Below are 72,089 nucleotides of genomic sequence, written 5' to 3'. Positions count from 1 at the left end.
CAGACCATGGCTCCTACACCTGGTGAACTCCTTTGATACAGTTACCAGGGTAGATGATAACGGTAAGGGGGTCCACACAGCCTACATTGTCCTCTCATTGGCTTTCAGCACCGTTCTCCATTCTGGTATTGACAACATACACATCCACTTGCACATCGACCCCTACATCTCAGAATGTTATGCAAAGTGGCTCACAGACAGGACCCACACAATGAGGGTAGCATACCATAGAACCTACTGTATTTCATTTACACTTGGCGTACCACAGTCCTCAGTCATAGGGCCCCTCATGTTTAGTATATGCTTCCATGAGGTACAGTCTAGCACAGAGGGACTTTTCCTGACTAGGTTTCCAGACAACTGCATACAAGGCGCCATGATTGATCCACCAGCTGATACAGGCTCCCTCCATAAGGGTGTCACTGTGACGGATACCTGATGTTGATAACATGGCCTCAAGCTGCATGACACAAGGTGCATGAACATCCCTTTTGGATTACACCAATCACCCACTGACTATCACATAGGTGGTAGTCCCCTACATACATGTGACATTTTACAGGATCTTAGTACATACGTATGTAGCACCCACTCCTTTGATAACCATATTGCCAATGTGGCATGGATATCCTTCTACGTGGCCACCCTTATCTGTACTGGGTTTGTAGCTGGAACAAAGGCACCCATTGTACCTCTAAACTCCTGATGTATACACACATTCAAGGGTACAGCACCTCATTTAGGGTGTACCTTACAAAACAGCAACGGCTTTACATACCACAACATTAACACACCATGAGGATTATTAAGCTCCGAAGGTTGACGTATGCGGGAGAACTACGGACACCATGACTGTACACATTTGCATACTGCATACTCAGGGGTGACCTCTGCTGAACATACAGGGCCCATGTCCACAACAATATTCATGGATTTACTCCACATAAGCAACATAAGCAAAAGCCACTGAGAGCAATATGCTCATGGATATGTGCACAAACGCAATGATGAGTGGGATGTGCTTGAGGGTTACATTCCCAAACCAGACACTCACCATGCTTTGGAACATGATTCCTATGTATGTCACGCAGGGACACTCAGTAGCACTGTTTATGAGATACCTCACTTGGTGGATGGGAGACACACATGTACGCCAGGGATCACTGCAGTGGCTGTACTGTGCAGAGGTGCAGGTAACACGTGGCTCTGCTGTTCACAGACAGGACACTACCCTAGAGAGGTGCCACCAGTGTAAACACTGTAGTTGGGCTTACACATAGACTTGCCAGACAGCATAGTACCTCACTATGAACCTGTGAAGCTATTACATGTCCTTTGTGCATGGTTAATTGAGTAGCTCTTCCATTTTGATTAGCTATCATGCTGTTACAGTGTCCCATGACTACAAGCCATATGTATCCTGTTATTGTGTATTGTACATGCCAATAGACGATACCTTTTGTTTGCATGATATAACTGTTATGCTGTGTAGAATATCTGACATATCTACCTACAATACTGTACATTACACATATTTTACATATTATCCCATAATGCAAAGCATACTTGCACAGCAGGATCACCTTAGGCATGTTATTGTTGTTATATGCCCATACACATGCCTACTGTGACAGTATATCAACATATACTATCCCCTGCTATGGCACGTACTTGCTGGACATACCCTACCACTGACGGTGGGTGGTGTGGAATTGTTCTGTTTAAAGCCCTCATGTAGCATCCCTTGTGGTGTCTGTGATGTTTACCTTGTGGCCCACAGCAGGACACACAATTTCTACAAGCGTCACTATGCTCAGCAAGACATCACTACATAATACCCTTTCCCACTTTATGCATTGCGGACACTTTTAATTAATACAAAACAGACTATACCTACACTAACATACTGAGTGTTCTACATACCTTGTTAGCATTCTGAACTTTTGTAAATATCTCTCTTACACCTTTACTGTTTAAACGGTTCTATGGTATGAGCATATGGTTTGAATGTCTGGCAAGTCATCCTTATATACGTCGATACCTGTAACATGTGGTTTCCTGCCGCCAATTGGTGTTCCTGAGTAAATTATTACATGCACATCAGCTGTGCAGCTATTCCATTCACAAATTACATGGCAACAGTGGGGTATAATTGAATTTTCCACTTGGGCGTTGCCCTTTTGCCCTACCTTCGGGGAGACGGCCTGTATGTGTTTTGTTGTGTGGAATTGCAACTGCTATTTGTAGAGACATGAATATTTTGAATTCATGTTCCCCGTGGATTGTGTGTGACAGCTAGAGTATGTGGTTCTACATGTGAGTGTACCTGTCATCTCAACCGTCTGATAAGGGACTATTGCAAACAAAACCTGTAACATCGCTGTCTGTTCCATTATACAACAGCTATGATTTCACATGGCGCCTTTACAAATGTGTCTCTCACAAGGTATGTTAACGCTTCTGCAGATGTAATTGAGTGAGTGGATGTTTGTGATGTTATTACAGTCTGTATTGCTATTGTTTCATGTGTGGGAGATGTAGGTGGGTGTACATAGCATATACAGGTTTGTGGGGACTGCATTTCTACATATTCCATATATGTGTGTGGGCTCCTTCCCTAATTGAAGACCTATCAGTTAGTAGACTGAAACTATGGTTGTTACGGGCTTATACATTGGGCCATTGTTAATTGGTTTCTATATAGTATGCAGGTGAGGTTGATACTTCCATACCTCTGTAAATACAGCGATATGTAAAGGAATGTTACTAAATGACAGCTGTCCCATGTATTTCTGTCACAGATATTTGCACTCATTGCAGTTGTGCTGGTGACTGAACCTCTTTGGCATGGGTTGCCACCTTTTCAAATGGCCATAGTGGGACATTTGCAGAACACACATCGGTGTTTACAGGCTGACACATACCCATGGTCAGTACACAGGATAGCACATACTTTTATCTTGAATACATACTTATTCTTGTAGCACTTTAGCTACTTATCATGTTTCATGTAACATTTACGTTTTTTAGATACAGGCATAACTATTTAATGCAACTATTACATAATATATGGGACATAATTATGTCCTACAATCTCGTACATTTGCCCTTTCTAATATTTTTTGTCAGGACACAACTGCCCAGGGAGGAGCTGTCCCTCTTAAAGTGGGACAGGTGGTAACTGTATGCCTACGGCCAGCTATAACCACACCTACCATAATGATCTACCTCTGAGTTAGCAATAGCAGACACACAATGCAAACACACACACACACACACATTACAGTCCCACAGAAATGCACACGGCACCCTCAACACACACATACACAGACTACGGCAATCACAAACACAGTTGAACACAGTACCTACGTGGACCGCAACACCGGCAGAGATAACTAAATGTCCCTTAATATCGTGATAATATTACACACGGTTCTAGTGTTCTGGTACTGTGTTCTTTCGGTCTTTCAGCCTCGTGATTACACGTGTCGGTATGTGACACATTCCATAGTTGGCAGTATCCTATTTATTTGTAACTCCATGGTTGTGTACATGTCGTTGACCTATCTATATATTTGCAGATATAGGTGAATCCGTATATATCAACATATATCTCTCTATCACCCTTTCTATCTCTATTACATATATATATATATATATATATATATATATATATATATATATATATATATATATATATATACATATATATGTATGACAGAGAGAGTGACAGGCAGACTACACCTTTCATTGTGTACATGTCGGTGTATACTGTTACCTGGACACTGCACGTTTGTGTTTGCACCTGTCACATTACACATCTGCCATTGGTACATCTTGGGTAGCTTAGTGTTAGGTGATTGTGTACATGATTGCGTGTTCTACTCCTGGCAGTGGTCATTTTACCCTTCAGAGCAGGCACTATTAGTACAGGGGTGAATAATGCTGGTTTCACCTGTTCTGGACATCATTGACCGTGATCTGCATGATATTCAGAGAAGCTTAGCCCTGTTTTGTGCATATCCACATACTCATATTGAAACGACGCTTACCAGCACTGGGCAATGCATATTCTGCTAACATGTGCTAAACATGATCTGATGACCTGCATCCAACATACATTATTTGTGCCTTCGGGATTACGTTACATCCCTTGCAGGACGTGGGACTGGGAACATGCACGACAGTCACTGCATTTACCACTTGGGCATCTGGGATTTGTACACGTGTTATGGCATTTTGTATGTGGACTGTACTACAGCTGTTACTCCATACTGCGATCAAATGGGTAACTCAGTTAGTTTACATGTGGATGAGACCTATTAATGGTATGTCCAAGTGATGTTTAATGGATGTACTCCAGCATTGGGTATGTATGTCACAGTGTGCCACACACTATAATGTGCTACACCTTCACAATACCGTAGGTGGAGCATGCTGGGGTGACAGATACCTGTCATGGGTACACCCCATGCTTTGCCACTACATCCATGATTACATTATATGGAGCCCCTCATTAACGCACCAGGGAATCCATGCAGAGTGTGTGGGGAACAGTGATTACACACATGGATCCCGCAATTGGCTCTGCTCCACTGAGCGACAGTTGGTTACTCGATGTGGTGGTGACAGCAGACACTGTTTGCCTCGATTGATGAATGGCCTCTGACAATTGGGCGTGTACCTACTGATGTACCTAGGAACCTATACACACAGTGCCAACATATGCTGATAGGTGCATGTACTGTTCAAGTGTTGACATTCCTTGTTCCAATAGCTGTTGTGTGTACAATGGTTGAGGGCTGCATATGTAAGATTCACACAGTAGGCCACCTATACATTACAATTTACAGGTGGTCGTGTGTGTGTGCCATCCATTTTACTGTGTGTGCAGGTGGAGAGGTGTGTCAGTCCATAGGGGCCTACACTGTCAGAGTATGTGCTATACATTCCCTCTTTGCCAAGGCATAGGCATATTGGGCATGCCTCCGTCTGCCTACTGGGGCTGGCACAGTGTGTTCATGGTCTGAATCCCTCTGTGCCTGTGATGGCCTTGGCAATTGCGGTGGGCTGTGAGGGCCTTCACCATTTTGTCCCTGCTGTAGCTGTTTCCGCAGGATCATATTATGTAGCATGGCACATACTATGAGGATGTGGGCACACGTGCCTGGAGAATACTGCAAGGCTCCACCAGATATGTCCAAGTAACGAAACCGTGATTTCAGCATCCCAAACACACGTTCTATGATGATTCTGGTTTGTGCGTGTGCCTCATTATGGCGTTCTTGCATGGGTGTGTGTGCATTTCTGATGGGAGTCATCATCCACGGCTCCAGTGCATAGCCAGCATCCCCCACAAGGTGGCCATGTGGGATGTCCCCCCTGACAAATACCTAATACAGCTGTGAGGCATGCCAGATGTGGGAGTCATGGTAGCTTCCAGGGCTGCCAGCACACACATCCATGATAATGCCCTGGGCATTGCACACGACCTGGCAGTTGATGGAGTGGTATCCCTTGCGGTTTATGTAGTGCCTACCATGCTCACCGGGTGGTGACTTGATATGTATGTGCATGCAGTCTATCACACCCAGTACCTCTGGGTAGTGTGCCACATGGTGGAAGAGACGCATATTGCTGGCCAACTCCTCCTGAGTTCGGGGGAAGTATATATGCTCATTGGCATGCGGTGACATGGCATCCAGGAAATGGTTTAGTACCCTGAATGCTGATGTGTGTGAGATCCCCATTATATCTCCAGTTGGCCTTTGAAAGGTACCTGTGGCTAGTATTTGCAAGCTTACACATACCTTCGTGTCCACTGGGATGGGTTCCCCTCTGTTGTTTCTGGATCTGAGGCGTGGCCAGCACAGCTCAACTATTTGCTGTAAGATGTCCCTGTCCACCCTGTAATGCTCTACTATTTCCAGATCATGTAGCCCCTGGTAGGTTACCCTTGGTCTGAACACTCTTCTCTTCCTCCGGGGCCTCCGGTGGTTGTCAGCATCATCCTCCATAACACCGTCAGTCTCTAACACATGGTGATGAATCACAGCTATGGCAGCTCCCAACATGTACATTGTAAAAGTTCCCAGTATGTTTACACCTATGGTGCAGTGTTTGGGAATACACAGGTGTGTGTGGGGTGCTTTCACACTTTATACTATTGTGCTGTGAACACCGATGATGTCATAGGGTGTGTATGTACGATCGTAGCTACAGGGTATCTTATGTGTTTTATGACAGGAACTACTATTGTGGTGCCTTTGGTGTTGAATTACATTTGGCTGCCGTGGATTACCTCTTGCCCTTCCCTTTACATTTCTTCACGTTTCACCTCCCATTTTCTGGCATGCATCCAGCAGCCTGCTTTCATTTGTACTTTCCTAAACCTGGCTTATCTTGCATAATGTGTTCTATGGCCGGTCTACTGCAGGTTTGCTTTGCTCTGCTATGACAGTTCTCTTTTCTTTGCAATCCGACACCTCCCCTATCCTGTTTTGCAGGTTTCTGCGAGCAGACTTGTCAGCTGCCGTCGATTGCCCGCTGTGAGTTAATAGGTGTTAATTGCTCACTTGTACTCCAATTACCCTACTGCAGCATTTCCTTATTTTCTTCCCCTGACTTTCCTGTTTGAGCTATGGTGCGTGGCGCATGCGTCCGCTTACCGGGTTTCGGGCATCTTTTCCTCCCTGTACACATGCGCTTTCGGACACCATATGTGCTCTCAGCTGAATGATGCTATACCTACCTCCCCACCCCTGTCCTGCAGCTTTGCTTAGCAACGACCAGGCTGGATTTGCATTGCTCCAATGTGCTTACAGCTATGGTGGCACACCCCACTGCTGATGTCATGTATACCCCTAAGCCACTCCTCGGTGTTGTAGTGCTGCACCGTATGGTACATCCTTAGTCAGGCGGGACGTTTGCGATTCACTATTACCTGCCTCATTTGCATCGCATTGACTACTAATTCCTAGTTACCACGCCAAACACTGTCACAGACCCTTAGCAACCCTTGCAGCTTGGTTGTGGTGTACCATGCATACCATTGAGTATTATGGTGAAATCATGATTTGTATTACTTTGCGATTTTATGACATTTGTATATATTTTCTTTGTGTTCCCGTTTGGGCACACATGCCCTGCGGTTGTACTTTGTGTTACTATGGACATGACATTAAATGTTATTTTTTAGGTGTTGTGCATCTTTTCTTATGCCATTGGCTGTATATTTAGCCATTGGCATATGTTAACTTTGTAATATATGAGTCTGGTCCGCTTTCATAGCTCCGATGTTCTGTTTGGAAAAATGTAAACAGTGTTTTATGGTTTACATTTCTGTGGGCATATGCTACGCCTGCACCACTTCATGAATCACTATGTACCTTCATTTGCATAGTGCGGCACTGCTCATGGGGTGATTAGCATGCCTAAGCCGAGGGCTGCGCAGATCTGGCATATGCCGGTAGTGCACGTGGAACTGGCATTATACCGCCTACGCTACGCCTGCGCCTGGCGCAAGCTTCATGAATCCCGGGGATCATTTTAGTATGAGCACTCGTCAATAACATATCTATGTAATACATTACAAGCAGACTCACTGCCCTGAATAACGTACAAGAAAGTAATACAGAGTTGAATAACTGTAGAACATACGTCAATAACATATCTATGTAATGCATTACAAGCAGACTCACTGCCCTGAATAACGTACAAAACAATAATACAGAGTTGAATAACTGTAGAACATACATCAATAACATATCTATGTAATGCATTACAAGCAGACTCACTGCCCTGAATAACGTACAAAAAAGTAATACAGAGTTGAATAACTGTAGAACATAGTCTCCTCAGGTAAACAGCAGCAACAGTAGCTATAAGAAAGCAGAAAATTCCAACTAAACCCAATTAACTGAGACAAAGAGGTCTAAAAACAGTCTGGATCATATCATACACCAAATAAATACTGTTTATGATGAAACCAAACAGTATATTCACTTATAACGTATCCAATTAAGAAGTTGCCATGTATTAGGAAATCATTCTGTATCTCTTAAAAATGCTGTTAATATTTCCATGAAGGTAAAGTGTTTTAATAAAGTTCTACCAATTCTTTTAAGAGATTTCTTCCATTATTTTACAAGGGCTTAATAATAAAAAGTGAATAAAGCTGAGATTAAATAAAGTAGGTATCTTTGACTGCATGGCAATATATTGTTACACTCACCTGACAGATTGTTCTGTCAGTGATAATCTGATTTGCTGTTGATCATTAGAATCTTCAACAGAAAGTCACAAACTGGCTGAACCAAGCTGCAAAATCAAAATAGTTTAGTGCATCTGCAACCTCATTTTCCTACACACGTTCAAGGGATGATTGCTTTTATGTTAATGCAAATTCACAGGGAGTCAGTTATGCATCAAGCAACAACATACATTGCTGATGGATGAATTACAAGAATGGCAAAGCATTTATCAGCACTGTGCCAGATCACAGACCACTTGGGAAGAACATTTATTTCAAGAAGGCATGAATGTTGTTGTTTGTCTTTCGGCTTTTTCCTGGTAAGGGGTCGCCACAGCGGAACTCTGGTCTACTAATGATTGGCAGTAGATTTTTCCGAAACGGCGAGGTGCCAGCTCAATGCCCAACCTTCAACGAAGGCACGCCCATTTACGCATGCATGTCTTTCGAATGCTACCCAACCGCGGGGAGGACATGCAGACTCCACACAGAAGGCACTCCCAAGCCAAGCCGAGAATCGAACGGGAGAACCTCTTGCTGTGAGGTAAAAATGCTACTGCTGTACCACCACGGAAGGTTACTCAAGAAAGCATGAATATGAATAATAAAAAATATGTAATTCTGACCAAAATAATAAAGTTAGCTAAATTAAAAAAAAAAAAAAGATATGTTCTTTCTTTTTGAGTTAACTAAACAGGAAGGAATAATGCTCATATTGTCCAAAATCATATGTAAACATAGTGAAGTACTTGGAAACTGCATTCCTTATTACCTTATTAGATTAATACATGACAGTAAGCTCTTGCTAAAATTCAGCAGTCTGGCAGTTAGTGCAGGGGATTAAGGGAATCAACTATTAATAAGTAGCTTTCTGTAGGAGTTTGATTACCAAAGCATCTATTTACCTATTATGTGACTATTGGCCTGACTGTATCTACAAAGACTTAAAAAGAAAAAGTAAAAAGTCATGGACATTCAGAAGCCATATAGCTGAAACACTTTATGTTCTTCATGGATCATTTGCATATATCCCATGGGCCTCCATTACAGGAGGTTTAAGCTAGCACACACTAAAAACTCTAGCTTATCTAGATTTTCCTTGTAGTTTTTTCCTAACTGGTTTGTCTGTGTGACCTTTATACTTTTTGGTTTACTATGTGACTCAGAGTAAATCACTTAACTAGACAGTGTCCAGAGTTTAGTATAAAGATATTTCTGTGGATTAGTGCTCTGCACTGGGTAGCAAAAAAGTAAAATGACATCCCCATAGGCTAGAATTAGAAAAAAAAAAAACAACATTGCATGACAAGTGATGTAAGCAAATGATCTGATAATGAGTAAAGTCAGCAATGTGCTATTTATTGACAGACATTATTTGTTAACAGTTGCAATAACAGCTACACATTAAAGAGGCCCAATTTTTTATTAAAACTATGTATGTCTGAGATCAAAAGTTTCAAAAATGCTGGAAGTTAAGCAAAGCAGAAATATTTAGCAATAAAATGAATGGATCTATATGAAAGTTTTAGTGTCTACGTTAATGGTCTTGTCGTTGTGCTCCATAACAGGTAGCTGTCTTACAAGAGACTATAGTGATCACACAGAGCAAATAAGTTGACCACTCTGGAAAGAATACAAACTAGCTTGAGATTTGGGAGTTTAAGTTCAACTTTAACTTTGTGATCCTTTTAAATAAGTTGTCGTTTTGCTACAAAAACTTTAAAGTTGGCTTTTTAGACAACTTGAAAAAAGTTTCAATGTGTATGTGAAATCAAGTTATTGAAAAGATATAAAAAAAAGTCTTGAAAAGATATATATATATATATATATATATATATATATCTTTATTATCGATTGCCTTACAATAAATAAATAAATAAATCAATAAATAAATAATGTATTCCAGATGTTTGTATCTCTTTTTACCTTACTCATAACTGTATTGAAGTTAGTATAAGTAAAAAAATAAATACTTGATTCATATCAAACCCCAATATAATTCATTTGGAAAGATATTGATTGACTAAGCAAAAGAAGGATTTAATTAGAGCCATGAGTTACTAAGGGAATAAATAGTATGCATTTCTAGATTAACTTTAAAGTTAGATACTTTGCTGTAATTATTAATAATGTTTAATAGACTTGGAATTGCTAAGCTAGGATTCTGAGAATACAATAAAATGCCTTCATTGAAAGATATTAACTGCCAAATGTAAATACTTGTATTTTAAGATTTTTTAAAATATTTTTGCAAACAATGGCTCAAACCAAAAAATCATGAAATTGGATGACATAGGACACCTTTGCCTTGCACTAGCCAAAATCCTAATTCCATGTGACAACTGGCACGTAAAAGAAAGCCATATGGAAGCTGACACATATATGACAAAATTGCAAGAATGCACTGCATAGGAAAACCAACCTCAGGATTCAATAAAATCTGTGTAGGCTCTGTGTAGAGCCTACATAAAATGTACCATTACACATGGCCACGGTTCCCCTTCAGCAGCACACCATGCATATTAATCATGGCGCGCTGCCTAGGGAGATATTGAATCAGTGTAAGCAGTAGTGTAGAGGCTGTCCCATAGTTGTGCATTCCTGAACAGATATTATGCACAGGATAAGAATCCTTGTAATGTACCCTGCTAGTGTAGAAATATGTGTGAATTTTAATTTGTTTTTTTTTTGTTTTGTTTTGTTTTGTTTTAATGCCCATTTGCGTGGCACAGCGCAGAGTGCAGCATTGCTGAGCTGTGCTTATACATACACACCTGTCATCTGCCAGACATCTAAAACTAGAAGCCAGATGTAATTATTTATTTTACTTTCTTTTAATGCTCGTTTGTGCGGCGTGGAGCACATCAGTGCTGAGCTGTACTTATACATACACAGGTGACATCTACCAGACATCTAAAAATAGAAACTGGATGTAATTAATTATTTATTTTTGTATACTTTTTTATTTATTTATTTATTTTTGAATGGCCATTTGTGAGGTGCGGCACGGTGTGGTGCTTAGCAATGCTAACAGGTAACTTAGTAGTATATGTGAAGGTATACTGGTTTTCTCATTATCCAAGTAGCTACATAGGTGGAGTAATGGCCTAAAGTGTAGTAGGTCTCAGGTTCAAGTCCTGAGCAGTCATACCTTTTTGTATTTATTGCTGTGAAAATGTGTGAGGTGACCTAAAGGGTGATTTAATTCAAAAATAAAATTGTTACATTTGGAAAAGCTGCACGATGCTAAGCACTGCTTAAACATGGTCAACTGCTATTCCTGTTTACACATTGCTAAGCTCCACTAAAACATGTTTGTGTGAGTTTAAGTGATGCTGAGCTCCGCTAAGCTGGCATGTGTGATGCTAAGCAACACAGAGCTTTTTGAATGTTACACTATAATGTGTAAGGGTGGGAAAGCAGCCTATATTAAAGCCAATATGCAGGAATTCACAGCATTCATTGGAGTCTATAGTAAGCCATCAATATGCCTGGTAGTGCTGGTGAGGGAGTGTGCTTTCAGGCACAGAGGTTGGATTTGCAGGAATCCAGAGTGTTTGTTGGACTCCTGGTCCAAACTACAAACCCTGACTGTTGCAGGGTGATTACCAGGGTTCAGGTTGTAAAGCTGAAGCCTGGGATCAGTTGGCCAGGGATCTTACCAGTGCTACTGATATTCCCCACACTGATGAGCAGTGTTGTCACCACAATGATGACCTGAAGTGAAGAAAGAGGGGAACCTTACACATCTAGGTCCAAGAGGATAGGGCTGGGCATGCCCCACAGATATGTAAGTATGTTTGATACTACTTTACTAATATACAAGCTGAATCTGTGCAAAATGAGTATGCATAATGGTTTGCTTCTCTTCCAACAGCTGCTGTTGAATGGGCTCACAATGTACACACTCACACAGGGCACCTGGCCAGGATGCGCTGTGAGTGTGGTAAGTATGGATAATTTCTGATAACTGTATTGGAATAAGCAATACCAATATTAATAAATAATAAGGTTTAAAGCAGGATTGTGTTTTGATAAGTAATATGTGCAAATAACTGCAGTAGGGCTGTGTTCACTGTATGAATGTTCTATTGTGACTCCAGTCAACTGTACAAATAAAATTAATAACAAATGCAGAAGTAATTGCCTTATAAATGTATTTTTCAACACAGCACAGTTCATGGCTGTCTTCAGGCCAGTTTGAGTCAAATATTGGTCTCTATTCCTCCTACTCCAGGAACAACATATGTATGAGTAAGGTAGCCCACCAGATATCATGTGTATAATTCATAGATTCTAAGGAACAATAACAATAATGTGTAAAGCTGGGTTGTGCTTTGATAAGTAATGTGTTCAAATAACTGCAGTAGGGCTGTATTCATTGCATGTGTGTTCTAATCTGATTGCAGTCAACTGTTACATTAAGTGCACATGACCCCTGGAGTCACAGCTTTTGGGTTCTACTCCCATGCCAACCAACTAAGACACGATTATCTGTCTAGTCTAATTAATGTACATGAACACACTTCTCAACTGCCACAATTTTTCACAATGTAATGACAACTACCCAATCTGTCTGGTCCTTGATTAGCAGATAAATGATTACTTGAAATGCAATGTATTTGCAAATCCATTTATTGAACATCTTGGTAGTAATGTATGAGCACGGTATGTGAAAGAGTTCCATGTAGTTGTGTACCTTCATCTTTCAGTGCTTGGCCCATACTGTCCCATCCTAAGAGCTGGAGAGGTATGTACATATAACATCATCTATAGAATAATTGGAGTCACTATACTCACAACTGACACTGCACACCTGTAGAAGTATGCATTAGTAGTCTGTATAGTAATATCATCTGCAAGTTCACTAATGGTATGTTTTTCTTTCTCTCCCCACCCCTTATCTTCTTTAATTTATTAATGGTATTTATTATTATGATTTAATATTAGTATATTATGTTAAACTAACTGCTATGTTGGCATTATAGGTTATTTTATACTGGTTTGCTGTTAACATATTTACTGTTTTGTTATTTATTGTTGTGTACCACATAATATACCTTAATATGTATTTGGATTAATCAATATTATGTTCCACTATGTTAATACTAGCATTGATTTGGTTATTACTAATCTTAACTTATGTTTATATCTAATTTACTACAATGTGACAAGGTAGGCCAGTTCCATGTGATCCACCAGCCTTGGCTTCTCTGGCTGTAGTACCAGGGTCCAACATATCTCAGCCACAGCCTAGTGGTGCCCCTTCTGCTGCACATGCAGTACCTGTGGCATCAGGAAGTTTGGCCCCATGAGCCGGAGCTGGTCCTCCTTCTGGGAGCGGAGGTGGACGGGGTGATTTTGTCACCTATGATGAAATGCCAGGTATGGTGAGCAGGTTGCTCTTTTGAAATTTTGGACATTGCCTGTGACAGTTGGAGGGAATGCTCACCACCCTGGTGGGGCAGCCTCTCCTTAGACACCAACCTCCATCACTGGCACCACAGAGACAGTGAAGGAGCAGTGCTGACAGTCCCATGGGTGGGGACTTGAGTCACACTGCTACCTTGTGGATGGACCTCTAACTGGGATTCCACATCACCCTCCACATCCAAGGTGTTCACCCCCCTCTTGTGTCACTCACCATCCCTGTCTACTGCCTTGTTTGTATTGTCTGTTTGCAGAAGCTTCCTCACCTTCTCAACTTACCTCACCCACACATACCTATGTCCCTTCCTCAACATTCTACTCTCACCTTAAAAAAAGGGGGCATAGGCACCTGTCCCACCAAACAAATTGTCCCATACATAGCTCTCCATTTCACATACATGTCCACTGGACACATATAATTTGGTCCAATTGACTTGACAATGTAGTTATGTTGTCCTTATCCCTCTCTCTGGGGGTGACAGTCCAAATTCATCTACAAATTCTGTCAAAGTGCACAGTTGTTGCTGTACAAGAAATGGATAGCTATTCTCTCCTGCACCCTTCTTACACATACCTCCCTGCCTTTTACTATGTTTTTCCCCTGCTTGCACCCCATTTCACCACTGTCCTATCTCCCTATTGTTCTTTTCTTTATAGATTTTTTACATGACACAGTGTGTCTCTCAGCTTTGCTGAGCTCATGTAAAATGGAGCTATTGTGATATATTTATTTGTATTGATAATAAGCACGTACAGAATGTACACCTGTGCCTTATGTCAAATCCAAGACCATTGCACCTGCAAACCAGTGCATTAACCTGCCACACCACACAGCTGTTAAATAAAACAGGTGGTTTAAGCAAAACATAGTAATTGCAAGTTGCTGTCATTAAGCATGTTTAAGCAGAGCTGCACATTGCTCTTTGTTGTGCAAACTTGCTGAAAGAGTAATGGAAAAATTGGGAGTATACCTTGGAGTCTGGTACAGGACTACACCACTACAAAGCCAGACAGAGAGAAATGGATGTAAGTGATGTCTCTAATAGCAGGTAAATGTGCAATTTTATCAGCAACATTTAGAAATTCACTTGCTAAAACTTTAATGGCAAAATACATTTTCAACTGGGACTCTGGTGGAGAAATACATCCATATAAAGCCATGCACATAATAATGGATGCATTTGAGGTATGTCACAGCTTGAATGTATACAATCATATCTTGACAAATACAACTGCTGTAACACTGACTCAGTAGCTCAGTCTGTTAAATGGTTTGCAAACAGTAGTTTTGGCACACATGGTCCTGCCTTCAAATCCAGTGGTGTGCAGCATTTATCAATGATAAATGATTGAATAATACATAACTATAATAAAAGTAATACATGAAGAATACATGATAAAAGCTTCATTTATCAATGAATGACTGAGTCATTCACTATTTATCCACTCAATGCATTTCAAATGCAATGTCTGCTGTTCAATGATAGCAGTCAAAGGCCTGCAGATAGGAACACAGTTGACATATCCCTATAGCAACACTATAAAGTACATAGAGTGTCTGGTCTTGCATTAATATGCATTCATAGAGGATTTTAATGCAGAGGAGGCCCACTAATATCAGACTGCATCACACAATATTTTCATAATGATATTACAGATTAGCAGAGCTGCAACTAACATACATATATGGAGACCCTGCGATTAGCAAAGACTGCCAGCACACACTTTCCAAGTGACTACCATAATGTAACACATGGCCTGGAAGTTGTCCAAATGGTTGACATAATGGTATATTTATCCCCTATGTTGTTCAAGGACACAATAAACATGTTGTCTATTACTCAGTTAATGATACCTTTGGCTAACATACTTACTTTAAACACATACCTCAATATCCTGTGGGAGGGCTTCCCCCATTAAGGCTCTGGCTATACACCAGAACTGCCAGTGGTCACAGCTTTACTCATAACTGCTGTTGTCCTGCACATTCTGCAGCCTCTCTCATTATGCTTATTGCCTGCAGTAGTAGTATCAGCTGCAGCCTGTAGCACACACATAAATGTACATCCTCCCTGTGCTGACATAGTATTTCTAATGATGAAAAAATGCTCCAACCAGGGTTTAAATCTTCTCTATTCAGAGCCAGTAAAATGTCCAGGAACAAATAATGAACGAATAAGATAAGAAACTCACTTTATTTAAAACACAAACAAAGCTTTTGGGAATAATCCTTCCTCAGTGTTTGTTAATACATTTTAAACTAAGAACATTTTCATTATATAACAAGGACAGACAAAAACCACATGACACAACCAGCCTATAAGACGATATGTGGAAAAAAGAATCAATTAAACTTTTAAAGCTCTATCACTATACTTAGAACCATATAAACACAACTATATTACTAATATATTAATAAATTAAAAAATGTCATAAAATACTGCATAAACACAATTTATAAAATAATCAATACATGTCTCATAAAAACAAATAGTATAAACAGTATAATAATTAGTGATATTGCTTCTGTTTGAATTCCAACATTGGTTTAATAGTAACCATATTATTTAGTCCAGGCTTTTTATCAGCATTCAACCTGATAATCCATTTGTATTAAGCGATATCAAGTTTGTTGATTGTGTCACCTAATCTTAAACCTTTATTTATTGTTTGCAAAACCTTAAATTTAAAACTATGTTTCTCATTCTCATCTTTCTTATGTTGTGCTAAAGCATTAGTAGAATATGCCTTCTCATTTCTGATTTGTGTTCTATAATTCTTTCCTTTAATGATCGTGAGCTTTTTCCAATGCAAAATGCATTACATTGTGTGTAGGTAGCCAAATATATGACTAAAATAGTCTTACATGTTGCCTGACATTGAATATCAAACTTAATTTTGTTATTTGGATGTACAAATATTTTCTCCATACATATATCTCTACAACAACTACAAGCATAACAAGGTATAGTACCCATCTTATTCATTACTATTGCTATTACATTAATTTCAAAATCTTTATAGCAAAGCTTTCTCTTCAGATTATACAGAGTATTTCTACCCAGCATTCCCACCCCATCTTATGAGAAAGGGGATAGATTCTACACTGAAGCCTTATATCCCCTTCAGTAGTTGCAGAAGATTGCTTGATTACAGTGCAAATCAGTTGTGAATGCTTCAGTTAGCATTACTCAACCACAGATTGGTTCAGAGGAAATCGCCTGCTAATGAGGTACACCTTAAGAAGGAAAACCCCTAGCTAGGGGAACCATTGTGGTATGAGAGTTACTTTGTATGAACTCATTAGCACAAAACACACACACACACACACACACACACACACACACACACACACACACACACACACACATAAATATATATATATATGGGTCTACTTCTATTCGCTGACAGACCATTTCACTGAAACCCATTTGGTCGACAGCTCATTTCATCGACAAACATGTGCCCCCCACACCCCCCCAACTATATATAACAACTCCACAGTCGCACAACAGTGGGGAGGGGGGCAAATCCCAGGTTTTTGCCTTGTATACTTTTGTCGATGAAATGAGCTGTCGACCAAATGGGTTTCAGTGAAATAGTCTGTCAGCGAATAGAAGTAGACCCATATATATATATATATATATATATATATATATATATATATATATATATATTTTATTTATTTTACATTTGTTGCCGGGCTAGTCTAACTGGATACATATCCTTTTTCAGTAGAGGCCCGGGGAGAAAAGCTCCCAAATTTAGGAAAATTATAACAATACAATAAGATAAAAGAAGACATTGATAAAACAACAGAAACAAGGAGACATCAATATATATATGCTAGTAGTTTGAACATAACTTTTGCAAAATTGGTCACTTGACATGTGTGTAGTTAAGGAAGTAAAAAATACAATATAAGCACATGAAAGGGAGAAGAGAGAAGAGGAGCTATGGGACGTGCAGGATTTAATCTGGGTTTGGACATGGGCACAACCATTGGGACTTAAGTATTTCTCGGAGATTACTTTTGAATAGGTTAAGTGAAGTCATGAGTCTAAGACTGGGAGTGAGTTCCATTGCTTCCCAATAGAGTTAGCATAGAGAGCATCACCTCCCATGTTATTTGATTTGATAGTCAATACCTGATTACTGTTTGCGGATCGAAGGCAGCTTAAGTTGGAGTAGGGGGTCAGGATTTTGGACAGGGCTGGGGTTTTATCAGGTTGATTAATTATTTTGAAAGCTTCAATGAGTTGATTAAATTTGAGGAGATTGGGCAGTTCTAGCCAGTCAAGTTTCTTAAGGTTGACGCAATGGTGGGTACGGTAGGGTGTTCCTGTAATGAATATGGCAATATGATGTTAGGTAGTGGAGAGGTTGTTAAGCTCACGTTTATTGAGGAAGGAGAATATCGGGGAGGCATATAGTAGTGTGGAGAGGAGATGAGTACGGGCAATGGTTAATTTTGCATGAGGAGTTAGACAATTCCTGATTCTGTACATTGAGCCTAATTTTTTGTTAACTGACTTAATGGTTTGGGCAATGTGCATGTCAAATTTGAGCTTATATATCTATATATATATATATATATATATATATATATATATATATATAGATATAGATAGATATATATATATATATATATTTATACATTGGCTTCTTTACAAATATGTTTATTGTACTCCAGCAGATATGTAATCATTTTATCACCAACATGATACATATGGTGAAATATAGTTATGGGGAATGGGATTATGTCAGTAAGCCTGTCGTAGAACTTTACTAATAACATGTCATTGAGATCCACATGAGTTACATCTACAGAGGATCTTACAGTACAGCAAGCATAGAATGATGTGTGTAAAATAGGGAGGCAGGTCCCCTGAATAACACAGCTATTTGTTTGGCACTGTTGGTTGTATAGAATTTAGGGTGCTTACTGCTATGGCGCATACTACATTGGACTCCTATCTTGGCTGTCTTATCATACATCTGTATCTGTCATGCCACAAACAGAAGTATTTGACTATTGCTACTCCATCACTTGTACCCACAACAATTGCATGTTGTGGACATACCTCTCACCTGTACACATGTTAGCAGATTGTACAGAGTTTTGTCTCATATATTTGGTCTATGTTTCATAAAATTCTGGTTTTCTGGCAAAGTAGTTGCAAACCATTAAAGACTGCAGTTAGACAATAATTAAGAACATTTGATTTGCAGACTTCATACCCAACAGATATTTCATGGTCATGCACAACCTTTTATTCCATCATCTGTGTAAGTTTGTAACACCAGTACATAGAAATTGCCCCTATTTTCTGGCCTTTGTCCCACTTTTATTTATGGATTTGTCCAGATTTCTTGCTATAAGATGTTGCGACATATGGTGGGCACACATTTTAATTTTAGATGTGTAATCAAACAGTGAATACTGACAACTGTCCTATATGACTGCATCTCTACCTTCTGCATCCCCATATATCTGATCTTGACATGTTTTCTCTTTTTGTTGTAGATCAGCAATAATGTATAGGTGTCAAAGAACCCCTTTCACTGAGCCTGAGAATGATGTAATTGTGGAGGCGCTACAGCAGCATTATGGGATCCTAATGTCTAGGGGGAGGCTCAACAGACAGGAGGGGGTCGCATTGTGGGCTGACCTGGTCCAGAATGTAAACAGAGTTCGTCAGTAGAGCAAGACATATGAGCAGTGTGACACCATGCCACCAATATGATCCATGCCACATGCAAAAGAGCAGTGAACCTGGCCAGGGATTGTATGGCACTGAGCCTGGCTGTGTTCATGCATACACTCACTCACCACTATCAAAATGAGGTAAACTACAGGCACACACACCACATCTCCATGCTCCATCTTGCCTGCTTCCCTTCCTAACTCACACACACACATGTCAACCTATTGGGTTAGCCTAGGCCTCCTACATCCCCACTCAACACCCTGTCCAACTGATGATACCTGAGCCAGATCCTTGTCATCTTTCTCACGGATGCAGGGAAATAAAGCTATGGATCTGATGCACAGGGTGACTATCTACATCACTATGACCTATCATCCATTTGTCTTTTTACATGCTACTTGTACTGCTCATTTACAGATATTGCACAATGCCATTTATAATGAGCCTAGATTCATATAATGTGGTTATGTTACCACGGATGCTGTGGAAATGGCTTTGTGGTCACACAATGAAAGATGTCTCATGGAAATGTTTACACTTCTCTTTCAGGATGCTGTATGACACAGCTATGCCTACACATGCACAATCAAACCATCAATGTCAGAGCACAGGATTGAATGTCAGCACAGATGAAAATGTCAGCAGAAAGGTAAGTAACTATAGGGTCATTGGAACATAGCTTTAAACAGCTATTTACAAATTATTTCTCCAGTCACTGGCTATGCTCCTGTACTGCCCCTGTCTAAGCAAACACACTTCCCACGTACTGTGTTTTTTCTATGTAACTAAATATTGTTTAATTGATATTTTTGTTGCTGATATCATACTTGACTTTTCTGGTTTGATGTGTGACTTTTCATGTTACATTAACTTGTTTTAACACTGTCACAATTTTTCACAATGTAATGACAACTACCAATCTGTATGGTCCTTGATTAGCAGATAAATGATTACTTATTATTATGTAAACTGTCATACTAATCTTTTTGATACTGTAACTAGCATATCTTAGTATACATATTGTTAATTTATGTTTTGGGAGCTTTTCTCCCTGGATCTCCACTGAAAATGGGCTTTTTTATAGCCTAACACAGAATGTCTTTGGCTAATGAAGTTTACAGATGACTGCAAACTAGGAGCCATAATTGAAACTCCTAATGATGTGGACATCTACAAAAGGGCATCACTGAGACAGATGCCTGGTGTCAAAGCCATGGCCTCAAGCATAATGCCAAAAAGTGCATTGTCATCCCCTTTGGTTAAAAACTCTGTACCCATGAGCTACCACATAAGTGGTAGTGTACTTAACACCAAAAGTGTGATGAGACCTTGGGGCACAGGTGGACAGTACTCTCCTTTGATAATCACATTGCCACAATAGTCAGGAAATCCTTCTACATGGCACACCTCATCACAAAAGGTTTCTCATCCAGGAAAAGAGGTCATTATTCCCCTCCACTCATCACTCATTAGACCCATTATAGAGTACAGTGCCCCTTTTGGTATGTACCTCACAAGATATCTACAACAACTGGAAAGGCTGCAGAAATACCTCACAAAGAGGATTACTGGCCTCAAACAGATGCCCTATGCAGACCATCTCAAAAAACTCCAGCTTTACTCTGTTGCATATCGCCTACTCATAGGCGATCTCTGCCAAACATACAAAGCTATGTCAAACCCAGAATTATTGGACATGCTCCACTTAAAGAAATCCCAGTCCCTCCGAGCTACATGTTCTAGGGACCTAAACCTTGTCACCACAATAAACAGAACATGCTGGAGGGATAGATTCCTGTCCCAGAGACTTCCCATATTCTGGAACAAACTACTTATCTATATCAAACAAAGCTCCTCATTAGCACTCTTCAAGAAAAATCTTGATGACTGGATGGGAAATAGGAAATTCACCCCAGGATCACCTCTGTGGCTCTGTTCGACAGAGGCACAGGAAAATAATTTTCTTGGGTGGCGAAAGCCAGGGTACCTTTTTGGCTAGGCTTGTATAGGCCCTAGGGTTGATAGCCTAGTACCTACCTATGAACCTATGAACCCAGGTGGACACTACCCGGTTACCAAATTAAATAAATAGACAAATCAATATAAATAACATGGGTTCATATGTGTTTAATACGCAAACAAATGCAAAGGCTTCTTGAAGCCTAGCCTTGCATCCCTAAACTTTGACAAGGGCTGATACCCTGGAAGAGTGTAAGCGGTGTTTTGGGTGCTGAAACATCTACAGGCCAGGGTGTGGGAGATGAACAACCTCCAGTTTATCTGTGCCCTTTCCAGACATTGGTACTAAACCATGTGTGATTGCCGTGTTCCCCATTCAAATGTGTAACTTGCACTTGATTTGCATTAGGGTGGAACTCTACTTCACATGGATGAGGAGCTTGTTCCATACTGGGTGTAGTCTCTGGGTTATATACCTGTCTCTCCAGCATGTCCCATATATACCACAGGCAAAGTGTAGGTCTGGAGAATGGGTAATTCTGGTGCTAGTTGTTTTTTGGATATGTAGGAGATCTACAATGGGGTCTGAAACTGTCCTGTATGGCAGCCATACACCTCCCCTCCAAAGCATGTTGAAGACAGAATACACAGATAGGGCCTTAATGCAGTATTCATACAACATGTTACATACACCACGTAGTGGTTTACAGGGAACCTGTGTGGCTGCTACAGCTGATGGATATGCCTGGTTGGTTACATGGCAAAGGTGGCATTGCACTCAATGATAGGTCTGATGAATGCTGAATACAGTGGAACAATGACTTCCTTGGATTTACCTGCCCCACCTTGGTTTATAGCTTGCGCTGCATGGAATGCTTTACCCAATATTACTTACATGTTTCAGTCAAAGGCTACTATCGATGTGTTCATAAGTCCCTGACTACTGGGTCAACTGTAGGCAGTGTGCTGTCAATACAATGGCTAGATCACTCCCCAAAGGAGAGTATTGTGCAGTTCTTGGCATTTGCTGTTGTTCCGTGGCTCTGACAGCAACTGTATGTCTGTGTCAACCCCTCCTGTATAACATTTGTGTCAGTGTGGAATGCAATGACAGTTCCTCATTTGCAATCATTAGCAAATGTAGTCAGTCACAGATCACTGACAGTGGCCACACCTGCAGAGAAATTATTGCCTTAAAGGAGCAGTGTGAAAAATGTTTTTTGAGGGAGTTCACCAGTGATTGGCCTCATTGTAGAGGGGGACTCCTCAATGCTAATGTCATTGATCCTGTCAGTCACCCACTTGGCTATCCACCGGCTGACTGACTGGTTTGTACCTAACCATTTGGGTTTGTCAACAATAAAATGCCTTGTCAGGCCATGGTAGGTGGACTGGCTCATATTTTCCTCATCCATTGATTTGGTAACCTTATCAGATAGATACATCAAGTAGGGTACCCATGATCTGCCCATGATTAAACCAAACTGTGTCTGGCCCAGTGATTGTGGGTGTACTACATGTCTATCGATCATCTACCAGTGTCTATAGATGGGCCCCCTTTGTGCAGAGGGATAACTGTTGCTGTTCTCTGTTCCCAAAACACAATGCCTATTTGGTGGCTATAGTGAAATACTAAATCCAGAGGTCCTGAAAGGTCATGTATGCAACTTCTTATTGAACTTATTTCCATCATGATTTCCAAGATAAATGTAACCAAAGGTGTCTGAGTTTGTACCGAGCACTGCCAAATACTGTAGGGGAAACTAATATGCACACTCTGTAAACCTAAGAATAGAGTATTTAGGCAGGTATTCTGAAGTTAGACACTAATCAAGCAATGCCTATTGAAAACAAAGAATTACCTTTTGACGACTGCTGAAAAGAAGGGAGTAGCCTGGATTTCTGTGCTCTGGCTACTACTACTGCTGGTCTCACCATGGCATCACTCTGTTGGGATACAAAGCTCCTATTCTCTGTCTCTCACCAGAAGCAAAACATTACCACCAAGATCGAGATATGATGCAGGCCACAGCATGTTTGTTGATTCACACACTTGTCCCAGATGATGCAATCATCTGTAGGCTTGTTGTAGCCTTTTCCAGGTAGACGCCTTGATTAGCAATCAGACCAGTCAGTTTAGTTTTGCATGTATTATGACTTGGGTTCTGAGCCTTGTATTATTTGACTGGGCACTGATCTGATGTTGATTAGGAGCACAGCTATAGCATTGCAATATAATGTTGTATGTCAGGTGACATAGATGTCCAAGTTTGATGTGGCAAACTCCACAGCTGTATGCAGCCTGCATGGCATGGCTGTAAGGCCTACTGCAGAGGAGTGAACACTTTTGGGCAATGTAGCTGTTCCTACCACATATCCTACATATGTGATACTGTACATTTATGTTCCCAGAACACAACACAGTGTCCACATCATTGCACAACTTATCCATTTGCTGTATAGTTGTTTTGACAGGCATTGTAAATGTGCAAGGCCAAAGTAATGACTGCAATGTTGAACAAGGTCCTGTGCATGCAAAGACATCCACATCTACACTGCAAACATATGATACATATGACAATGAGTAGGTTTCCAACATGCACACCTCAGCTCCAACTCCACCCAAACCCACATCATGCATACCTACATATGTAAAGCTCCTTAACAAAAACAGACATGTGCACCAGACACCTCACAAACACAGATGCAAGCATGCTACATATAATAATACCTCTGCAGAACAGTACACATAATAGCTCATGCACCACTGTATCACCACTCAAGCCCTTAAGGCAAAACAGTAGATCACACATATTACTCATATGTGATTACATCATTAGACATTTTGATGTCCTACTCACCAGGCTACATAAGGGGAAGGTCACATCCAGTTGTACGTGAGGTGCCCTGTTAGGCCATATCACACATGCACTCCAGTCTGTCAACAGCAGGTACTGTTATGACTATGTCATAGTTCCTGTTTGTGTGTATGACTTGAGATGCACCTCTCAGGAGTGTATAAAGAGAAAAATGACTGAGCTGTCAGACTATGTGTCTCAGGCAGGCATGCCCTTGGCCTTCAGCTTCATTTTAACCACACCTGGGATGATGCTTACATGCAAAAAAAACATGGTTTATGTCAATAATTGGCTTAGCATCTGCTGTCATTCAAAGGGGATCCACTATCTGTCACCCTGGTATGAAATGATCAACACACCTTGATGCTTTGTCAGACATGATCTTCATCTGTCACCCGTGCAATGTCCAGGGTATACACAGATGGAATCAGTGCGATGTAATTATGGTCAACCATCCAATCATACAGATTTCATCTGTTAAGGGCCAATGAAATGCTCAGTTTCACATGAAATAAAAATGTGTTCCAAAGGTGTGTTAACCTCTGGTAGACAATTCTTGCCCATTAGCAGGTTTTATAAAAGTTACATACCAGATTAAGATCTTAACTGGGAATAAATTGGTTATCCATGTCACTTATGCATGTGCAGCATGTCCAATAAAGCAGGGTCACAGATTGACTTATATACAAAGCAGAGATCATCTCTGAGTACTCTGTTTGACACACACTAAACTGATGGTGATTTCAGACAATCCCCATAGGATATATGCTGAAAACTCACATCCCCCTTATGAGGAACCTTTGTGGTTCCCCAACTGCCACAGCTGTTTGGTGAGTAACATACCAAAAGGGGCATTAAACTCAAATATTGTCTGAGGGAAGAGTGCATGGAGGTACTAACTACTTGTACTGGAGACAATGCCCTCATGTATGACATGAGCAAGATATAATGACCTGCTTACAACTGTGTAGACATGGTGATCAAAGGTATGGTAACTGTCAAGACATCTCACCAGGAGAGTCAAGACATCTCACCAGGTCTTATACCCCTGTGTATGTACTTAAGGTGTCTCTATTTATCTGATACTTAACAGGAACATCTCTGCTACCAAAATGAATGATAATGCATATATTTGCATTGAATTTAAGGCCATGTGTTTGGCAAAAATCATCTATCAATGTAACTCCATAATGTAGGATGTTGCCATAGTATGTATATTGCATGACCACTCACAGTTAGCCAGCATAATCAAACATTGTTAGCCATAGTCATTTACATTGTGCTTGTACGTCGATGAAATGGATTCACACAGTAGGCGACCGAGGACAGAAGCCTCTGGAACACCACTGGTTACAACTCAGCTATTGGAGGTGTCTTCCCCTATTGGACTATATGACTTGTATCAGTAAGGCAGTTAACAACCCCTATAATGATATATGGGTTCAAGCCTACTTGGGTGCATTTTTCGATAATATCGGCATTTGGGATAATGTCAAATGCCTTCTCTTATTGCAGGTAGGCTGTGTGCACACATTTCCCATCAGCCAGGTCCTTGCTGACTGTCTCAAAGAAGTTCACCAGGATTAATAGGTATGATGTCACTTTGACAAATCCAAACTGAGTTGGGGCAACTAATTGAACGTTACCTACAGTTTAGCTGATAATGTCCATGATGATCTGCCTGATGGCCTTGCAGATATGGATAATGAGGCTGATATGTATATAGTTTGTGGGGTCAGTGGGCGCACCACATCTGTGCAATGGAATAGCCATGCCAGCTTTCCAGTAAGCTATGATGAAGCCGTTGATTACACTATGATTGGGAAGTGTGTCCAAGGGTGTCACAAGTTCATGTTGGAGCCCACATATGGCACAGCCTTCAATGTTATCAGGTCCCATACATGCTGTGTTTCTGTCCTTAGAGAGGCCAGTTATGACATGCCCTTCAGAGCAAAAGGGTTGTGGACAGGTCATAGGTATGGAAGGTCATTTGGAAGGGCGATGCACGTATACACACACACACACACACACACACACACACACACACACACACACACACACACAAACATACACACACCAATTGGGCTGGAATGGGATTAGAACTCCTACCTATCTATTGTTATATACTACATATCATAGTACTTATCACACTTGCCACAGCTTAAGTGTGACATTATAAATTACTGCATGTGATGTTATAGTAGAGAACATAAAAAGCCCTGTGTTTAACAGGCTGGTAGGGCTGCATAATCACACAGCTTCCTACTGTCAACTGCAGCTTGTAGCCTAACAGTGAAACAACTGTTTTGTAGCCTAGCTATGTGTCAGTAGCCTGTGTTGGGCATGTAAGTCTGTTTGCATGTGGATGGACAGGCGTGTGGCAAAATAAAGTTTACCCAGGCAATGAGTGGGCACACAACATAATACATTACAGCAGTTGCACAGTTATTGATGTGTGTTTGTTGAAATTAAGCAGACACAGGGGGCTGTAGTGAATGTGAGTGCTTTTGCTGGTGTAGCTATATACATATGACTTCACAATATATGTATCTTGCTGATGTAGCTATATATACACATGACTTCACAATATATGTATGTATTCCTATGCCATGCCATACAGTTCAAAGGTTCCACATGGTCTGTTAGGGATAAGTGGTATGACTCACCACCATTCAGCTGTTTGCAAGTACACAGGTGTGACTCGTGGTTATGTGTGTTTCACAATACATTGTTTTCTGCTTTTACATGTGGTATCATTTACACATGATGGGTGAAGATGGCCAGAAGTGTGAACTTCAGATATCCTAGTAGTCCTAAGATTGCAACTCATGTTGATCTATGCAGTTGCAAATGTCTGAAAGTGCATTATGTAATGTTGAGTATTTCCTTGTGTCCCTTCCTCCAACATTTTGTGTGTCATAGTGCAGCTTTACTATCCATGATCTGTGTATGTTGGGCAATACAGACATACACACTCACATATATACATAGCTATATCTGTTTATAAATATAGAGATATCTAAGATATATATATTTTCTAAGCAAATTAGTGTGGGGGGAACAGATATGCACTCTACTTAACTGTGTGAGCATGCTCAGTGTCATTTTGGCTTGTTTCCACATTGTTTAGCAACTAGCAAATGGGAGGAACACTGTTGACACCTGAGATTTCCTGTCGCATAAACTGACTCCATCCCACACCTAGGTATACTCCAGGCCAGGAGTCTGAGATGACTTGGAAAAGTCCATTCTGGATCTACCTACATACCCAGTTCCTTGCTTAATCTACAGTTTCAATCACTGTGTGCTGCATTTAATAGTCACCTTTCTCTTTGTGTCTTCCAAATGTCATATACTTAATTTTTGATGTATTTAATAGCATCTGATGCTCATGTAACCCAGTTCTTGTGCAGACATACCCAATCTGTAATACATTTAAACAGTATACCTAGTCCCAAACCATCTGCATACAGCCTGTAAAACAACTGTGATGTAAAGTATAGGTATTCAGACCACTGAAATGAAAGTTGGGCCTAGTACATACCCCCTGTGGGACACCCTGACTCTAGCCATAAGCATCACTTATACAATTGCTGTATGATGCTTGCCATGTCCTTATATGTAAGCCATGCAGCTATCCATCTTCGCTAGAGTGCAACAATACCTAGTTGTTCTGATGTAATGATCAGTGTGTTGTGTATGGACCTTCAGTTCCACATGAATCACATCACAGTACACTCCTTCATTCACAACTGCTATTTTATTGTTATACTACATCATATTACAGAAGGTACTGGATGTGTTTTCTACATATGCATGCTGGTATATGTTTTTATATCCCCACCTTTACAATTCTATTAATAAGTTATCCATTAGTAATGATGTACTTATTAAACAGGTCTTAGAACCATGGCACAGAAGCACATGTATAATTACTAGGTGAAATAGAATCATACTAATATAGCAAAGACTGAGATGGTTTGGAAAAGATGAACAAATTGCTATTTCACGTGCATAATAATCAGGTACATCAGGATTAGAACCCTGGATACCATCACAAAACATACCTGCCTTATTCCTTTGAGCGACAGAGGCTGGTAGATAAGCAAGGATTCATTCATCATATCATCACCTGCATCAAAATATATTGTGCTATTCTCAATTAGATTACACATGAAATCTACTTCAGATCATGCATTACTGTACTGATGCTGTGTGGCATACTACCTGTGTGAAAGGTCATACAGCATAACTTTAGTGTTATGGCAGTTACATGGGGACATTGCTGTTTTTGTGGGGTGGGGAAGTAACACACATGTTCTGCCAGGACACACAGTAGTCTATTAGATAACCTCCCTTTCAACATGTCCCTTGAATGATGTACCAGTAATCTGCTGCAGTAGGACTGCATGCATATTCCATGCATGAGGCCTACTGACTACAAATGTTGACATGTTAGTGAAATGGTTGTTGGTAGTTCCATGTGGATGTACTGTCTGTCCAAATATGCCAGTCTAGTAGCCTGCATATTGTACCCGGTCCATAGCTACAATGACCTAACATAGTCCACTATAATACTGTGTACATTATGGACTTACCTTGCAAGTGCAGCAGTTGACAATACTGTATTCCAGGGCTGACTCTGTGTGATGCAGACAGTGCACAGCCAATATATGGATAGGTACAGGAAGTGTGAGTTGGCTGGCATCACTGTTACTATTTGTATGTGAATAGGAGTGAGTTGTTAGTCCCCAGGTCCCTAGATTGTCAGTGAATGTGTTATGCATTGTCTCTTAGCCAGAGCCAGGGTGTACTAGGCATGTCTGCATCTGCCTGCAGTGATGTCAGCAGGGGAGTCCTCCTCTGATTCCTCCTGTGACTGTGGCTGTGGTGACCTAGGTAGTGCTGGGGGGCTGTGTATCCCTTCCCTTTGCTGATCCCTGCTGCAGCTGTTTACGCAGGATCAGATTGTGTTGCATAGCACATACTATGAATACTTGTGCACATGTGGGTGGGTTTCACTGCAAGACTCCACCAGATATATCGAGGCACCAGAACCATGTCTTCAGAAGCCCAAACACATGCTCTATGATGTTCCTAGTTTGTGCGTGTGTCTTATTGTGGTGTTCTTCTGTGGGTGTGTGTGCATTTCTGATGGGTGTCATCATCCATGGTTCCAGGGCATAGCCGGCAACCCTCAGCCCCCCTTGGCAAACATCTAATAGAGCTGTGATGTGTGCCAGATATGGGAGTCATGATAACTGCCAGGGTTGCCAACACACACACTCATGATAATCCTCTGGGCATTGCATACGACTTTGCAGTTGATGGAGTGGTACCCCTTGCAGTTAACAAAGATTCTACCCTGCTCACCAGGTAATGACTTGATGTGTACATGAGTGCAATCTATAGCACGCAGTACTTCAGGGTAGTGCGCTACATGGTAGAAGTGTTGCATAGTGATGACCCTCACCTCAGAGTTAAGGGGAAAAGATATGTGCTCGCTGGCATGTGGGAGCATAGCATCCAGAAATTGGTGAAGTATCCTGGATGCAGATGCCTGTGAGACCCCCATCATGTCCCCAGTTGGTCTTTGAAAAGTACCCATAGCTAGTATTCTAAGGGCTACACATACCTTAGTTTCCACTAGGATGGGTTCCCCCTCTGTTAGCTCTGGCTGTGAGTTGAGGGTGTTAGAGCTCAGTGAACTGTTGCAGTATGTCCCTATGAACCCTGTAGCGCTCTACAATCTCCAGCTCATGTAGCTCCTGGTAGGTTACCCTGGGCCTGAACACTCTTCTCCTCCTCGGCCTAGGCCTATGTTCATCAGCACCAGCAGCATTGACTTCAGCCTCTAGCGCACACAGATGTAGAATAGCTGTAGCAGCCCCTAGCATTATTCAGTTTAAAATTTCCAAGTCTGTATTCCATTGCTTCAGTGTATTGAGGGAAAAACAGAATGTAGGGTGTATGCATACTTTATGCAGTTGTGGTGTAAGCCCACCATGTGGGATTGGCTAATTTGAATACATGTCAGCTGCTTAGAATATAATAATTGATTTGAAGGCCCTAGTAATTTGCATTCTGTGGCAGAGCCATGTAGCTCAGCATACAAAAGTAAATATTCTTAATTCAATGTTTCCAGTTTTAATTGATAGCTTTCTACGTTACCACTTTCCCAAGGGGGGGGGGGGGTCGGTCGATAAAACACGCTTAGCTACACAGCATGTTGCACAAATACATGCAGCTAGCACAAAATCTGCTAAAAGTAAATATGACAAACCCCGTGATATTATCCACATTCACTGGGAATGTCAATGCAGTGTAGGAGCCTACACAAAAGGAATCTGCGGACATGGTTGCTCATTTTAGCAATTCAAGAATTTCACCTAATTTGCATACATATTTATGCTGATAGCCTAGAAACTGCAAGGATCATACACATGTCTGCCAGGCAGCAGCACAAATGCACCATTATACAGACCTTATGCAAGGTCCTACAGTACATTTTTGTAACATACATTTATAAGTTGTTTTTTAATGGAATCTGTCTGAGTTGCTTTGACAGACATGCCATTTTGGTAACGTTCTAATGTTGATATTTGTATTCAGATGCTTGAATGTGTGACTCTAGACCACACACAGTGTAGTTTATAAACATTTTTTTGCTGACCCCCAGCTTGTCTTCTCATTTATCATCCTCATTTACTAGGTCTACCAGATGTGCCTTAAACTCCCCCAGGCTCAACCTGACCCATGCCAGAGGGCACTGAAGAAATCAGGGATGCTGGTGCACTATCATACTTCTGTTGGGGAATGTGACCTGCTGACTGCTGCCTATAGAAGGTTTATGCATGCTTCAATGCATACACAACCTCTTGACCAAGAAGTATATTGTTTTCAGCACAGGGCTTGTAATGCTGCTGTTGTAGTAAGCCTAAGCAGCTGCTCGCACCCCAGGATAGATAAGTTGGAAACAGCCTCTTACTCCCATCCCTCATCTAGTCCCTCCAATGCCAGTGATTCTAGTCAAACACACGCCATCTGGAGTGCAGGAAAAGCAGTATCCCTTTGCAACTTGTGGGTGCCCACTATACTTTTCAGACTTAATTGTTTTTCAAATTGCAGATGGAAGAGCATAATGATGATCATTTTTTTCAGAGCAGTAGAAATTAACTCAGCAAAGTTATTTGAGAGTAAGGGCACACTTACGAACCTCTTAGTGCAAGAATACTGGACAAAACTCAAAGTAATGGTGGGCCAAATACCCCAAATCAGGAACAGATTCTAAGTATTGCTCCTATAATCTTAGAAAGTTGCTAGAATAACAGGTTTTACATTAACATCCATTTTCTGAAGGATGCAAAATTTGAAGCTCAACTGTCTATTATTATTTAATGACTTGAATCCTTAATGATTTGCCAGAAAATCACAAATGTTATGAGGAACAGATAAAAAACGTGAGGCAAAAATCTGAACATTATGTCAAATTTTTGACAGTTGAGAGATATGGATATGGGTGAAGGCATATGACAAGACATACTATCTGAATTCCAAATGTTTTAAATTAAAGCACATTTCAATGCTTAATAACATATTACTTTTCCTACCATATTTACTGAAATGTCAGCATCTTCTTGCACATATTCCAAAGAAATATGTTTTTATTAATGTTTTCATTTGGCAAGTACATAGATGACTGAAGAGCTACACTCAGTTTGTGCTTGCGAACATCAGTTACTACATTAGTTTGTTTCCCCCATTTGTGCACCTCCAGCCAACCATCAGCTGCCAGGTTGTAACACATTTTTCCTTTTATCAACATATTATCACCCAGGACTGGCACCACTATTGGATTGTCCATGTTAGAAGCTAGAATGTTGCTAACAAATCATGTATGCATCCCAGAGTGGCTGGACTAGCTCCATGATCCATGCCTTGTCTACCATCCAAATATAAGGTCCTTACAGTAATATAGATGGCATGTTCACAGTTCCATTCTGTATATCAAAAGGACAAAATTATCCAAAAATGTTCCTTCTGCTGCTCATTATTTCTGAAACTGTGTATACTATCCGAGTATAACAATAAGCATTGCAGGGTTCAAGCGAACAATATATAATTTAAATCATTCAAACTCCATGCACTAGGCTTGCACACAAACATAGCCAGCAGTGCAACTGACTACAAATATGGATGCCAAATAAAAGAGCTTTGCAAAACTACAAATTGGGCAATTGCAGAACCAGTTCTTATGCAGCAGAATGAAAACACATATGTAGATTTAATAAAACATTGGTAATATCACAAAGCAGCAATGAATTACAATGTAATGTCGTATGTACCACTACCAGAGTCACCACAATGAGAGTTTTACTATTTGACCAATGTTGCTTTGTATTAGAAATGTTATCACAATGCAAAATGCAAAGTTAGAGCATTCCATCCAGTGCCAAATAATCCAAAGTTAAATTCCAAGCACTATGTTTGCAGAAAATGTTAGAAAACAAACAAAAAAAAACAGATGTTGATTACCTAGCCTAATGTGGTATGTCACACCTCACAACATAAAGTTTTAGCTGCTGTTCAGCATTGCTTTATATAGAAAACATCATTCCAATTTAAAACGCCAAACTTCAGAATTCCAAAAGTACCCAAAAGGTCATAATTCACCAGCTCCAAGTATTATTCTTCAATAGAATGAAGGAAATTCAAATGTTCTTCTGTACACTGAAAACAGGGTGCTTAGACTAGCCCTTGAAGAGGGGGGAAAATAGAAAATGCTGTTGAGTATGGCACTGTGCAGACTCATCTAGCTATTTTGGTACTATCTTCCTGATACCTACATTGTTAAACCTGTCTAGAATACATAGTCAGAAAATTAGACTGATAATAGGAAAATATAGCTAGAGTACTCTGAAGAATTGTGAAAGTAGTTCTAATAGGTCATCAGACAACTTGGATGAACTAAGTAAGTGGGACAGCAAAACATTTTGCCTTTTAATGTACTAAAATTATTTATAAAGTTGAGAAAACACTCTGCTTTAAATAAAAATCTATGTGAACTGCAAACCTTGCAATAATTGTTTTCTGAATGGGACACCTGGGGCTTTCCTACCAAAATATTTGGAGGGAAGGTTTGTGAGTAGATAAGTCAGGTGTTATATCTTAACATTATTCCCTATTCAGAAATGGACTAGGTCTTCAGAAATGAGCAAACCGGGATGATGGAGCATTTTAGTTGAGTGTGATTTTCATTAAGTGTGAACTATTGGCAAGTAGCTCTGATAGGGTTTACAGGCAGATTTATCCAAAGAAAATAATGCAGTATGTGCAGTAGTCAGGAGGTTAAGGGAAAAAGAAAAAAAAACAAAAGAAAATAATTAATATTTATGGGAAAGTTGAAAGTTTAATAAGTAAATCTAATTAGAAGAACACTGCTGAGTGAGTGACATGCGAGGCAGTGCTGACTATGGTCTACCTTTTATGTTTTTTAAACATTTCTGAGGTCTTGTTGTTTTATGGCATCTGAATACCCTTTCCAATGCATTTGTACAGTTTGGTTGTATCACACAACAGTGAGTTTTTTAAAAGTATCATTAGAACTAATGGTCTGAATTCAGACAGTTAAGCTTATTGTGAAGTTCTTGTAAGAAGCTAATGCCTAGCTTTGATGTTTAGTCACTCTGCCTTCACCCTTGTGACTAAACCTTGCAAGGATTGAATAAATCCCTGCCCAGTCCGCATCCAAACATAGTACATTGCTGTTGTATGACAGTGCAGTGTATATGGTGACCAGATGTCCTATGACTAGTGTACAAAACAAGCAGGCTATGATTTGCCTCATTAAGTTAAACAGCACAACATATGCATTTCCACAACTCATCCTGTAAATATGCTTGGGGAGCACCTGACTGTATTGTACCTCATTACATTATTAAATGAACTATACACCGTACAAAAGCAGCCTATTCAGGCTACAGACCTAAAATAAATACTAATTCCATTCTGGCAAATATAAATTTTGCACTGCACATTGGTATTAGCTTAACTACAAAAATGTCCCCCATTTAGGTTTTTTTGATTCTTGAAAATGTGAAGATTTGTGTTGTCATTAAAATCTGGTTCCCGAGCAGCAGGGAAAAAACTTCCTTCTATAGCTGGATTTTCTGCCTCACACTTTGTTTAAACCCACAAATCAAGGCAGCAGTAATGCTGATGAGGGCATGTCTGCCTTTATGTGAAACACCATCACCTCTACACTATGTGACCAAGGAAGGCAATGACCATGACTTCCTTCATATCATCATATTCATAAACACAATCTCATACCACATCCTGGCCAGTTAGAAAATCCTGTAAATGACATCTGCAAATCACAAAACTTATCTTGGTAAACTAGATTTCTTCTCCGTTAGTCCAAATGTCATCTTTCTAGGGAAATTTAAGTACTCCTCCATAAATTGGCATTCCTAAACCTCTACAATTAAATGTGTACAGTCTAGTAATACTTTTCAGCCATGAGCTGGGCTCAGATACCACTTGAAACAGAATATAACACACATACATGGAATTAAATAGAACACTGCAAACACAAATAAGTACAGTGAGTGATACAGTATAAAAATAAATGTAAAAACAAAAAAGCACAAATGGATTTCCCAAATCGAATTTATTTAACTTCTAATAAATTTGATTTGGGAAATCCATTTGTACTTTTTTGTTTTTACCAGTTCAAGATGCCTACGTGTTTTTCTTCATAAAAATAAATGTGATATTGACAGAATTAATATAACACAACAGTACTCTACATACACTATGTACAAGATTTGAAAAAAAAATGTTAGCTGTTGGTTGGAGTGCACTATAAAAGTACTGTGAGAAACTTGACAGTTTGGTCATTACTAGCTGTTGTCTCCTAAGCATTTCCACATGGCTTCTTTGTGAAAGCTGTTTTCTAGTGTTTTTTTTTTAAAGTTCTTCAAAGTATTCAGGGTTTGATTTCAATGGGTAAATGATTACAGGTCTTATATATGAGTGTGCCTTTTCTCCTATTTTAGTTTTAAACCAAGGTCAGATAGGGTTGCTGCTGTCCTGCTTATCCATCAGGTATTAAATAAATTGAACTAAACGCATTATGGATCTCTTAATGAGAGTGAAACACTTTATTTTAATACTAATTCTCCATCCACTGAGACAACCCAACATGAGTGTGGCCACAAATAAATAACTGCAGAACAGGGAAAGGCTACTATCAGAGATACTTAGCCAGTGTCAGCCATACTTGAGGTGAAAGGATCTGAGTACCTTGACGACTTCACAAACTCTGGTACCTGGGAGACAAATTGCCTTTACTCTAGCTTTGCTCAGCTTTATGAGTAGTGCATGAGCAAATCTGTCTGTAGTCTCCTAGGGCTAAATTGTTATCATGAGTGCAGACTTAAGAGCTTCAAAAGAAAACCTATGTGACCCTTGTTTGCAGTGGCATCTGGATGGGTTGTTCTGTGAGTAGTAGGTGAGGGGTGAAAAGTGTTAATTGTTTAGAAGGCCTAAGAGCCTTAACAAGGAATGTAGTTAGAGATAGACCCTATGTGGGCTTTATGTGTAAATACAGAGAGCACTGATACCTGAGTGACATGAGAGGTTCACATCTAGTTTAACTATGTATCTATACCTCTCATAAATAGACTTAGTATTTAAGTAGCAAAAGTTATTTATCAGTGAACACAGGCCTGTTGCTACCTTTTCAAAGTGCCTAATGATAGTAGGCTGGCAACAGATGACTTAAGGCAGACTGTGGTTGCAGAGTGTCAAGCAATGCAGAGTCCAGTGCAAAATGGTACTTTTACAGCTGAGATATCTGATCTGTTGGGGGTAAGGTTTCAAGTAATAATGATTCCATGTACTGTGTCAACTGTAACACATTAATAGTAGTCTGGGTGCTACACATCAGAAATATGTACAAAGCTGTGTAGTTTAACAATGTGTATGATGATACTTTAAGTGAGTTGCTATATATGGGCATTGTAAAGAAGTAGAAAATCAAATAATATTCACACAATGCAATATGGTCAAACCAGCTGCTACACATACAGTAACTATATATGAATGCAAATGCTTATTTTGAAGATACAACTTACAATCTTTTTTTTTTGCCTGTGCCCCTCGGTGCCCTTTTCTGATCATCAAAAACTTTCACTATGTTTTAAAAGTGTGGGGATGGGGTTGGCATAATGGTTACATTTTTTCCTCTCAGTCACAAGCTGCTGGATATGATTCTGACATCTGGTTATTGGCTAGGCTTATAACAGCCTGAAGACCAATAGTCTAGTATTTACTTATGAATCAGATTTTTGAATATAAGTCCTACCATCCCCTGTGCATACCCATAGTATCTGGGGGGGGGGGGGGTCAATATTAGATAATCGAACTTTCAAAAGTTTGACTGTCATATGGTTGACACCATATGATCGAACTTTTAAAAGTTCGGTTATCTAATAAAAAAAATAAACTACACATATAACCTATCTGGACATTTTAAGCAGGGGGGGGAAGTCCTCCTGCACCCCTCACACCCCCGCTCTTTAAATATACCAACTCTGAGATTGCACTACAGTGCAGAAAAGGGAAATCTTCCCAATCCACGCTGTGTAGAGATCTGTTAAAATGTTCGAACTTTCAAAAATTTGATCATAGTGTGATGATCATATGACACTCGAACTTTTGAAAGTTCGATCATCCAATATAGACCCCCGAGGGGGTTGGATTGCAATGAGCCTGTGGAGTACATGGTTTTACTTCCATGTGATGTAATCAATTGTGCTGTTTCCTTGTTGACAACACAGTGCTGTGAGATCTCAGATCTTTACTAGCCACAATGTATCCAGGTATACATTCCTCTTCCTCCATAGAGAGGTGAGAAGGGTGAGTCTCTTCATAATTCTCCTCTTTCAAGCCACCTCTAATAGACAGCCAGGCTATTAATCAGAGTTGATCACAAGGGTCATAGTCAGGACTTTATTACTCTATGTCAACAAAGCCAACTAGCTTACATTTATCTGTACTCTATTACATCAAAAGCAAGAGCACGTCTGCCAAATTGTTAATGCTCTGGTGTAAGCAACCTTTCTGATACAGTAGAAGAACTGCATTCTGAGATAAGGAAATTAAACCACAACGTCTGATGTGAAACTGAAGCCATGCCTCAGGAGTGCCATAGCTGGAGGTGACACCAGGCAGGTTAATTGTATCCTTGAGAAGGCTGAAGCAGACAGCATGACTTAATTAGTCGAGAATATATTACTGGAGGTCGTGAGGTCACAGCAGCCAGAAATACTGCATATGACTAAAAAAGCAAATTACTGTGAAGAGACGCGCTCTATGCAGAAAGGCAATATGAGGCTTCGGCTTCTTTCTCTCTCTCTCACATACAGACGTTTTTATGTCTGCAGTCCATAATATTCAGAAGAAATTATATGACTAAGTACTTGCAAGGAAATGCTACCTCATATCCTCAAGTAAAATGTAATTTTATATTTTCAGAAGTGTCACATTAGTAGTCTCACATAAGTGGCATATAAATGAATAATAATATCACCATCATACCGTTAAACACAAGGCTTCTGTGTCACTCTATAAAACTACTACAGGCCACCATTCTAAAAAAGAATATGCCATTAGAGAAATGTGTTTTATGTTTTGTTAACTAGAAACCACCCGTTAGATATGTCTGTCAGATTTCAGAAGGGATCTTTGACCTTCTTTCTGTTAAATTTATGTACACATCACATAGTCAGATATTTTGGATTCAAAACCACATTTGAAGGATATTCCTCATTCATACCTCATTACTTTAAATATTAAACCATGCAGGTCTTTTACTTGATGGTAATTACAAATTCTTCTCTGACCATAATAAGGGACAAATCAGGGGCAATCACTTTTAAAGTATTAGTACTGTTAACTAGAGACTTTGACAGAATATGAGAATGTGAGTTAATATACTTTTTCTGAAGTAAAAGAAGTCTATAACTCTAATTATTGTCATTATTTATTAAGTGTAACTCATCACCTTTTCTCCAAAAGTCACCATTTTTTTGGAGGCATTAAGACGGAGAGTGTTAAAATCAGAGTCATAATCAAGGGCATCCCTAAAAAAAGCAACAGCTGAGAAGTATGTCAACAGGAGTCTACGAGTGGTTTGAGACTGACATCAGAAGTGTGGACTGTGCATTTTTATATAACTCTGTGTCCTAAATGATGTGTGTGTGTGTGTGTGTGTGTGTGTGTGTGTGTGTGTGTGTGTGTGTGTGTGTGTGTGTGTATATATATATATATATATATATATATATATATATATATATATAATTATTTTCTTTTTTATGCATGTTTACTGGAATAGAGCAGTGATCAGAAACTGACAAACTGAAATATCATTCTGTGCTGCATTTTCCATGAAGAACAAATACAGCACAATAGTCAATGATAAAATGCAATAGTATATGCTAAGATAACAATATTAAGGTCATGCCTTTGATACAGAAAACAATACACATCTCTGCAAACACATTGCTTTATGTTATAACAGTGTGAAATACTTGGTCAAACATAAAATGCAATTAAGCAAGTATGCATTTATTCAGAATAGAATTTTGGTAGCAATATTATATACATATTTACAAGATATCTTGCAAGTTAATATGAAATAAGACTTGAGAGATGTACTAGTATAGACACTTAAAGGATGCATAAGTCATACTTTAGTGACATGCTTTGTACTAAAGCATTTCAGTTTAAATTTCATTGCAGTTGACAGTACTAGTATTTACGTAAAGGTTGAAAGCTGTATGGGTCAAGATTAAAAACTGTAATATCATAGATATTAGCAGAGAAGAGATTCTGCACGTGTTTTCTGCTCAAAATAGAGATATCTAATAAATAATCTCAAAAATTAATGAATTCACTGAGTTTGTTAGCTAGGTATGATGTCTGGGTTTAGCCTGCTTGTAACTGTAACAAGGAGGGAGTTTCCAGATAAACCTTACTGTTGGTGAATGGCGATATAAAGGCAGCAGTTGTTAAATCAATATAGTTTCTCTTTTCCCTAAAGTAAAATGATCTGTGCTGATATCTATTTATGCATTTATATATATATATATATATATATATATATATATATATATATATATATATATATATATATATATATATATATATATATATATATATATATATATATATATAGCTCACCCCAATGTGGTTCATTGTGGTATGCCCACTGTTTTATATTCACATTTTTGAGTGCTGATCACAACAGATTTAGAGTTTAGTCATGGGTCTAAAGAAATATTACATGACTACACCTGCAGCTTTTAGGTATATGTGTTATAACCTGCAGAAAGTTATCTCTTAATGTGGCAGCATGTGAATCATTGGTTAGGTTTTGTACGCCAACGTAGAGATATGTAATGTCAGGATGAAGTAAAATTCTAAAACAGTGTTACATAGTTTGCAAAACTTACTATTGAAGAAATCAAGTTGCTGACTGACTCAATCGAGTGGGAGGGAGATGATTAAAGGTCATGTATGTAAAAGGTCATTTACACAAAAGACCATGTACTCAAACATATGCTGTAGTAAGGAAAGGTACATACAGAAAAGAAGAAAACAAGCTGAATGATGCAAGAAGACAAGAAAATAAATGGTATGTAGGAAAGAAACAAACTGTCAACCAAAATCTTCAAAGGTTTAGATCACTTGGTGAACTGATTTGTAAGATGACGTATGATAGGTTAAGCAGCACTAAAGGCTAAAACACAAGCTGAAGGAGTGTTATATTAAGGAAAGTTCATGAAGAATGAAGAAAGTGACAATGTAAAGCCACAGTAACTAGCTTGGCTCTTCTGTTCAATTAGCAGATGCTTAAAGTTCATAAAATGCCAAAAGCTGTAAGCTGCTTACAAGGCAGAGCTCCATCAGCAAGAATACAGTGACTGCATAATGACATGCATTGTCACTTATACATTCATTATTCCTAAAGATTTAAGACATCACCCACTACTAGTTCTGTAAGAGGGCTGTTACACTTCAGAGTGTTAACTAGTGTAGAACATTTTCTATACACCTTAAATTTGCGAACAGGGCAGAGTTTATTAAAAATGGATTCTGTTTTATCTTTTCAAACAATTACTTATTTTAATTGATGTAGTAAGGGCTAAAATAATTAATACCTGTTGCAATAGCTGTGGTCTTATAATAGGGAAATGTAAGTTTATATGTCCCAGATGCCTTTATATGATCTGCAGGCACTAGGGACCCCAAAAAGTCATCAGCACGCAAATTCTGGAAAACTTTTCCTCTGGATTCCTATGTCAGTTTATCTTTCATTATGGTTAAGCGCCAAGCATCTGGTGTGCTTCCAATATTTTGTTCTTACATAGAAAAGCATCAACATATTTGATACTTGCCAAGTACCAATGATTGCTCCTTCAGTAGTTGTAAGGGAAAGTGATATCCTTTTATTTTGCATAGAAAACTTTTTAAGATTTAAGAGAGGTCTTGAACAGTAGTCAGTTATGCAGAGCAGAAAGGCAATGTCAAACAGTAGAAATATGGAAATATAGAAATACAGACCTGATGGCAAATAAAGATGTCCCGTTCAGTATAGGCTGAGACTGTTATGAAAGCTAATAAATGCACACCATGCTTTTTGAATTGCAAACATGTCTCAAATCTTCACAAGATAAGTATATACCCATTCAAAAATATCTGTGCTTCTGTTACACAGTTTCTGAGCAGAGGTGGGGCACTCTTTAACCCACACCTGACAATTAAGGGGAGGTCCAGACAAGCAAAGTCAGGTAGTCAGATAAAGGCTGGAACACACCAAACAGTAAAATGTAAAAAAAAAAAACTGGAGCTCCAAACACCATGGCTTAAAACTTTAACAAACTTCAGTAATAAAAAAGGTAAGCACTTTTGGTGAAAACTAACCCGCTTTTTCAGACCATATAAAAAAGTTACATAAACCACTCACATATATACATATATATATATATATATATATATATATATATATATATATATATATATATATATATATATATTTCAAAAAAACATTGTCCAATGAAAACATTGTTTCTATCTAAAAGCACAGCCCATTGGAGCAAGGAACTGGCCAGGAGAGATGTGCTATATCAACACACCCCTTTAAAAACATGAATATTAAAACAGTGACATGGAAAACTTAGAATCAATAATATCACGAAAAAGGTACACACCTTTCTAACATTTAAATATCCATAACAAAAAATAAGATGCAAAAAAGTTAAGGCTCCACAATTAATCAAAGAGAGATGCATACTAAAAGACCACAAATTTATTGAAACAGTCAAGCACTTTCATTCATAACAATAGTAGGACTTCATCAGAACTACAACAAATAAAAAAATCCAACCTTAAATAGGCTACACTACTAAAAAGTCATATGAACAAATTAATTACTTCAGGAAACAGTACACAATCCTACTCTAAAAGGTATATAAATTCAAAACCTAATTGTAATCCTTAAAACACTTTTTTTCCAAAATAATTACTTACTAAACAAATAGTAATTTTTTATCTTTTTTACACTTAATAAGTTGCAAAAAATACTTTAATTTAAGTATAAAAATATGAATGTAAACTCATGAATATAAAAACATATAAGCTACGGATATATTTTGCCCTTTTACAACTCCAGATATCTTATCTTAAGAACAAGAAGAATGGATGAGTGGTCATTAAGACCTGAAGAGACTGTGGAATTCAATTTTAGTTGCCACTTTAATTCACACCTTTCAATATCTAGTTCCCACCAACCTCATCTTGGGTTAATGGGAATAATATCAAGAATTCCAAAATGAAACTTTGTAAACCCTGAACAAACTAATGTCAACTGTCTCATTCTTTTCCACATAGAAAAATCCACATTTCTCACAAATGGCCATCTAAACTATCCCGCTAGTACTACAATTGCCCTTTTTCAAAAAAAAAATGAATGGAATGTTAAGTAGTGAACTTGTTGATCCTTCTAAAATGTAGGGACATTGTTTACATAGGCCACACTTAAAAGTACCTTTGTCAGGAGGGTATGGGAGATTCCTAACATGTTTGAAGTAAAACTTCATATTCCTACCAGTTTTGAATACAAATTTAGGACCGTTACCTAAAATATCTAAAAACTATGTGTTACCTTTAAAAATGAACAAATTTTTGGAAACAATATTTTTCATTTCTTTAGAACCTGAACCAAATGGGACAACCATACTATGGTTGAAATCCTGTTGTTCATGTTCATCTTGTATCTGAAAGTTGTAACTATCATCTCCTAGTAAAGGTTTAAATTTTACACCCCATCCATTCAAGACCTCTGCTACCCTATTCAAAATACCTTGTGGGTACCCTCTTTCAAAAAATATCCTAGAAATATTTACCGATTCATTCTTAAAATTTGTTGAGTGTGAACGCATTCGCACCGCCCAAACCAATCTTAGTAAAAAAGGGGTGGTTACTTCAGTAATCTGAATAACTATTAAAGATTGTGTTTTTTCTATAAATTCTTGAAGCAAAGTTGCAATTAACCTTATCCTTGTATTGAGTAATGTCTAAATAATCAATACTGTCTTCTGAAGAAGAAACTGTATACTTAAAATAATCACAAATATTGTTTAAAAGGTCCCCAAAGCCAAAAACAAATCTTGTGATGGTCCTTTCCATAAAAATAAATATGTCATCTAGGTAAAGTAAATAAGTGTTCCACCCTGCCTTATATTTGGAAGCAAATACATATTTATTTTCCCAGGCTTATAAAACTAAACTAGTATAAATGGATGCACAACTTGTACCCATTGTTACGCCTTTCAATGGCTTAAAAAATTCTCCTTCAAACATAAAAAAAATGTTTGTTAAAATAATTTCCATAACGTCCATCATAAAATTAAGCAAATTGTTATAGTCATTGTGGTCAATTCCCAATAGTCTCATAAAAAAATCCCAACCCTTCTTTATGGGGGATAGAGGTGAACAAGTCAACTACATTGATAGTTGAGAAATAACACATATCACTGTACCATTCATTGTTAATTTTGGCCAAGAAATCCCAAGAGTCCCTGAACAAATAATCAATTTTCCTGACAACATTTTTAACACTCTATCAATAAAAACATTTAAGGAGTATATTGAGCTGTTTTGTGCTGCAATGATCACCCTGTAAAAGGGTCTGTCAATGATTTTATGAACTTTTGGAATACTGAAGGCTGTTGGAATGAGGGGGTGTTCGTTTTTAAAAAATTAAAAAGCTCCTCCAAAATCACTTTCTGTAAAACAGCATCTTCTAAAAATAATTAATTTTATTGTCTGGTAATGAAATTCCATTTCTAGAGACCTCTTCATAGTTGTTCGTGTCATGGAATATCTGAAATAAATTGTTAACATAATCAATCTTCTCCACCAATATTATCCCCCCACCCTTGTTGGGTTTCGTAACTCTAACACATTCATTGCCTCTTAGTTCTTTCATTAGTTCAAATAATTGTTTAGTCTCATTAAAGAATTTTCTTCTGTCGTTGGAAATAAAAGAATGACTTTCACTAGAACAAACTTTTTCAAAGGTTAAAAGAGTCGGGTGTATAGGGGGATTAAAAAGGCTTTTCTTCTTGAATAATGGATTCTCTACATGCTTCTGTTCTTTAAATATTAATCGAAAATTAAGCTTCCTAGTGTATAGTTTAAGCTCTGTTAAAACATCAAATGTTTCAGGTTTAAAATAGGGCATGAATTTGAGGCCTTTCTTGAATAATTAAAAATACGTTTCATTAATTTTAAGATTAGTATAATTAAATATGTTAAACCCTTGAAAGGACAATAATTTGGCTTCAAATGCTTCAATAATTCCACTTTGTGTGAGGTCACTAGTGTCTTTTATACCAACTAATTGCTGTTTTTGTAATTGTTCTTCCAAACCTGCCCTCTCCCTTTGTTCCGCATGCCTTTGGGGTGATGTACCTGTGGTAAAAAAAATAGTTTTGCCTATTCCTATTAAATATTCTTTCAGACCTCCTTGGAGGGGGTAGTTATTATCATAGCTTATTCATCCTCTTCTTGAACATCTAAATCTATTACATGTGTTTGTTCATCCTCTTCTCTTTCCCTCGAATAATGCCCCCCATTCTATTATTGTCCCTCTCCATCTCACCATAGTGTTCACAATGTGAAATGTAATAAGACTTAGGTAAAGGGTATGCATTAAATTTTACACAGTCATTTTTTGTCCCAGGCCATTTTTTTTTGTGTTCCAAGTTCATCTTAACCTGCTGTTCAATTATATTAAAAATGTTTTCAAACTTCAAATAATTAGATTAAAAAAGTAAATTATCCAAAATAGCATTATTAAGCTCATTAACTTCATCTAAAAGCTTATTAATTCTAGAGATATTGAGTTTAACCATAAAATGCATCAACTCAACTCCATGTCTGTCAGACATATCTAAAAGTTTGTTAAGTTCATTGTCCTTTACATAAAGTCCATTTGGAAAGTTATATATTCTTAGTCCCTTTGGTATGCAGTTATTTTTAATACTCTGATTGCAAACTGTGTACCTTGTTACATTTAGGATCAAATTCTGACAATTTCCTCTGAAAAGTCTTTGGTGGTTGATGTTGTGCTGGTTTAGTCATATCCTTCAGAAAAAATAAATCTTTATTAATCCAGTCTCACAAGTTGAAATCCCGAGGTCTGTTTGTTTCATTATGTAGCTCCGTTCCATTGTCAGACCGAAAAGAATCCTTTGAAATAGTTAGCATGTTCAAAAAGTTGCCCTGATTGGTCACACCTCCTTGCTAGTTCACCAGCTGGCATCTTTCTTTCAGTGCAATCTGTGCTGATATTTGTAGTTTAGCCAACACTGAATAAATCTTGGCAACTTGCTGAAATAAGACTGCCACCAGTTGTGTTAAGTTCCCTTCTCCTGTAGGTGAAAGATTAGATGTGGTCACATTGGGAATTGTAGGGGACAAGGCTGTATTTGTCTGCGGTTGCAGAACACTTGTCCCTGCTCATTCATCCATATTTCAGAATTAAAAAATAATTCTCAAATGAGTAACCTCTTCCACGTAGAAATACCAATAAAATAACAAAGTTCGTGGGCGAAGTAAGCTGTAACTGGTATCACGCTCAAAAACACACTTGGAACAAATCAAAAGCAGGAAATGCATCTTAAAAACACCAGTAACAAAAAAAAAAAAAGACGCAAAAAGGTTAAGGCTGAACACTCCACAATTAATCAAAGAGAGATGCTTTTAGCATACAAAAAGACCACAAATTTATTGAAACAGTCAAGGGCTTTTGTCCATAACAATAGTAGGACTTCATCGGAACTACAACAAACAAAAAAAAAAATCCAACCTTAAATAGGCTACACTACTAAAATGTCATATGACACAAATTAATTAATTCAGGAAACAGCACATGATCCTACTCTAGAAGGTATATAAATTCAAAACCTAATTGTAATCCTTAAAACACTTTTTGCGATAATAATTACTTACTAAAAAATAGTAATTTTTAATCTTTTTTATGCTTAATTAAGTTAAATTAATTAAATATTAATGTTTAAGTGGCCAAGACTTAAGGACCGACTTCAAAGAACCATGTTAATTTAGCCTGGGAAATACATTTCCTTTTAAAAGAAGTATCCATTTAATTTCCTCCTTTTCAGTGATATTCTTAAAGTCTCTACCCCTCAAATTTTCAGACACTAATTCTAATGCAAGAAACTTAAACTGTGTCTGCTCCCATTCTGTATAACATGTTGAGTTAATGCACTCATACTCTTCTGATTACGTATGTCCCCATGTGTTCCAGAATCCTTTCTTTAAAAATTCTATTGGTCTTCCCGATGTAAAACGTTTCACACATCATGCATTTAGCATAATATATCATATTTTTGGTCTTACAATCTGCATAAAAATCAAAACTAATTTCTTGTTTATTTGGTAAGTGTACCAGGGAGGTACAACTCTAAACATATTGACAAGCCTTACATATTCTACACCAAAATTGCCCACATCTAGCTGGTGCATCAAAAGGAATCTGTTCAAAATTCTTATAAGATAACTGTCACTTCAGCAATAAATTATTTCTAAAAGAAAACTGGGGTTTATCATTTAAAACTCTCTTAAGATCTGAGTTAATCAATAAAAGTGGTCAATATTTCTTAATAGCCTCACAGGTAATGTTAATATTGCTTGAATAAGTAAGGAGAAGCCTGTTCTTATTAGAACGTTTGCTAGTCTGTTCTGGTACCACAGCTACTTCTTCAGCTGAATCTGAGAAATACAGTCTGCCCACTGTATCTCGTACAGGCCAAGCCTCTACTAGACTTTTATCTACATCACTTACACTATACCCCTGTTCTAAGAAATCCTTCTTCTTGTTACTTAAAGTAACTTGCAACTCTGCATTATCACTGTGGATTCACATGGCTCTTAGAAACGGTCCCTTAAGGACATTCCCAGTCACATGACTAGGGTGCATACTGGTTTTATGTAATAAAGCATTCTTTATACATGGTTTTCTATAAATCCCTGTGTTAAATCTTTTACCTTCATCAATTTTAATACACACATCTAAAAATCATATCGATTTATCAGAAATATGATTACTAAACTTCAGAAATGTCATAGTACCATGAAGGTAATTTAAAAAAACAGTCAGCTCATCTAAACTGTCAGTCCATACAAAAAAAAACTATCAACAAATCTCCTGTAAAAAGTGAAATACTGTATAAAAGTTACTGTTGAAAACATGAACTTACTCCCAATGTGCTAAGACAAGGTTATTGTAACTGTTGGGACAAGCTGTGACCATAGCTACTCCAACTCTTTAGAGAGAAAACTCATTGTGAAATATAAACACATTGTTTTCTAAAATCAAATCAATCAAAACTCAAATTAAATCTATGTTTCCAAATGTAAAATCAGTGTTCTTACTTAAACATATCCTCACATTATCTACACTTAAATCATTAGGAATAACAGTAAACAAAGACATCACATCAAGTGTCACTAAACACAAATCATTATCTCTAGGATATGATTAATGCTATTGGTAGAAATCATTCAAAAAATTCTTAGTATCTTTAAGCACACTATCAATATTGTCCAACACTTCCCTTAAAATTTTTTTAACAAAACTCAAGAGTGGCTCGGTAACCCATCCCCTGCTGGACACAATTGGACATATGGGTGGTTTACGGACATCTTTGTGGACCTTAGGATGTCAATATAAAACTGGGGTCACAGGATGTTCCATTGTAAAATATTCAAACAATCCTTGTTCAATAGAACCATCCACCAACAAATCACATACTAAAAAATCTACTCTGTCTGTAACACTTTTAACAAAACCCTTGTTAATTTGCAAATACATGACACTGTCAGACAACATTTCAAACATGCTATTTAAATAAAATTCTTTGTCCTTCACAACCATTCCCCCTCCTTTATCACATGGATGTGTGCCTAGGTGGGAGCTGAACGTAGCTCATACAAAGCTTTTTTGTTGCTCTAAAGTCAAATTATAATAAGAATGTTTGTATCCAACTGTTAAGTGCTCTTGAATCTTATTCTCACACAACCCTATAAAAGCCTCCAATTGAGGATGTATCACAGGATTAAAAGTACTGGATTTCTTAAAAATATCAAAGTCACCATCTTCTGATTGTGGATACAGTAAGGAAAGAGAGATGTTTTGTACAAACAATATCAAGTCTAACAATATATCAGTCAAATCAGAAGCCCTACTAGAGACAAAATTCAAGTCTTTGTTCAAAACCAAAATCTGTTCATCAGTCAGTTCAAAAGAAGAAATATTAAAAACTAACTCACTTCATTTTGTAGCATGTTGCCAATTAGCATCCACAATGTTCTCTCTGGATGGTCAGCCACTGCACACATCCCTTCCTTTCTTGACTCTTCAAACGTCCTCTCTTGTAATCCTATCTATGGGAAAAGGGGCTGGAAGTGAAAAAGATGCAATGACTATATTACTTGATGAAGCAGAAGCAGATAGAATTACAAGGAAAGAGTCTCTAATGGCATTATCACTGCACAAATTCATAGATGCTTGAATGGAAGCTTCCTTTATGTGTACAATAGCAGTGTTAGTGCTGCTAACATTGCCATAACCCAAACTATCCCTGTGCCAAGAAAAAATATTTCCACTCTTAAAATCTCATAAATCCCTTTGAAGTTTCTTAATCTTAGTGGCTTGCAGCCATTTCTTATACATAGGCATTTGTTCATATAAATCATCCAAACTGGTTCTATAAATATTCCATGTGAATTTTCTGACAATCTCAAACTATAAAGTCTGAATCTTCTTTAATAGCGATGTTTCAATAGGTAAAACATAGCCAATGAGTAACCACATATAATCAATGCCTACCTGGAGGTTTAATGACTGCCAACGTTTGATTAATTCAGGGTACTGAGTGCCATAAGTAGGCATTTTTAAGACATGTAGGCCCCATGGTATTGCTTATGGTGAATAGCTGCTTCCAAATGAAGCCTCTGCCATTGCAAATGTTTATATTTAAAATGTTTACCTTCCAGCTCTTTATATTGCATGATGGAAACAGCCTGAGAGGCATTCTCAACAGCTGAACCTTCACCTGGACCATCCTCGGTAACTGTGTTCAACAGTGGCTTAGAATAAATCAATAAAATCCTTTGCAACCAATCTGTACCTGCATGTCACTACTTCTGAGGTTATAACTCAGTTCTAAATCAAAACCTTCTGCCATGTCCTGACTACTGCACCAAAACAAGCACTCCAGACAAGCAAGCCAGGTAGTCAGGCAAAGGACGGAACACCACCAAACAGTAAAATGAAAAAGAAAAAACTGGAGCTCCAAAAACTTTAATAAACTTGAGTAATAAAAAAGTTAAGTGCTTTCCAAACCTGTTTCTTCAGATCATATAAAAAAGTTACACAAAACACACACACACACACATATATATATATATATATATATATATATATATATATATATATATATATATATATATATATATATATAACATATTGATCAGTCACAGCATGAAATTATGGGAAAGAGTAGTGGAAGTTAGGTTAAGAAGGGAGGTAATGATTAGTGATCAGCAGTATGGTTTCATGCCAGGAAAGAGCACTACAGATGCAATGTTTGCTCTGAGAGTGTTGATGGAGAAGTACAGAGAAGGTTAGAAGGAGTTGCATTGTGTCTTTATGGACTTAGAGAATGCATATGACAGGGTGCCTAGAGAGGTGTTGTGATATTGTATGAGGAAGACGGGAGTGGCAGAAAAGTATGTAAGAGTAGTATAGGATATGTACGAGGGTAGCGTGACAGTGGTGAGGTCTGCGGTGGGAGTGAGGGATGCGTTTAAGGTGGAGGTGGGATTACATCAAGGATCAGCTTTTAGCCCTTTCTTATTTGCAGTGGTGATAAACAGGTTGACAGACGAGATCAGGCAGGAGTCCCCATGGAATGTGATGTTTGAAGATGACGTTGTGATATGTAGTGAGAGTAGGGAACAGGTTGAGGAGACCCTGGAGAGGTGGAGATATGCTCTAGAGAGGAGAGGAATGAAGGTCAGCAGGACTAAGACAGAATATATGTGTGTGAATGAAAGGGAGGATAGAGGAATGGTGAGGATGCAGGGAGTAGAGGTGGGGAAGATGGATGAGTTTAAATACTTGGGATCAACAGTTCAGAGTAATGGTGAGTGTGGAAGACAGGTGAAGAAGAGAGTACAGGCAGGGTGGAGTGTGTGGAGAAGAGAGTCAGGAGTAATTTGTGACAGACGAGTACCAGTAAGAGTGATAGGGAATATCTACAAGAGAGTAGTGAGGCCAGCTATTTTATATGGGCTGGAGACAGTGGCATTGTCAAAAAGGCAGGAGTCAGAGCCGGATGTGGCAGAGTTAAAGATGTTAAGATTTGCACTAGGTTTGACGAGGGTAGACAGGATTAGGAATAAGTATATTAGAGGGTCAGCCCAGGTTGGATGGTTTGGAGACAAAGCCAGAGAGACGAGATTGCATTGGTTTGGACATGTGCTGACGAGGGATGCTGGGTATATTGGGAAAAGGATGCTAAGGATGGAGCTGCCAGATAAGAGGAAAAGAGGAAGGCCTAAGATAAGGTTTATGGATGTGGTTAGAGAGGACATGCAGATAATTGGTATGACAGAGCAAGATGCAAAGGACAGGAAGAAATGGAAACAGATGATCCACTGTGGGGATCCCTAATGGGAACAGTCAAAAGAAAAAGAAGAATATAGATATATATGTATATATCTATCTATCTATATATAAATTTCAAAAAGGCATTCTCCAATGAAAACAATGTTCCAATCTAAAAACACAGCCCACTGGAGCAAAGAACTAGTCAGTAGAGATGTGCTGTATCAGCACGCCCCTTTAAAAACATGGAAAACTTATCAGAACCAACAACTACAGACAGTGTACAAAGTGTAAATCACTATCCCCTGCCAAGTCATGAGCAAAACAAGGACCAACAATTATGCTGCATAATGAAGTTAAATATTCTTAACAAAATAATTTGTTTTCATATCTGATGGCTAAGATGTACATTCTGTTTAACCAACAACTTAATTTATTTATTGAGTCCTAAATTCCATCAAGTTACTTAATCAAATAGCATCTTCAGTAAGGCTCTTCTAATCATACATATGACAAAAATAAACAAACAAAAAAAGACTTCCTTTGGTCTCCCATGAAAAAATGATGAGCCAAAAACATGCCCAATGTAAATGAATCAAGGAATTTCTTCCCTTTACTTTAAAGCAGTAATTGCTGATTTTAAATGTGGGCTGCACTAAGAAACACGGGAGAGGGTGCAAAACAATACCATCCATTTTGCTAATGCATGTGCATTTTAGTCATGAGTATTTTCAAATTAGTAATCCAGGCTCATGAACCCTGACTCCTGAGATGCCTACTCTGTATATTCAAAATGTATCCCTTAGTTGTTATATACCTCTTTTTTGAAACATGATTCACATCTGGATGCTAAGCTAATGATTACCTCGAGTTGTTTAACTACATATGTAGCCATGTATAGCTTATTTCTTCAAAACTGTATGTATTGCAGTCTTCTCTCCTTTCCTTACACTCCTTCTGATGAAGACTGTGCATCTGTTTTTCATTTTTATTTGTTGTTGTTTGAATTCCATCTATTCTGTCTTTATACTTGTATATATTAGACATCCAGAATTGCACTCAGTAATTTAACTTGTCAATTACTGTCTGTCTGTAAAGCAAGATCAAACTTCTTGTTTAATATTCATAATACTATTTCTTGTATTTCAAATTTATCCTATCCTTGCTGCTTTGCCATATGACATGTTTAACATTAGAACAGATATATCTCTCCAATTCCATTTCTACCTTATCATTACTATTGCTTATATACTCCTTTCTTGTCTTATTGCTTCCATATTTTAGGCCATTCCTCCAATCCTTCCAGCTCCCTTTCATTCATTATTTATCTTCTAATATAGCCACAATGTTGCCAATCTTTGTGCTACCAGCAAAAAGGCACACTATTTCATTTAGTCCTTTGCAATGACACTTGCTTAGAACTGAAATGGGACCAACTCCAGTACTTAGTACCCTACTGATAATCCACCCTTTCAAATGAATGAATTTCATTTATAGCACCCCGCTGGTACCCCACTCCTTCATATGAGTTAATTACATGTATATTACCCTCTGTCTCATTTTGTCTAGTCAGTATTTTATCCATTGCATCATCTTGTGGCAAGGTTAAAAAATGGTCAGATATGTTCAATATCCTTTTGTGGTAGAAATATTTCAAATACTTTGTTAACGTTTCAATGGAGTATGTCTTCTACCCATTTCTATCTTATGACTATCTACCAAGAGACCTAGAGAAATACTTGCAGTATATCTGTCTGGTATGACTGTTCTACTGAGAAACCATTCAACTTTGAATTAAGTACTCGACTGAGTGATTAGTAATTATTTAACACTTCTCCTTCCTCCATTCTTATGATAGGAGATTACATCTAACAGTCTTCAGGAACATTACTGTCTTTGGGTGTTTTATTAAACAGGTTAGTTGATGGTAGGGCCAGTTCTCTCATCATTTCTGCAGGAACTCCAGACAGAATATCGTTGGCAGGTATCACTGTTGTCCTATTTTCAATCATTGAAGTTTGATTTTGTTGGTTTTGTAGTTTCATGGTTTCCTAAATGGCATAATGTCCTCAGTTCATCAAAAATGAAAATTCTCTTATCCAAAACCTATGTATATCTCATTGTGCCCATATAATCATCCAAGCATTTTTAAAATCAAATAGTGTCTCAGCATGTGAATCATATGTTGATAGCTTGTTAAATAAATATGGAACTGTTTGAGAAGTACACATATCACTTTTTACAGTTTGCTTTCCTTTTTTAACTGAGGCCCTAGTGTGAATATTAGGACTTTGAGTGACTATTGAAAAAACTAACATTGCATCTTATATTTTTTATTAAACAGTGTTCTAAAGGCAAGACGTTGTTTTCCTGTGAGTAATCTGTAGCCAATGTTGTGCAAATGTATTCTTTGTAAATGCTGAATATAAGATAGTGTATTCATATCTCTTTCTTTTTTAATAAACATTCTCTGTACTGACACCAGATGGCAAACATCTTGTGTTGACAATTGACAGAAAGCAGTGTTATATTTGATGATGACTGACCATCTGCTTGTAATAAGTATACAGAACAGCAGGGTCTCTAGCTTCAGTAACCCTAGATAGCAATCCCACTGGCCTTATTTCTTTTGCTTTTATATTTGGGATTAGTTGTTTAAATAGCAGTCCTTGTCCTACAGTTATGCCTCTGTGCTTTATACGATTTACATTTTCTAGAAGCTGGTTACTGAGCTCACTTCTGATATTAGAAAAATGTCCAAAAGTAGCCACTTTAATTCTGTTAAGATCAAAGCTTAAACTGATACTGGATGCCCAAGATGCAATCCTCTGTAAGTAGGTGTTTAGTTTAGAAACATCCTGCAAAGTTTTTATAGTAGTATCTCTTTTACAAGCATCAGTATATTTTAAGTAAAACTCTGAAGAAATACCTTGGCCATTCAGATGTATTATTTTTCCTCCATTAGTAATGGCCAAGAAATGCTCATCAGGCAGCCCAGTGGTGTGGAGATAAATCCCTAAGTACCATAAGGTAGCACAAGTTCACCTAGCAGCTCATGCAGCTGACAGTGCTGCCAGGTAAGATGGGAATAGCTGGTTTGGGGGGGTGGGTCCTGGCTTTCTATACCTGCTGCTTCAGTGTTGTGGGATGGAGGTCTCATGAACACAAAAATCAGGGGTCAGTTTAGGGAGGGGCCTGCACTGTGTTTGTTCAAGTCAGTGAAGGTTGCTTCTGTTCAGCAAGTAAAGAAGCTTACATATTGTGGAGATGGGGGAATATTGTCAGTTCCTGCAGTGGTACAGGTTTGTACTCCACCATCGGGGAAGGTTAGTCCATAACAGAAAAAGGCATAAATTGCTGGGAAGCAGGTGAGATTACCAGTGACATTTGCCCTGATGATGCCTCCCTTACAGGCTCTTACCCTGGCAGATTTGAGGATGATACTCACCATCAGGAAATAATTGGCCTAGGTACTTTTGATGAGAATTAAAGGCTGGTATGCTGGGGGGCGGGGGGGGGGGGGGCAGAGAAAAAAAGTGATAATCAGGACTGACACTTTTAAATTGTTAGGATGGATATTGACTGATACTATAAATGACAAGCAATATCCACTGTTTTGTTTTACTGAATTTGCCATATAGTTAAAAAATATTATTTAGTTAACCAACGTGGTCTGTTCTCCATTATGTGCTTGCTTTTTAACATGTAGTCACTTGTCCGGTGTTTGTTTGCTTTGTAATATGTCATCAATTGCTATCTGCACTTGCAATTCTCCAGTGACTGTAATAAATAACCAAGGATCTTAGGTATCTTATGATGCTCAGGAATACCACCTGGATTGATTGGAAAACACTACTGTTGTTGTCAGTGCATAAACATTTTTTTCAAAAAGACGCCATAGGCACAGAGTCATGTATCTTAGTAAGTCACAAACTAGATTGCTTTGCAACCCCAACATTTCTGGAAGGAGGCTGACAAACACTTAGGGAAAGACAAGCAGAATACTAGCTTTACCCCTGCAGTGTTTGACATCAGTGCAGACTCTGGTGATGTACAAAAACTATTCTGTGAAACATTCCTTACAGATAATGATTTATCCTCTCTGACACAAAACTAACCTACTAGTACCTAAAATGCCTGATCTCTTTGTTTCTCCATTTCATTTTCACACTTAGACAGATCTATATAATCCTGCTTAATATTTAAAATGTTTATAGGTGTATTGACAAAAAATGTACTCCCCAAAATTCTAAATATATGTACTATCCCATAGTTCCTCCATTAATTTACATTTGCAGTCTCATATTCCATCAGTCCTACAATCCACTGCTCCAACAATATAGAAGTGGTCACCAAAAACATAAATCAAAGTCTGATTTGAAGTTGTCTTCCTATCTGTCTCATTCTGGGATATTTCAGAATTATGTAGAAAGCTGGGGTTAAACACCAAAAATATATTTTTCTAATCATGGGGATCCTAGCTTACTATCAGCATGAGTTCAGGCTGCACTATAGTGGTAGGAATGCAGTATAGTTAGTCATCAGCCCTATCACATTTAAAAAATCCTTCCTTTGCCAACCTCTGTGTTGATTTCATCAAGCCATTTACTGCTATAAAGCATGCACTGGAGGTTCAAATGCTTTATGGACATGAAATAACTGGATCACATGACTGGTTCAAAAGCTGTTTGGATATGTTAAGGCTGTGAACTCTTTTAACTGCATCATTGCATCCATGCTCACCAGAGTTCTTCAGGACCAGTTTGCAGGGCACTACAATTCTTTTACATTTTGAGTCATCTGGATTTATGCATTACTAAACTGCATATAATTGATTATGTGTAGCAGCTGGTGATGCTAAAACACTCCTGGTCTCAAAATGAATAATTAACAGCATGCAAAATGATTTTTGTGGAAATAGTTAAGCTGTCATAGATGTCAAGTCAGCATTAATCTTAATAAGTGCACAGCCAAACAGTCTGTCAGCATAGGAAGTTTAACTTGCACTCTTACTTTTTTATAGCATCTTCAATCATAATATCACTACTTCAGGGATAGTGGAGTTTTAACAATATGAAAATACTGTTTACCACCCCCCAACACACACAAAGTTTTTTGCTACCAATTTCATCTTTTGTAGGCCAACATCAATTTGCAGCTAAAGCTCTGTTTTACAATGACAGAAGGGGGTGTAATGAGTGCTAATTGCCAAGATTATAAGTTCATAGGTGTGTACTAGGTTAATGGCCCTGGAGACTTTACAAGCATAGCCCATAGAAGTTCCCTGGCATGTGCTGCCTGGTGTTAGTCCCCAGTGCCTCTATCAAGTAGAGCCACTGGGGTGATCCCCGGGGTGAACTTTCTATTTCCCACCCACTCGTCAAGATTTCTCTTGAAGAGGGCCAGTGAGGTGCTCTGCTTGACATGTATACAAAGTCTATTCCAGAGCATGGGCAGTCTCTGCATGTTATGAACCCGTCCCTCCAACACGTTTTGTTGATTGTGGTAATGAGGTTGAGGTCTCGGGAGTGTGTGGTGTGGAGGGATTGGGATTTCTTTAGATGTAGCATTTCTAACAGAACTGAGTCAGACATGGCTTTGTATGTCAAGCAGAGATCGCCTTTTAGTAGACGATATGAGACAGAGAATAGCTGGAGTTTTTTGAGTCTGTCCATGTATGACATGTGTTTAAGGCCTAGGATCCTCTTCATGAGGTACTTTTATGGCCTTTCCAGCTGTTGCAAGTGTCTAGTGAGGTACATGTCAAATGGGGCATTAGACTCTATGATTGGCCCAATGAAGGAAGAGTAGAGGGAGACGATGACCTCTTTCTTCCTGGGTGCAAAACCCCTAGTAATGAGATGTGCCACATAGAAGGACTTTCTGACCACAGTGGCATTGTGGTGATCAGAGAAGAGGTTGTTGTCAACCTGTGTCCCCAGATCTCTTATAATGCCTTCAGTGTTCAGTGGGTTCCCATCCATGTGGTAATTAGTGGGAACTGAGTTTTTCCCAATGGGAATAGCTACACATTTTTTGGCATTAAACTTAAGGCCATGGTTTCAACATCAGTCATTGGTCTCAGTGAGGCCTTTCTGTAGGATGTCTACATCACTTGGGGAGTTAATAATGACTCCCAGATTACAGTCATCTGTGAACTTGGTCAGCCAGAGTTCCTCCATGTTGGCCTGGACTTCTGAGAAGTAGATGCCAAACAGGAGAGGACCCAGGACTGATCCCTCTGGGACTCCACCCATGACTGGTCAGCAGTCTGACTTGGAGTCCACTACTTTCATACTGTGGGTTCTATCTGTGAGCCAATTTACAACCCACCTAGTGATATAGGGGTTGATGTCTAGCTTGGTGAGTTTATCAATAATTCCTGAGTGGGGAATGGTATCAATGGCCTTGGCCAGATTGAGGTAGGCTGTATGAACTGCCTTGCCCTCATCCACAGCTCTGGTGACTGACTCAAAAAAGCCAAACAGGTTGAGCAGGCATGATATTCTTCTTCTTCTTCTGTCGGCTTTTCCTGGTTAGGTTCATAGGTTCATAGGTTCATAGATTAGTACTAAGCAAACTGCCCTTGTGAGCCATTTTAAGCCTAGCCAATTGTCCCTTGTGAGACTCAAACCCTGCACCTTGTGTTTGCAAGGCAAACACCTTAACCATTAGGCCACCCTCCCAACCCCAGAGGGGTTAGGGGTCGCCACAGTGGATCACCTTGTCTGCTCATGATTGGCAGTAGAGTTTTATGGTGTCGAGTTGCCAGCCCAGTGCCCAAACTTCCACAGAAGGCACACACATGCACATACTCACACCTAGGGCCAATTTAGAGTGTCCAATCAACCTACAGCATATCTTCGGGATGTGGGAGGAAACTGGAGCACCACAGAGGAAACCCACGCAACCACAGGGAGGACATGCAGACTCCACACAGAAGGCACCCCAGCCGAGGATCGAACCAGAGAACCTCTTGCTGTGAGGCGGCAATGCTAACCGCTGCACTACCATGGCTGCCCTGAGCAGGCATGATCTACTTTTCACAAAACCAAATTGTGTGGGATCTAGTGTTTGGAAATTCCCTATATCCTTGTTAATTACGTCCATGATGATGTGCTCCATAGCCTTACATATCAGACTCGTCAGGCTAATGGGTCAATAATTCCCAGGGTCTGTAGTCACTCCCCCTTTATGTAGAGGGATGACTGTAGCAGTGTGCCATTTGGTAGGGACAAAACCTGAGGTGAGGCTGTGATTGAAAAGGGCACACAGATGTGGTGCCATTTCACTTTGTAGTTCATGTAAAACATGTCTAGGGATATTATTGGGTCCCATGGAAGCTGTATCAGTGGCCTTGGACAATGCAGCTTTAACCTGTGCTACAGTAATGCTGGGTGCCTGGCATTCCTCCAGTAATGTTATTGGTCCTTTAAGGGGGGAGAGAGGGGTAATGCTGACACTGAATCTGTTGACCAGTATGTTGGCAATATCTGTTGGCTCAGTATAGGAGGTACCATTGTGCAGTATCTCAAAGCAAATCTGGGTATTGCCGTGGAGTTTCTTGATATAACTGTAGAAGGCTTTGTGATTGTTTTTAGTGTCTGCTGCGATTCTGCCTTCATAGCTGGCTTTAGAAGATTTGATGAGGGATCTCAACTTTTGGTTGAGGCTAATAAAGGAGTTTTTCCAGTCTTGGGACTTCACCTTTTTCTACAACAGTTTCTTCCTTCTGTTGTAGAGTTTATTAATAGCAGGGGACCACCAGATTGGCTTCCATTTTTTGGAGGAGAGCATCTTGGTTCTGTTGGGAATGGCTAGTTCCATGCATTTATGTATTTGTTCGTACACTGCATTGGTGTATGATTCGGCAGTCATGCATCTATTTTCCATTGACATGGGTACTGCAAAGTTAGCCACCTCTGCTTTTAGGAGCCCAAAGTCAGCTTTGGAGAAGTTTATCATGGTGGTTACCTTTGCGGGAAGGGGGTTGAGATGTGGATTTCATTGGTAATTAGTTTGTGGTCAGAACTAACCAGGGATGAATTGACTATTGGTGTAGAGCAACAGCTGCCCATGTTAGTATTAACCAGGTCAAGGATGTTGCTTCCTCTAGTGGGGGTAAGAATGAGCTGGTCCAGGGCATTGGAACTGATGAATTCCAGGCAGCGTTGGGGCAGTGTATTGGTGCATGAGTAGTTTTCCCACTTGATGGAGGGGTAGTAGAAATTAACTAGTATGAGAGTGTTGGGTTGGACCCTAATAGTTTCCAGGATGCTTAGGAACATGGAGTGAGAGTCTTGGGACATGGTTGGAGACCTATAGCAGGCTACGACCTGAATCGCTGTCTTACAGAATGTTAGTTGTACCTGAAGTATCTCAGATGCCTTATGCTGGGCTACTTGTCTGGAGGTGTGCATATCCTTTATGAATATGGATACACCACCACCTTTGGAGCTTTGGTCCATGTTCTGGGGCTGAAAGATGTGGAATGACTTATGGAATATGTTCTGCATTTCATCAGTACTGCTTGTTCTAGTAACATTAGCTCACCTTTTGTCCTCCCTTGTATGAGTCATAGGTGCATTGTCTCTTTAGCACTGGCTGGTCATTGTTTTTCTAATCTGCATCAATGAGGTGATTACCTATAAATGAGTTTGCTGATGTGGCTATCTATCTTTTTAAGTCTTCACATCCCGTACACTGAATCCTTGTCTAATAGTTACCATTTGTTTTATAATCCATGAGTAAGTCTACTTTCCAGGATTCATCTGGGATTTGGTAAACAGCATTTTCTCATTCAAGCCTATAGCACCTTCTTTGTACACTTCCAGTTAACACTCAAAGCTCCTTATGGCATCCAGAACTTTCTTGGGTCTGACTTCTTTAACTATGTGACTTACTAGCTTATAATAGGCTGGATTAGAAAGGGCAAGGAGTTATTAATAAAGTGACACTATGATTGCTAATCTAGGATATCCCACAGTAGAAACACCTTGATCATCTTATGTCCTTTAAGTTGATTTTTCAGGAAATAATCTGGAATGTAAGGATGAGTGTAGGTTGTAACAGGTGTAACATTCCATTCCATATTCGTGTTAATGACTAAAATGAATCTGTAATGGTCTTCTTCAGCCTGGAAATCATACCACACCCTTTCACTTGCCTGTCATCTGGGACAGGATTATTATGGAGGTAAAGAACACAGAAGTCATAGGCTTTAGCAACAGCTTACTAACTGTGTAAAAGGTAGAGCTAGTTGTGAATGATCCTCTGTTCAATGTCTACCTACCAAAATGGAAGACCAATTCTTTTTTTTTTTTTTTTGCTTCTTTACATGTTTGAAAATTAGTGTCTGTTTTAAATTGCAAATAGGCTGAATTGATGAATGTGATAGATGGTAGAATAACAACTCCTTCTGTTGGTACTGAATAGTTATATTTGACAGTTTAGCAGTGCCTACATTTTAACTGTAACTGTAATGTGCTTACATTTTAACTGAATATCTACATTAAACACTTAGATTGTCAAGTTTGCTGCTGCTATTAACTTTCAGTTGCAAATTTTGTTTTCACTTTTTTCACTAAATTCTCAATCTGTTACTAACTAGTTTCACAGTCCCATATTAATGATTCAAACTGTGTGTATTTCTTTTAGTAACTCATTTTAAGGCAGTTTTAAGTTTAAGGTACAAAATCCTTTATTGGCTGAATTCTACCTTGCTGACAAACCCACCCTTTTTTTTTTTAATTTAAACAACAACTTACATCTAAGAACTTATTAAATGCAGTTTGAATCTTATAATAAAAAGTATTCATTCCATTTGCAAAATTTCTTAAAAGATTTCCAAGTTATCTTCCTTCACAAGATTTTGCCCCTCAAACATTTTGTCAACCAGCACAAGAAACAATTTATCTCAGGCCTTGTTTCTCTTTTTGCTTATGGTTGCCCTAGAAAGCTTCCTTTAGACCTTGTCTTCATTCTGTTAAGTGCTCTCCTCCTAACCAATCTTGCTCTGAATCTTCTATCCATTGTCCCTCCGATATAAAATTAATTTGCTGGCAGCTGGTCTCAAGTCCAGGTACTTAACTGATGGGACTAATGTTTTGCCAGACCTCTAATTTATGGTGCCTATATCTTACCAATCCAATGAATCCTAAATTGTTGATTTCTTAATCTTCCTCACCTACAATGTTTCCATTCTCAATACCCCAAATGCCTACCCTTATCAGGTGATCTTAATATTCCCCTTCACAAGGGCTTGTTTCTTTCTCATTTTGGAGGTAGTGGATACGCTGTCATCTTTATCCAACTAACACTAAATCAGATCTTATAACTAGACTGTGTTATAAACCTGGAGGATTTTCCAATGATGACATCTCTCTCCACTTTCCAGTTTGCCTTAGCTTCTTTGCACACTCTAAGAACAATGCAAAGTATGAAAACTCCGGTCACATCAGCAAAAGTGCTTGATAAATGTGGAAAATCTATGATCACACATAAACCAATATGGAATATTAAAAATGTGGGATTTCTTCCTAAACTCTTCCTTTGCTGACATTTACTGAAGCCATTTTTTTAATTTACATGATCATCATTTACAGTCTGTGTCCCCATGTGCTATCCATCAATCTTCTTGCCAGCCAATACACAAGGAAACCTTCTTCAGGTAGTTTCTCACTTCTAATTAGGCTTTTTCTTTTTTCTAGTGCCATGTCCAGCTCCAAGCCTACCAGCTCTTGTCTTCTCATTAGATAACCTGATTACCAAAAAGTGAGGGCAATTAAAAATATGGAAATATTTGCAAAAACTGTTTAAGGGTTTCTTTACCCACCCTTGCTGACCCATATAGCTCTTTATATTATATGCTGTACATTGTATTACTCATAAACATTACAATGTAATTGTATTGCCATGTACATATGACTCAGTATGAAGTTTTATACATTTTTTGCAGAGTAAGCATTGATCAATACAAGTACAAGATCACTAAACATCATTGCCAAGCAGTGCAATATATACACGTATCTGACATTTCCTTTACATGCTAAGTCTTAGACACATTACAGAGAAACCAGTTAATTGTGCCTGTTTTGTCAATCATTTATTAAGTTCATAGGTTCACAGGTGATTACTAGGCTAATGGTGCAAAAGCCTTTACAAGCTTAGCCAATAATACCCATGATATGACAATATTATATCTTAATTCCTGAAATATAGGATGGGGTAGTGTCACAGTAGTGGGTCTTTGGGTGCTGGAGCCCTGAGTTAATTTACAGACCGCCTCTGTCCATAAGGGAAATAGGTAGTACTCTGGGAGTGAATTTATGGTTCCCCATCCATTTATCAAAATTCTTTTTGAATATAGTGAGGGAGAGGCTTTGTTTTATGAAGTTGGGAAGTTTATTCCATAGACAAGATAGCCTTTAGGATACAAATTTGTCTCTCAAGCAAGTTTTGTAAGAGTCACAAATAAGGTTCAGTTCCATGGCATGTGTTATGCTTGTATAATTTTTCTTGCGAATATAAAACATTTTCATCAGGGCTGGAGCAGGAAATGCACAAGAACAAAATCCTCTGCAAGTGCAACCAGTGCAAGACAAAAAACATACATTACAAGAAAAAAAGTAGCCAGCACCAAACATCAGTGTAAAAACAACACAAATAAGCTGTAAAGTTACCACATAAGATTTATTGAATAAATAAATCCCAGACCAGTTTCAGCCCAAAGGCTTTCGTCAGTGGGAAAAAAATATGTGTGACATAAGCAGTACAACACACATATTTGTTGGGTTAGCCCTCCAGTAGGAGTTCTTCCCTTGGTTCAGATGGTTTCCTGTGTGAAAAAAATATAAAACATATGAAATAAGCAATATAAATGAAACATTATAAATGCATAAACACAATAATACATCATAAATTTATAAATGATCATTCAAACCAGGCCAAAACAGAGCACCCATTTTGATGATCCAATACTTCTTTTTCTTGTTTAGAATAGAATACCATCCCTGTTTGTTGGATCTGTCACCATGGACCTTGTCAATTATCGTAAACTGAAATCTGGCAGAATTTTTGTATAGACAGTGTCTGTATAGAGCATTGGTATCCCTTTTGATTCGCATGTCACTTCGATGTTCAGACATTCGTATTCTGAGTGGTCGTGATGTCTGTCCAACATAGAAAGCAGCACATGTACATGTCGCAAGATACACAACCCAATCACTATTACAGTTCCCAAAATATTTCATGTTATATACACGGTTTGTGTTTCTACTAGAAAAGTGTTTAGATGTAAAAATGTATGGACAAGAGGAACAATGTCCACAAGTGTATGTTCCCCAAAGCCTATCCCCCGTCATAGTAAATTGGTGCCATCCAATACCCCCAGAACTGACTCTTTTGAAATGGGAGAAGAAGGAACATAATGATTTGCCTCTTCAGTATCCGTACTGACAAGTGTGTCCCAAAAGGGCTATCAATTCATTGTTGGCACCAAGAATATTCCAATATTTGGAAATTATATTTTTAATCATATTAATATTACATCCTTATGTAGTAATAAATCTGATGGTGTCCACCTGTTCACCTTGAGTTTTCTCCCTATATGTCAAGAGTGATGTTCTGTCTGAGGTGGATGCCACCTGCCTAGCACACTGGATTTCAAATTCTCTTTAGCCCCGAACTCTAAATCTGCCTACCAAGTCATGCTGATATTCCATATAATCCATTTCTGAGGAACAAATCCTTCTTATTCTGAGGAACTGGGATTTGGGGATATTCCAGATGATGTGGCTGAGATGCATGCTGGTGGCATGAAACAAGTTGTTATATTGGGGGTATTTCTGGAACGTTTTGGTTTTCAATGTATCATCTGGGTTACGAGTGATGGTGACATCCAGAAAATTGATCTCACATAAATCACAGTTCAGTGTGAATTCAATACCCCATTTGTTCTGATTTAAATATTACATAAACTCCAATAGGTATTGTTGATCAGAACGCCAAACCAGTCAACAGTCATCCAGATATCTGCTCCAACCATCCAATTCCTCAATATATATATATTGTGTGTAGAATCATAAATCAACTGTTCCTCAATGTATCCCATGAAGAGGTCTGCATAAATGGGAGCAAAAGATGCTCCAATAGCAGTACCCCTAATTTGCCAAAAGCATTCTCCCTGAAAGCAGAATACATTTTTGTCCAGAACATGCTCAGCCATGCAGACCAAAAGTGTGTTAAATCCAATCAGGTATAACTGTGCTATATTTAGCCAATATTTGAGGGCTTCAAGTCCTGCCCAGTGTGGTATGTTGGTGTACAGGGCCTTAACATCCAGATTGCACAGCAACCATCCTGGTTCAAGTTGGGTGTCTGAAACCAAGTGTAAGAAGTGAGTAGTATCTTGTATCCTGGCAAGAATCATGCCGAGTAATGGTTTAAGATATACTGTCAAGAATTCGGATAAAAGTTCAGTTAAGGAACCAATACCCAAAACAATTGGTCTTCCAGGGGGTTTGCTGAGGGATTTGTGTATCTTGGGTAGGAAATAGAGTATTTGTTTCTGTGGATCCTTCTCCGTGAGATGTGTCTTGCCAGATTCAGATATAATACCTTCTGAAGCTGCCAAATTCAAAAACTTGTCAATTTCCTTCTTAAAGTTGGGTTGGGTCAATAGGCATCTTCATGTAATGGGAAGGGTTGGACAATTGTTCATTTCCCTCCCCCAGATAATAATCTGATGATGACAGTAGCCCCACCCTTATCAGTCTGTATGATGATAATGTTTTTGTTGTCTCTTAATTCTTGTAGTGCCGTTTGCTCAGCATTGGATAAATTATGTTTCGAAGGAAAGAACTTACCCAAATTAAAATGAATATCTTTAAGAACACCCTGTTGAAAAATGCCAGCATGTTTATTCATGGGTGGAACAAAATCCGATTTTAAGAATCTGAATTCACTAGATCTTTGAGACCGTTCCATAGACCCAAAGAATAATTTGAGATTAATTCTGCAACAAAAGCTGTTAACATCAGTAACAATATCAGACTCAGCCACAAAAAATCCTGGCACATAATTCAAACCTTTATTAAAAAGTTTCTTTTGGTCATCAGTTATAACCGTCCTAGAAATATTCAAAATAGTATAGTCTATTAAGTCATAAACACTTGGAGTAAGCCCTCTATAGTGTCTATCTTGGTGTTTTCTGTGTTTTCTCCTGCCCCTCCTCCTGACATGTTTAAAGGGTGGGTATGGCTTCTTTGTTTTTTGAGGGCCGGAGACTCTCTAGTGTTGGCCACATCAGTGTCTGTAGTGGATGTGCTACTATCTGTGTTAAAGGACTCTCTCAGGATAGATCTGGGTCTCTTTTTATTTCTGCTCCCTGTGGCTTGTCTAGTTTCCATAAACCTAACTGTTTTGAATGCATCAAAAGGTCTACCTCTTTGGTAGTCGGTTAGGTCCCTGTTGAATTTCTTGATTTTTTTTGTCCTTAATCTGTTTTTCAAAAACAAGTAGTTCCTTTGACAGTCTGCTGAGATGGATGGAATATTGTGGGTGAACCTCATAAGTTTTGAGCTCCCCACATAAATCCCTAACCTCATTGGTGTTGGTTTCTATGATTCGTTAATTGTATGAGCTGAGAATCCATACAAAAGACATAGAGGCCTGTTGTTGGACCTGATATCAATCTTGCATCAAGATATCATCAATCTTGCCCATAAGTGGTTGAATTTTAATTCTCAAACCCCTTGGGATGATATTTTTATTCATGTATGGCCTTGAATAGCCTCAAATGCCAACTATTTGTTTGCAAACTTTTCATGCCTTTACTCAGCCTATTAAAAGCAGAGTTGTAGCTGTCTACTGGATCCAAGAGCATCTTCTGTGTGGAGACATGACATGAGTGAATGGGCGTACCTTCGTTGAAGGTTGTGCGTCAGAGCTGGCAACTCAGCATGTAAAAATCTGCTGCCAATCATTAGCGGACCGGAGTTCCGCTGTGGTGACCCCTAACCGGGAAAAGCTGAAAGACACAACAACAATCATTATCAGTGGATATGCCAAAAACTCCAATGTCATTTTTATCAGCACACAGGCCCTTAAGTATCATATCCAGATCCATGACAATAAGCTGCCCACCACTGCAAAAAATCTATTCAGATACAAAGAAAGCACACAAAAATAGGCTGAGTTGCTTGAGAAACACCAATTGGTTGAGAAGTTCAGCAAAAAGTCAAAGGTACCACTAGTTTTATACTCATATAGAGAATTCCAATCAAAACCACAAATTAAGTCGAAATCACCAGAGACTGTCTGACCCACAATGAGGAGACAATAAAGCTTAAAGGTAAAAGTAATCCAAATAAAGAAATAGCTAAACAATTGTTATAAAAATTAATGAAATGTCTTAAAGGATCAAGTCCCAGATATATACTAATTACTAATTACTAATTAAAGCTTTTTAAATATATGTTGCACAGATGGATCTCTAATATAAATACCAATGCTGATATGCATCAATGCTAAAATTGGGATAATCCTGAAGAAAAAAAATATATATGTGTGGATATGTCACTATGCCTGACCCATATTATAGGACTCTTGTCTCAAATAGAAGTATTAATATATATAAAACATAATATATGTCTTGAAGGATCATTTATAGACAACAAATAAAACTTAACAGTATGACGTGGTTAATATGACCATATATACACCTGAAAAGTATGTTGGACAAAATATCTTATCCAAATAAGCAAAATTGTTGATCCTTGCATGATATTTATGGACACATGTTGGTCAAGGCTGGCCTTCATATACGTATGCATAAGGTCACTGATTGGACTCATACACCCAAAAGAACATAAAGCTAGATATGCCCAAAATAGTATATCAGTGTGCCAAAGCACTTCAATAAAATGTATGGTGACTCTAAAGTAACACCTATATGTATTTTTTAACTTCCCCAAAACTGAGAATATAATTCAAAGTAATATCAACACACTAACTATATCCCAAATATCCCCTGTCAGGGATTCATTCGAATATTGAGTACCCCTGTAATCATTCAGTTGCCAGGTAGATCAATAGTCATAGGTCCAATAACCACATTGCAAAATATACAATAGAATCGAAGAACCTAATGACTGAAAAACAGGCATACATATGTTCATATATAGATTAAAGGTGACATAAATCAATCCAATCAAATAACTGACCATCAACATTTAAGTACTAAAATAAAGAAACCCCAATTGTTAATGTATGCAAAACTGAAATAACATCCAACACAATTCTAGACCGACCAAAGATATTCGTAGTTGCCAGAATCCCTGTTAATACATTATTCAAATACGGCACTCCTAAAGTGCTTTCAATAATGGTAACCAACAATCCGTCATCATTAATAAAGTATTCATTTGCTTTCTTCATTGCCAATAGGGTCAGAATCTAAAGAACTAAAGTAAAACACATAATTATGTATGAATAAAGAGATAAAAGTCCCACAGAAAATGTCCAACAATGCTGAAACAATTGTCCCAAATAGCGTTATCAAGAAGAATAGATATAAATCCTAAATGTGTCCAGAAAACTGAACCGATATTCCATTCTGTCCTTGCATGACCCAATAAGTTTGAACCCGGCCGAAAAACAGCTTGATAAAAAGAAATGTCCGTCATATTCAGCCCAACACCAATGCAAAACAGTTAGTGAGCACTCATTCGTTATGCCAGTAAAGCACAATGTTCCCAATGATGCAAAAAATATTCCCACTATGAAAGGTGAAACTTCACCACAATTCCGACTCCAAAACCCCAAGTTGAGAAACGGTTTTAGCCATAAAATAAAACGATCAGTACCTTGATACCGATAATCCAAAATGGTGTCCGCAAATACATAGACAATCCAAGTTGTGAATGTAGTTCATAAAATGCTGATTCTAGTTACAAACACAAAACATAAGACCATAGTCCATGTAGAGACGATCCATGAAACACGATAAGCCCACTATCCAAGAGAAACTGAGGAGCTGTAAACCATATTGTATATCCAGTAGCAGGGAACACCTCCACTACAGAGACCGACCATGCCAACATTGAGAGAGTCAACAGCAAAGCAGGAAGTAAAGCACAAGAACAAAATCCTCTGCAAGTACGACCGGTGCAAGGCAAAAAACATACGTTACAAGAGAAAAAGTAGCCAGCACTAAACATCAGTGTAAAAAATTGCACAAATAAGCCGTAAAGTTACCACATAAGATTTATTGAATAAATAAATCCCAGACCGGTTTCAGCCCAAAGGCTTTCATCAGTTGGAAAAAATATTTGTGACATAAGCAGTACAACACACATATTTATTGGGTTAGCCCTCCAATAGGAGTTCTTCCCTTGGTTCAGATAGTTTCCTGTGTGAAAAAAATATAAAACATATGAAATAAGCAATATAAATTAAACATTATAAATGCATAAACACAATAATACATCATAAATTTATAAATGATCAGTCAAACCAGGTGATTCCTGGATCAGAGAATGCCTTAAGGTCAAACTGTGAGGCCTTTCAAGAATACAGACTCCTTTCAAATTGGAATATATCTCTAGTAAGCTAACCGAGTTTCAACTCTTTGTTTAAAGTTTGATGCATTTTGGGACTATGTAGCATTCAATAGAAGACAATTCCATGTCTTAGCAACATATTGCATTATTTAGCTGCCTTCTTTATGTGTACTGTTTATAGTAATATGACATTTTAAATTAGAGTGTTTAGTTTCCTTTAATTTAGCAAAATATCAAGCCTTATAGGGGCATTATCTTAGATTTTAGTTAGATGACTTTGTTTACATTTTAGAGTTTTATAAGTCACATGTTTACCCAGAAGCAGGGTTTTCAGAGAGGCTTGTTAGCACATAAATGTCAGGTAACACAAACTTCAGTGGGGGAAGGTTGTTATTGGAAGTGCTAAGAGGTTGCAATTGAAGTTTGTCCTTTTGTATTTCCCTTCTCCCACCCACGGGCTATTAGAGTAGTTGAATGAGATGCTGCCTAGTCACACTCAGATATGGAACCTCTGCAGCAGTAAAATGATATCTACTTTACTATCTACTTGCTTTGAAAAAGTGTGTTTAATAAATTATTCAAGCCTAGGGAATAGTATTTTGCTTCATTTCTTTCACTGTCCACTGGTAATTATTTTTCATATGATCTACCTTAGGGTTGCTTAATGAGTATACCCATGTAGGTGTACGTTTATGATCACACAATTTTTCCCTCACTTCACAGGGCAGTATTGCTTTGGACATTTGTGACTTGCAAGGAAATCTTTTGACTGACAAATGTGCTAATGTCCTAGAAGAAAAAAATATTTTCATACTGTCTCAAAAAATGTCAGACAGCTTTGAAACTGAATCTGATCACTATCAAAGAAAGCATTTTCCCATTAGCTAATTCTGTATGCTGTCCTTGTCTGATACTGATTCCATTCTACTGAATTTCTTGTAGGTTTTTCTTCCATGCACAGAAGTAAGATGGTTTGTGTTCATACCTTTTCTAAATGTTTGACTGCAGTAGAGTTACACTGATTAGCTTTTGAAATGTACATTTTGCCCACATACTTTTCAGTAATGTTCCTAGTATATTACACTAAGTAATTAATTGCTGGGGTACCTTTTTAATAAGCCAGGAAAGAATATTATAAGTGCCGCAAACAAGGTCTCATGCCATTGATGAGCCTGCATTTTGACAAGTTATAACAGGTATGTTCCTACTTATGTCCATATGTAACACACATAATCTGTGTTTATATTTATTTGGACTGAAAACCATATTCTCAGAATGTCTTACTGACAGACTTGTTATTCAGGGCATTCCTAATGTCTGTATATTCTGTATACTCTGCATATCTGATAATGCATGTGTTTTATTGAAACTATAAGCGCAACGTACATACGTTTAGTAGTATACTTTATAGCTACTACTCTAATTCGCCTTCATTTGCTCTGAGAAAATTTTTTTGTCTGAAACAGTTGTGTTGACCAAACTACTTACCCAGTTGCCAGTATGAAAATAAATAACATAAATAAACAAATGTGTTTGTCAGTATGTGTTTATATATATATATATGTGTGTGTGTGTGTGTGTGTGTGTGTGTGTGTGTGTGTGTGTGTGTGTGTGTGCGCACATAAGTGAGTGCATGTGTGTGTGTGTGTGTGTGTGTGTGTGTGTGTGTGTGTGTGTGTGTGTGTGTGTGTGTGTATTTACATACATACATATAACTGTAAAAAACTAAGAAAGCCATGCTAGACTTTCCACTGTGTGATTCCTTAAACATCTTGTATGAGAGGCAACATGGGATACATCCAAATTATCCTTTAAGGACATTGAGTGTTTCAGCTAAATGGCATTTCTGAATGTCCATGGCTTTTTTTTTAAGCCTATTTATGGCTAAATTCAGGCCAATAAAGACAAACCCCACTAGCTGTGGATATGCATGTTTTAGGTTTCTTATGGCATCATCAGCACAGCATAAGTGGAATGTTTGGCTAAACTTTAGAAAAACAGAGTTGTCATACCAAGCTGATTTTCATAACCATTAGGGTATCTGCGAAATATCCCAACCAACAACCTAAAACAATGAGTAAAAAGGTCATACGTTTTTCCATAAATAGGCTTAAAAAGAAAAAGATCACAAATGTGTAACTTAATTTATTTAAATTTATATTTATATATAGTATTGTATAATATGTATTTGCTATATATCTTTATGTATTCACAAGTCAATGTATATTTGTATGTCTAAATATATACATAAAGATATATCTTTGTGTATCTACATAAAATATCTCTATACCTGTTTCCTTCCACTCTACAATGATACATGCAAACATATATGACAGACAAAGAAATAAAGAAAGATAGAGATAGATAGATAGATAGATAGATAGATAGATAGATAGATAGATAGATAGATAGATAGATAAATAGATAGATAGATAAATAGAAATAGACATAATGTACGTATGCATGTGTTGGAGCAGACATATACATGCATGCATGCTTACACTTACAAACTTGCATACAAAAGATAACACTAGCAAGGTGAGAGTATAACAGCTTCTGTTACTGGAATGGGAAACATACCAGCATCCATGTCACTGATCCTTTATTGCTAACTTTACCAGTAACAATCTTTCCACTTCTTATATGCCAGTTTATAATGTCACGTATAGCGTGACTCAAGTAGCATAGTATTATTGCCTTCAGTCATCTAAATTTTTAGAAGTGATAACTGTTGGTTTAGTACACTGTCTGACTCTGATGCATTTTTTTCAAGATAAATATTGCTATATCTCTAATATTTTCTCCTGCGCTTCAATTTGTTTCCCTTAATTCTCCAATGCAACAATGTTCTGCCAGTGTATTACCTACTGATAAATGTACTAGAATACATATGTTAATATGAATCCAAATGGAGAGATGATAAAATCAGCAAGCAAAAGAAAGTAGTATTGACTTATCCTCAAGTCTTGGTAAGTAGCTTCATGAGGTGGACCCTACTTTTACAAAATCTTGCCAAGATGACACTGATATATAGACTGCACTTTATAAAGCATGTATCATAGACAGAAGTAGGTTAAAAAATAAAAAAAAGACAGCTAGGTATGCAAGCCCAGGATAAAAAAGTTCCCAATCCTGGTAGGCACACTGGTGCTGGGACTGGAAAAATTACAGTGTAGAATCTTCAAGACACAGAAACATTCCTGCAATGGGGTTAGACTAGGAAATTAGAGGAAAGAAAAATACTTGTACAAGAAAAGCTGTCAAAGGCTTCAAATGCAAAGTTGTGTTCCTTAATACAGCAGATTCATGAAAAACATTATATAGACCAAGAAACCTTGGGCTATTTGGAAAATAAGTGACTGAGGAAGTGTGAAAATATAAAGAACAAAATCTAGAGATTTCTGAAAATTGTAGAAAAGAAACATGGACATCAAATGCAAGATCTGCTATGGTGCAATACTTATGCAAAAGAGAAAGCCACCTTGATCAGTACAAAAAGCAGCTCCAAAGATATTTGAAGAGAAATACAGGCAGATGCATCTGGAAATGGAAATGTTTACAATACAAAAATAAGAAAACAAAGGGGAGCATAGAAAAAAGGATTAGTAATGGAGAAGTTAAAGAAATAGAAAACAGTGTTACATGCAAAGTGAATGATTTAGTGTTGAAAATCTAACTCTGGTGACATTACAGGATGATAGAACAACAAACTCCCAAATTAAGGAGAAACCAGTGGAAAGGCACCATCTGATCAGTTGCTATATGAAGATACTTTGGAGCCTTCAATAGGAAACAAGTGCAACATTTCAATTGGAGTTGCACAAAAAGGAAAGGAACAGGAAACAGTTGCAATTCTGATGCACTCAATGTTAAAGAGTGATAGGCCACTGAGTTCTCATATGAAAGAGCAACGGATGACACAGATGAAGCTGAAGAGAATATGTTACAGGAAGATGTTCTGCAGCTTTCTGTAGATGCCCACAGGAAACAAAGGCAAAGAATATGCTTTTTGTTTAGAAGAAAATGATCTAAGGGAAGAGTTGCTTGATTTAA

Source organism: Protopterus annectens, chromosome 11.part0 (genome assembly GCF_019279795.1).
Source record: "Protopterus annectens isolate FY-2018-M chromosome 11.part0, PAN1.0, whole genome shotgun sequence".
Taxonomy (NCBI): domain Eukaryota; kingdom Metazoa; phylum Chordata; order Ceratodontiformes; family Protopteridae; genus Protopterus; species Protopterus annectens.
Note: the sequence above shows the minus strand (reverse complement) of the source record.